Source organism: Zea mays, chromosome 9, assembly GCF_902167145.1.
Source record: "Zea mays cultivar B73 chromosome 9, Zm-B73-REFERENCE-NAM-5.0, whole genome shotgun sequence".
In the NCBI taxonomy this organism is placed as follows: domain Eukaryota; kingdom Viridiplantae; phylum Streptophyta; class Magnoliopsida; order Poales; family Poaceae; genus Zea; species Zea mays.
This window is the reverse complement of record NC_050104.1, coordinates 95,123,849-95,195,710: the sequence shown is the minus strand read 5'-3', so window position 1 is coordinate 95,195,710 and position 71,862 is coordinate 95,123,849. Positions and strand designations below refer to the sequence as shown.

At 45.7% G+C, this 71,862-nt stretch overlaps 2 protein-coding genes and 1 non-coding gene across 6 annotated transcripts; 2 read left to right on the top strand and 1 right to left on the bottom strand.

The window, feature by feature from the left end:
* The first annotated feature begins 26,968 nt into the window (after positions 1 to 26,968).
* On the top strand, positions 26,969 to 27,052 carry TRNAL-CAA (transfer RNA leucine (anticodon CAA)). The gene has a single exon. It is a non-coding gene; the product is annotated as a tRNA-Leu (tRNA).
* Positions 27,053 to 46,062: 19,010 nt separating this feature from the next.
* On the top strand, positions 46,063 to 47,621 carry LOC103638686 (uncharacterized). Its single transcript, XM_008661527.4, has 3 exons — positions 46,063 to 46,465; positions 46,557 to 46,905; positions 47,032 to 47,621. Exons 1-3 carry the CDS (start codon positions 46,331 to 46,333, stop codon positions 47,268 to 47,270), a joined length of 723 nt encoding a protein of 240 aa, XP_008659749.1. The 5' UTR covers positions 46,063 to 46,330; the 3' UTR covers positions 47,271 to 47,621.
* A 1,958-nt stretch (positions 47,622 to 49,579) lies between these two features.
* Positions 49,580 to 66,457, bottom strand: LOC100279872 (uncharacterized). Of its 4 annotated transcripts, none has more exons than NR_158739.1 (5): positions 65,835 to 66,430; positions 54,366 to 55,165; positions 54,187 to 54,277; positions 53,694 to 54,113; positions 49,580 to 50,108 (listed from the first exon to the last, which is right to left on the bottom strand). NR_158739.1 is itself a non-coding variant. In NM_001366107.1 (4 exons), the coding sequence occupies exons 1-4, from the start codon at positions 65,876 to 65,878 to the stop codon at positions 53,921 to 53,923; spliced, it is 1,128 nt and encodes a 375-aa protein (NP_001353036.1). In that variant the 5' UTR covers positions 65,879 to 66,430; the 3' UTR covers positions 53,794 to 53,920. The 4 variants fall into 4 exon arrangements, 2 of the variants coding, with proteins under 2 accessions (NP_001353036.1, NP_001353035.1); XR_558263.3 differs by having other exon boundaries at positions 49,808 to 50,108; positions 54,366 to 55,151; positions 65,835 to 66,457; NM_001366107.1 differs by lacking the exon at positions 49,580 to 50,108 and having other exon boundaries at positions 53,794 to 54,113.
* Positions 66,458 to 71,862: the final 5,405 nt, after the last annotated feature.

Here is a 71,862-nt window from a genome sequence, read left to right as displayed (position 1 = left end):
GAGCTTAGCATTTGCCATGAAACTGTCTCTAACCTTAGAACTGAGAATGCTAAATTACTTGCTAAGGTTGAGAAATTAAATAGTTGTGATGATTCTCTTGTCAATCTTAAAAATGATAATGATAGCTCAATTGCTAAGATTGATAAGTTAAATAAATCAATTTCTAGCCTTAAAATTGAAAATGCTAGTTTAATTTCAAAGGCTAAAGATTTAAATGTTTGCAATGCTTCTAATTCCAATCTTAGATATGATAATGTTATGTTACATGCTAAGATGGATGAATTAAATACTTGCAAACCTTCTACATCTAGTGTTGATCATGTTGCTATTTGTACTAGATGTAGAGATATTAATGTTGATGCTATTCATGATCACCTTGCTTTAATTAAACAACAAAATGATCACATGGCTCAACTAACTGCTAAAATCAATGAGCATGAAATTGAAAATGAAAAATTTAAATTTGCTAGAAGCATGCTCTATAATGGGAGACGCCCTGGCATTAAGGATGGCATTGGTTTCCAACCGGGAAGCAATGTCAAAGTTAATGCCCCTAAAAGATTGTCTAATTTTGTTAAGGGTAAGGCTCCCATGGCTCAGGATAATAAGGGCTATATTTTATATCCTGCTGGTTATCCCGAGCACAAGATTAGGATAATTCATGCTAAGAAGACTCATTCTATTTCCCATCATGATTTTATATATAAGAATGAGGCTTCTAGCTCTAGGCATTCTACCCATGTTAAAATACCTAAAAAGATATCTCCTATTGCATCAAATGAGCCTAATGTTTCATTCAAAACTTTTGATGCTTCTTATGTTTTAACTAACAAATCAGGCAAAGTAGTTGCCAAATATGTTGGGGGCAAACACAAGGGCTTCAAGACTTGTGTTTGGGTACCCAAGGTGCTTGTTTCTAATGTGAAAGGACCCAAGACCATTTGGGTACCTAAGAACAAGGCCTAAACTTGTTTTGTATGTTTATGCATCCGGGGGCTCAAGTTGGATCATTGATAGTGGATGCACAAACCACATGACAGGGGAGAAAAGGATGTTCTCCTCCTACGAGAAAAACGAAGATCCCCAAAGAGCTATCACATTCGGGGATGGAAATCAAGGTTTGGTAAAAGGACTTGGTAAAATTGCAATATCACCTGACCATTCTATTACTAATGTTTTTCTTGTAGATTCTTTAGATCACAATTTGCTTTCTGTTTCTCAATTATGCAATATGGGCTACAACTGTCTATTTACCGATGTAGGTGTTACTGTCTTTAGAAGAAGTGATGATTCAGTAGCATTTAAGGGAGTGTTAGAGGGTCAGCTATACTTAGTTGATTTCAATAGAGCTAAACTCGACACTTGCTTAATTGCTAAGACTAATATGGGTTGGCTCTGGCATTGCCGACTATCCCATGCTGGGATGAAGAATCTTCACAAGCTTCTAAAGGGAGAGCACATTTTAGGACTAACAAATGTTCATTTTGAGAAAGACAGGGTTTGTAGCGCCTGCCAAGCAGGAAAGCAAGTTGGTGCCCATCATCCACATAAGAACATCATGACGACCGACAGACCGCTTGAGCTACTCCACATGGATCTATTTGGCCCGATCGCTTACATAAGCATCGGCGGGAGTAAGTATTGTCTTGTAATTGTTGATGATTATTCTCGCTTCACTTGTGTGTTCTTTTTGCAGGAAAAATCACAAACCCAAGAGACCTTAAAGGGATTCTTGAGATGGGCTCAAAATGAGTTCGGATTAAGGATCAAGAAAATAAGAAGCGACAACGGGACGGAGTTCAAGAACTCTCAAATTGAAGGCTTTCTTGAGGAGGAGGGCATCAAGCATGAGTTCTCTTCTCCCTACACCCCTCAGCAAAATGGTGTAGTGGAGAGGAAGAATAGAACTCTATTAGACAAGGCGAGGACCATGCTTGATGAGTACAAGACTCCGGACCGGTTTTGGGCTAAGGCGATTAACACTGCCTGCTACTCCATCAACCGGCTCTACCTTCACCTAATCCTCAAGAAGACATCATATGAACTCCTCACCGGTAAAAATCCCAATGTTTCATATTTTAGACTCTTTGGAAGCAAATGTTTTATTCTTGTTAAAAGAGGTAGAAAATCTAAATTTGCTCCTAAGGCTGTAGAAGGCTTTTTACTTGGTTATGACTCAAACACAAGGGCATGTAGAGTCTTCAACAAATCCACTAGATTAGTTGAGGTTTCTTGTGACATTGTGTTTGATGAGACTAATGGCTCTCAAGTAGAGCAAGTTGATCTTGATGAGCTAGATGATGAAGAGGCTCCATGCGTCGCGCTAAGGAACATGTCCATTAGGGATGTGTGTCCTAAGGAATCCGAAGAACCTCCACAAGGACAAGATCAACCGTCATCTTCCAATCAAGCATCTCCACCAACTCAAGATGAGGATCAGACTCAAGATAATGAAGAAGAAGATCAAGAAAATGAGTCACCTCAAGAGGAGGACAGTGATCAAGGGGGAGATGACAATGATCAAGACAAGGAAGATGATCAAGAAGAACAGGGTCAAAGACCGCCACACCCAAGAGTCCATCAAGTGATTCAAAGAGATCACCCCAAAAACTCCATCCTCGGTGATATTCATAAGGGGGTAACAACTCAATCTCGAGTCGCTCATTTCTGTGAACATTACTCTTTTGTGTCTTCTATTGAGCCATACAGGGTGGAAGATGCATTAAGAGATTCGGATTGGGTGTTGCCAATGCAAGAGGAGCTCAACAACTTCACGAGGAATGAGGTATGACATTTAGTTCCACGTCCTAACCAAAATGTTGTAGGAACCAAGTGGGTCTTCCGCAACAAGCAAGATGAGCATGGTGTGGTGACAAGGAACAAAGCCCGACTTGTGGCCAAGGGATATTCACAAGTCGAAGGTTTGGATTTTGGTGAAACCTATGCACCCGTAGCTAGGCTTGAATCAATTCGCATATTACTTGCCTATGCTACTTACCATGGCTTTAAGCTTTACCAAATGGACGTGAAAAGTGCCTTCCTCAATGGACCAATCAAGGAAGAGGTCTATGTTGAGCAACCTCCCGGCTTTGAAGATAGTGAGTACCCTAACCATGTTTACAAACTCTCTAAGGCGCTTTATGGGCTCAAGCAAGCCCCAAGAGCATGGTATGAATGCCTAAGAGATATCCTTATCTCTAATGGCTTCAAAGTCAGAAAAGTCGATCCTACATTCTTTACTAAAACCATTGCAAATGATTTGTTTGTATGCCAAATTTATGTTGATGATATCATATTTGGGTCTACTAACAAATCTACTTATGAAGAGTTTAGTAGGATCATGATTCAAAAATTCGAGATGTCTATTGTTGGGGGTCTGCTTCGTTGCCGAAGGTCTCATAAGAAGAAACACCTTCGGAAGATTGACACGAAGCCGAAGCTATCAATCAAAAGGCTTCAAAGCATATTTCCAAATGCACTGACTTAAAGATGAAGTGACCAACCGGCCCACGGCAACTTGTATTATGAATGTAAACCTTTGTAAGGGGTATGAATGTAATTTCTCATAGGCTGTGTCCTGTGCCTATAAATAGATGAACAGTACCCCCGTACTGTTCAAGCTATCTTGTAATCGCTCACGCGCAACGCTTGGATTTTTGCCTTCTGCCAGGTCGAAGGTATAAATATAATTAAATATTACATTTAAATATTCGAGTTTGTATATGATAGAATATGAATGACATTATATGTTTGTTCGTATAATCTTTCATGTTTCATATGTTTCATCTTTCATTATCTTATAACCGTGATGATGAAGGTACGTCCTTCATAACCTTCATCCGAAGATCGTTATATCCTAAGGGAAATAATGCTTCGAAGGATGAAGGACTTTAACATTTAATACATTGTGTTGCCTTGTTCTTGACTCATAGCATTTGAGAACAAGTCCCCAACATCTATGATGGGGGAGTTGAAGTATTTCCTTGGATTTCAAGTCAAGCAACTCCAAGAAGGCACCTTCATTAGCCAAACGAAGTGCATTCAAGACATACTCACCAAGTTTGGAATGAAGGATGCCAAGCCCATCAAGACACCCATGGGAACAAATGGGCATCTCGACCTCGAAACGGGAGGTAAATCCATAGATCAAAAGGTATACCGGTCGATGATAGGATCTCTACTCTATTTATGTGCATCTCGACCGGATATTATGCTTTCCGTATGCATGTGTGCAAGGTTCCAAGCCGATCCTAAGGAAGTTCACCTTAGGGCCGTGAAAAGAATCATGAGATGTTTAGTTTACACACCTAAGTTTGGTCTTTGGTACCCCAAGGGAACCACTTTTGATTTAATAGGTTATTCAGATGTTGATTGGGCAGGGTGTAAAATTGATAGGAAAAGCACATCAGGGACTTGTCAGTTTCTGGGGAGATCCCTGGTGTCTTGGGCTTCAAAGAAAACTCAGTAGCTCTTTCTACCGCCGAAGCCGAGTATATTGCCGCAGGTCATTGTTGTGCTCAATTACTTTGGATGAGGTAAACCCTCAGGGACTATGGCTACAAATTGTGCAAAGTCCCTCTCCTATGTGACAATGAGAGTGCTATCCGCATCGCGGAGAATCCCGTTGAACACAGCCGCACTAAGCACATAGACATTTGGCATCACTTTTTGAGGGATCACCGACAAAGGGGGGATATCGAGATAGCCTATATTAGCACCAAAGAACAATTAGTCGATATCTTTACCAAACCATTAGATGAGAAAACATTTACCAAACTTAGGCATGAGCTAAACATTCTTGATTCACAGAACTTTGATTGACACTTTGCACACATAGCTCATTTATATATACCTTTGATCATATCTCATTCATTTGCTATGACTCATATGTTTTCAAGTATATTTTCATGATAAGTCATAGATTGAAAGGGAAATGGAGTCTTCGGCGAAGACAAGGCTTCCACTCCACTCTATCGGTATCATTTACCCTTCGCCATTACTCCACATCACTCTCACTTTGGTAATCTTTTACTCATATTTACTTGTACCATTGGGGGATAAAGTAAAAAGGGCTCATATTTCACTAACAAAGTATCCGTTTTTGGCGATTCATGCCAAAGGGGGAGAAAGTATTAGCCCAAAGCAAAAGGACCGCACCACCACCAATTTCGAAGTTTTTAAAGAAGTTTTCAATTGGTATCTTATTTTTGATAGATTTCAAATTGGTATGTCCACTTTCAAAAATTGATATCTAAAACCCTCTTGAACACTAAGAGGACAATTTCATTGAGGGGGAGTTTTGTTTAAGTCAAAGGAAAAGTATTTGAAACAGGGGAAGAAAATTTCAAATCTTGAAAATGCTTCTCAAAATCATATTCATATACCTTTGACTATTTGCAAAACGACTTTGAAAAGATTTTCCAAAACAATTTTGCAAAAACAAAACAAGTGGTGCAAGCGTGGTCCAAAATGTTAAATAAAAGAAAGCAATCTAGGCATATCTAATGAAATTATAAATTGGTTTAAATTCCAAGCAATTTGCACTTGCCTTATGCAAACTAGTTCAATTCCGCACTTATACATTTGCTTTGGTTTGTGTTGGCATCAATCACCAAAAAGGGGGAGATTGAAAGGGAAATAGGGTCAAACCTTTTCCTAAATGATTTTGGTGGTTGAAATGCCCAACACAAATAATTGGACTAACTAGTTTGCTCTAAATAGGGTTCAAAAAAGGAGCAAAAGAAATCGAAGAAAACCCTGGTCTGGCGCACCGGACTGTCCGGTGCACCATGGGACAGTGTCCGGTGCACCAGGGACCGTACAGGCTGAACTCTTCACCTTCGGGTTTCTACAGAGCCACTCCGCTATAATTCATCGGACTGTCCGATGTGGCACCGGACTGTCCGGTGTGCCAGCGGAGCAACGGCTGGCGAGCGCAACAGTCGACTCCAACGGTCGCCTGCAACGTGAACAGTGCGCGGACAGTTCGCGCAGAGTGAGAGCAACGCCATAAGGCACACCGGACAGTGAACAGGACCTGCCCGGTGCGGCACCGGACTGTCCGGTGCCCCAAGATGTCAGAGCTCCAATGGTCGAAACCGTCAGAACCCTAACGGTTGGGTGACAAGGCTGGCGCACTGAACAGTGTCCGGTGACGCACCGAACTGTCCGGTGCGCCCATCGACAGACAGCCTCCCCAACCTCTGGTTTGGTGGTTGGGGCTATAAATACCCCCCCCCAACCACCACCACTCCAAGCATCCAAGTTTTTCAGACATCTCATTCAATACAAGAGCTAGTGCAATCAATACAAGACACAATTCAATAAAATCAAAGCCTCTCCAAGTCCCAAATCCACTCCAAACAAATAGTGACTAGAGAGAGAGTTTTGCTCGTGTTCTTTGAGCTCTTGTTCTTGGATCGCTTTCTTCATTCCCATTCTTATTCTCAAGTGACTTGTAATCAAAGCAAGAGACACCAAGTGTGTGGTGGTCCTTGTGGGGTCTAAGTGACCCGTTTGATTAAGGAGAAAGCTCACTCGGTCTAAGTGACCGTTTGAGAGAGGGAAAGGGTTGAAAGAGACTCGGTCTTTGTGACCACCTCAACGGGGACTAGGTTCTTTGGAACCGAACCTCGGTAAAACAAATCACCATGTTCATCCGCTTTATTTCTTGGTTGATTTGTTTTCCCTCTCTTTTGGACTCCGATTTATTTCTAACGCTAACCCTGGCTTGTAGTTGTGCTTTAAGTTTGTAAATTTCAGTTTCCGCCTATCCATCCCCCTCTAGGTGACTTTCAAATACATCACATTCGGGATAAGTCGAGAGGTAAGGTTGTCTCTCATGGCTCCATTCGAGTGAACGAGAGCATTTTCCTCAAGGATGTTGCTTTGGTTTCGAATTTGCATTTCAATCTGCTTTCTGTTTTGCAACTCCTTGAGGATGACTATGAAGTGCGCTTTAAAAAGGGCCTTTCTTGAGTTTTGTATGCTCAAGGGGATCTTGTTTGTCCAATTTCCTATTTTGGTCGAGTTTTTCAAGCTAGTTTTACACACACTTCTGGCCCTTCTTGATGTCTTTAGGCAGGATCCTCTTTTTATTTGGAAGTGGCACAAGAAACTAGGACACTTGAGCTTTCATCATTTGTGTAGACTGAGCTCACTTGGCATGATCCAAGGATTGCCCAAGTTGAAATTTGAGAAGGATCTTGTTTGTCACCCTTGTCGTCATGACAAGATGGTTGTTGCTTCCCATTCCTCGGTCACCAAGGTGATGACTTCACAACCCGGTGAATAGCTTCATATGGATAATGTTGGTCCAACTTGGGTTTGCTCATTTGGGGGGATGTGGTATGTGTTTGTGGTCGTTGACAATTTTTGTCGCTATTTTTTGGTGTTCTTTATAAAGGCAAAGGATGAGGCTTTTACTCATGCTCGAGATTTGATTCTTTGGTTGCAAAATGAGTTCCCTAAGAATGCCATCGGAGCTATTTGCAGTGACAATGGCACAAAATTCAAGAATACTGATTTTGAGGCCTTTTATGCTTCTTTGGGACTCAAGCATCAGTTCTCCTCTCCGTATGTGCCTCAGCAGAATGGCATTGTTGAACACAAGAATCAGACCCTTGTTGAAATGGTCAGGACAATGCTTGATGAGAATAGGACTCCTAGGCACTTTTGTGTCGAAGCGATCGACATTGCTTGCCATGTGTCAAACCACATATTTCTTACAGCTTTCTTGAACAAGACTTCATATGAGTTGTGGTTTGGATGGTCCCCAAAGTTAGTCATTTTAGGGTGTTTGGGTGCAGATGCTTTGTGTTGAAATAGGGAAATTTGGACAAATTTGAGTCTCGGTCTTCTGATGGGGTTTTCCTGGGTTATGCATTACATTCTCATGTTTATCATGTTCTTATCCTAGAGACTAATCTCATTATGGAGACTTGTGAGGTTACATTCGATGAGACTGCACCTTATCCATCCCCTATCTTTGAGCCTGCAGATCTAGATTAGATGGGACAGACCATCTTTGTGGACGAGGAGCACAATGACACCGATTGGGGTGATCCCAAGCCGACTCCATCGGCTGCCCCAGTTGAGCCTGCTTCCACTACTTTGGCTGATGGACCAGACATCATTTCTTCTACGACTTGGGGTCTAGTTGACCCTGAGCCTACTGAGTCTGGAGGTGGTTAGGCTGCTGTCGAGGGGGAGGCCACTTCCTCGAGGGAGGCTCCACAACATATTCAGCGTTGTCACCCTCCTCAGCAGATGATCGAGGACTTCACAAGCGAGTCACTCGCTCTAGGTCACAACAGATTTCTCATTTTGCTCACACAAATTTTGTTGCCTGTTTTGAGCCCCGAGAAGTTGGACATGCTTTGTTTGATCCTAACTGGATAATGTTATGCATGAGAAGCTTGAAAACTTTGAGATAAATCAGGTTTGGGTTTTGGTGCCACCTTGTCACACCCAGTTTTAGAAGGTAAACCAAATGCGAACCATGTATGTTTCAGGATCAGAAATTCACGTACACGGCAATTACATAAATGACTCATCATAGCACAATGCTTCGAATAACAATAAATAGTAAGTAATAATATTAAAGACTAGAGTCATTTACATAATATAAATCAAAGTACACAAAATTGAAACGTAGCCAACGTAAATTAACCCACCACAAGCAGCTGACTGGGGGAGGTCGCTAGCCTAATCCTCGAACTCATCGAAGTCTTGAAACTCTTGGAGATCCGCCTCGACACATTCTTCTTTACCTGAGCATAGATTGCACCAAAGGCAACCTGGTGTTTTGTGAAAGCAAGGGTGAGTACACATCAACGTACTCAGCAAATGTCCCGTTTGGCTGAGGTGGACTAGCTTTATGTGGAGTTAAGCTCAAAACAGTTGCTTTTAGTTAGTCAGGTATTTATTATTAATGGAAGCCAAAATTAAGCAATAACCAACATGTGAACCATTTCCTCATCGAGGAAACATCATTATCATCATCGAACCAAAACCATCAATAGAATCATTGTATCTCAGATCATCTATATCTCTAATCAAAGAGGATCCCAAGGCCGCTCTTAACCGTGAGCACGGCTGATATTTCAGTTTCATTCCCCTAAAGAGGTTGCACACCTTACCCACGAGTCGTGATTCCCTTTCTACCCGGAGAGCGCTACTCCCCATTGACCACTACCTAGTGGTCTAGCAGGGTATCACTACATAGCCTTTACAAAGACTTTCCTAGTGCATAGTTGCTCGTTAGGTTTCGCTAGAAGTAAAAACACAGTACTCCTCCCTAAGGTGGGTGACTAACAAAAACAAATCGAATGAACCTCGGCACCCACCCTTGGTAGAGTGAGCATTATGCCCTGGCCCCCATTGACGGCCCTCCGGCAAAGCCAACTACACCACAGGTTCATTTAATTAATCAACTAAGGGTGTCCCATTCCACCCTCATGGTTGTACTGTTATCACGGATGGTCACTCAACGAACAGGTCCTTACGGAGAGGTACTAAGGAAAACAGCCTGAGTCCCCTAATGTGCCATAAGAACATCATCATAATCATAATAATAGCATCGTATCATAAATATTCTCATCATGTTCATTGATTAAAGTAAAGCAATAGCATGAAGCTAACCATAGTAACCCAAAAGGTAATCAAGGACAGGATAAATAGAAAACTACCTTAGGTTGATCAAGGTATGCGGGACAGTGAATTATAAAGTAAATAGGACATAATGGGTTAGAGGACACTTGCCTTCACCAAACAGATGGTCAGGGTCTCCAACCTTGTATAACTCAAAAAACTTGAACACTTGGTCACCAGCGCGAACGACGCGCGAATCAGCACGCGACCACAAGCACATCACGCGCGAACAACGCACGTGACAGACAAGAAAATACTAAATAGAGGACGCGTTTATACTAAACAAATATTAAATAAATAAAAAGTAGTTAAGTTAATATTAGCCATGTTAATGTTTATTATAAAACCACAAGTTGAACAGTACACAATTAATCTAATTGGAATATTAATCTAATAAATATTAGTCGAGAAAATCTTAAGTTAATTATCTAAAATATGTGACCTAACGAATTAACGTTATTAACACGAGTGTTTATAAGCGAAAACAATTTATTATTACGTGTAGACGTCGTGCGACACATGCGAATGGTGCGCGACAACGCGTGCGAACGACACTCGCGAACGACACGCGACGACGCGCGTGAAACAACACTGCTACACGCAAAACAACGCGCACGACATCGCGCGAGTCAACACGGCTACGCGCGAACAGTATGATGACGAGCGAATGATGTCGTGTGCGAACAACAACAAACAAATAATTAATTAAAAGTATTTAAGCTAGTATTAATCAAGTTAATTAACATTTATATTTATAAAAGCACGAGTTACAACTATAAATTATTCTTAACTAAATTTTATCTTAATAGTCAATGGACAAACTAACAGTTAATTAAATAAATAAAACATGTGTCATGACAAAGTAATATTTTTAATGTGTGCATGACATTATTATGGAACTAACGCAAATGGAACGGAATAAATCGGGTGTCCGAGTAACGCATATTTACTAGACCACGAAATTTGAGAGACGTGGCGTGTTCTTATTTTCCTAAACAAGCCACACACAGGGCCACATGGGTTGCGGACGCAGGAAAACACAATTGGTGGGATCAAATGAGGTTGCTTCTTCTTCCTTTCTAACCAATATACATATGCAGGGGCTTTGTATGGGCATGGTGCTCACATTAGGGGGTTCCTGCAAGGGACCGAGGCCAGCCAGAGGCTGGGGACGAGCCGACCACCATGGCCATAGCCGAGCATGTGGAGAGCCGGGCAGGGGAGGGTCCAAGCCGCGCCAGCATGTTGCCGTTCCCAGCAAGGGGTTTCGCCGAGAATAGAGAAAGAGAAAAAATGGGTAGACGAGAGCAACCACTCACCGAGCGATGGCTACGAGAGCTGCTCCAGCGTGATGCGATGACAGCAGGGTCTGGCGTGGTGTCAGTATCGGGCAGTCGGGGTGGGCTTTGCTTGTGCAGTGGCCCCAAGGCAGATGTATTCCTGCTCGATGACGACGCGCTGACTGCAAGCGTGGGGAAGATAGAGGAAGGTAGTGCATGTAGGGAGAGAGAAAGATGATGGGCCATCACTATTAGAATCGGGCTCTTTGTCGAGTGCTCCTCGAAAACACTCGGCAAAGTCTTGTCGAGTGTGACACTCGGCAAACAGAGATCGGCGAACTGTACATCGGCAACAACTTCTTTGCTGAGTATTTCTTATCAGGCACTCGGCAAAGACTTTGTTGAGTGTCACTCGGTACTCAACAAAGAAAAGTCGTTGTCATGGCGAATGGTAACGGAGACGGCGCCTTTTTCGAGTGATCTAGGTGACACTCGGCAAAGAGATTACCTTTGCCGAGTGTATTAGGTGGCACTCGACAAAAAGTTTTTCTCTTTGCCGAGTGTCCGCCAGCCTAGCACTCGACAACGAGGCCACCGGCGGGCCCCTTTGTCAGTTTCTTTGCCGAGTGCTCTAGGAGGCACTCGGCAAAGAGTTTTCTTTGCCGAGTGCCAGGGTCGTAGCACTCGGCAAAGAAGCTTTATCGGTGCCCAAGTGTTCCTTCTTTGCCGAGTGCTATGACCCTATCACTCGGTAAAGAACCTCTTTGTCGAGTGTTACACTCGGCAAAGTGACCAGTATACACCTTTTAAATTTGTTTTTCCTATTCCCTCCAAACAAACAATAGATATATCACATATACATCATAGATATCACATAATCATCACAGATATCACATATCTCACAAAGACCATAAATCAAACTAGTTATCACAGCATTACCAATATGTTCGAACACAAACATAAGTCAACACTCAAGAATATAAGTCTCAAGTACCTCACAAAGCATTACCAACATCAAAAAAGTTCAGATGGGGTTATCTCACAAAGTATTAACAACACTAACAAAGATAATATCTCATCGAGGTGGGCGGTTGGACTGGTACGGCGATGGGCTGGGCGATCCATGAGGGTTGTTGGATGCCGCCCAAGATTGTCCCTGCACGGAGAAGAGATTGCATGTGTTATACCAGATGAATATATATCATGAAGAACTAGAATTTTGATACTCACAGGAGTATGGAACTGAGCAGGGTCAACTTTAGGGAACAACAGAGGTGGTGGAGCGAAACCCTGTGCGGCGCCAAGGCTCTGCATGTACTGGAACATCTCTGCCATCCTCGCCTCCATCTCCTGACATTCCCTCCTCTCTGTTTCTAGCTGGGTTTATAATATTCCAAGCCAATGTTATAGTAACTCAAAGAGAAGGTATATAACTCAAGGAATGACGAGTTACAGAAGCACTAACCTCGAGTTGTTGTATGCGATGATGTGAGCTATCCTGCCGAGGTCGTACGGCTGGGCTCGAGCTCGTGCTCCTTGCTCGCACCTGAGACAGAGTGGGAGTGGACGACGAGTCGATTGCCCCATCAGTAATCCAGTACCGCCCATGTCTCTTGCCTCCTCTGACCCTCATGAGGACATCGGGGTCGATCTCCTCGGTCCATGGATCATAATCTAGCCCATGGACCTCTTGTGCCATGGCGGTGTAGTCATGAAGGCGACTGTAGAAGGCGGGGTTGTTGTACGCCTCGGGCCCATCATCCGGGTTGTAGGTGAAGTCAGACGTCGCCTTGCCCTTTTGGGCCATAGCATAGGCCGAGAAGGTGGAGCAAGGCTGGCCACCATGTGACGCCGACTGCAAGAAAACCAACGAGATAGTTAGAAATAATATTTAATCCGGTGTTCTATGATTTCATGTGTAGGCCACATAGGTTTCTACACACAGTGTGTCACAACTTTTTCAAAACATTCTCAAAATTTTTTCACAACCTCTACATATGATATCATGACATGTGGACAAGTTTCATGATTTTCTAACTTTGTTTGTATTTTATACAATTTTTAAACAACTGGATGGCAAGTTCACGGTCATGTTTAGTGAGCATGGTGCTCAAAGATTCTGGTCTGTTTCTGAAATCGGTCGTAACTTATGCTAAATAACATGCATATCATTTTTGCATGCACGGTTTTCTATGTTTCGAGTGACTTGCAGTTCAAATGTGAATTTTCCGGAGAAATTCAATTAAACGAACTAAATCTAATAGTTATAGAGAACACTTTTATAATTGTGCAAAAATGGAACATGTAGGTCTACATAGTGTAGAAACATACCACAAAAAGTTTGGTTGGGAAAAGAAAAAAATAAATATACTTTGCCGAGTGTAAGGCGTGGGACACTCGACAAAGTAGCTTCTTTGCCGAGTGCAAAGCCTGGCGCTCGGCATAGATAATGATCGTCAGCTATAGACGGCTACTGACGGTCCTTTGCCGAGCGCCGACTTTCGCCGAGTGTTTGGCACTCGGCAAAGTAGTCTTTGCCGAGTGTCTTCCTGTGCCGAGAATCCTGCTCTCGGTAAACGCAGTCATTACCGAGAGTGTAACTTTGTCGAGTGCCCGATAGAAAGCACTCGGCAAAGCGTCGAGCACTCAGTAAAGAGCAGGATTCCGGTAGTGCGTGCTTGGAACTACCATCTCCATGAGGATGCGGCGTCGAGTGCTTAACTAGGAGCATGAGCGGCTAATGCCGAAACTGCACGACGTGGGTGAGATTTCTGTACACGGAGGCAATTGTGGGGAGAAGAGAACAAAGCTGACCGGTGGGGCCCAATGCTAGGGACGAGCGCGGCTGGGCAGGTACTAGGTATGCACCAGTTCCTTGTGTAAATATGTTGGGCGGCCTCGTACGTGAGAACAATTTTAGCATTTCGGTTGGGAGAAAGAAAGATATTGAGCCGTGTTGGGGGTCTTCGTCCTCTGAAGGTCCTCAAAAACATAATTTAACAATGTCTTCCAAGCATGGCTTATGGACAGGTACCTTCGGACTCAAGTTAAAAGCATACACGATGAGAAGAGTATGATCGTGACGAAGGTTGCCGTTGCTCCGAAGCTATGCGCAAGGGAGCTTCGGCTCAATCACGGAAAAAGGAACCGACTTAAAGGGGAAAAGGCAATCTAGTCCTCATAGATTTGTCTATAAATCAATAGTAAATGTAAAGGGCATGGCTGTAATTTCTCACAGGCTGTGTCCTATGCCTATAAATAGATGAACAGTACCATGTACTGTTCACGCTGACTTGTACTTGCTTTTGCGTCACGCTTGTACTTTTTGTCTTCTATCAAGTCAAAGGTACACTTGTAATTCAATATTGTCTTTGTCTTTTTAGGATAATATAATGATAATGAATTAATGATGTTGTATGATTGCTTATCTTGCCTCTTATATTTCATATACTTCTTCTTGTATTAACATATATCACGTTTATGAAGGTATGTCCTCCATGACCTTCGTCTGAAGATCATTATATCCTAAGGGAAATAATGCTTCGAAGGATGAAGGACATTAACATTTAACATTTTGTGTTGCCTTGTCCTTGACTCATAGCATTTGAGAACAAGTCCCCAACATTGGCGCCCACCTCTAGTGAACCCTTTTCGACCACCTTCGGCAAGCACTGACCTTCGTCATGCCGCCGAAGAAAGCTTCAGCGACAGGGGCTACGGCACTGCAGCCACTGGACCCAAACCAGGAAACTCTTTCTCTCCGAGAAGCTCGGAGCCAGAAAAGGAAGGCCACCAGTCCAACACTCCAGGAGGAGGAGTTGGACCAAGAAATCAGGGACATGGAGATCATCCATTAGCAAGTACAACGGAAGAAGGAGAAGATGGCGCGATTGGCTGATCTTCAAAGGAAGATCGACGAAGCCACTAAGGAAGTGCGTCATCTTGTTCAAGATGAACAGGATCGAAGACCCCAATACAGGGAGCTTCGTCAAAAAGGCTTGTTCAATGAAGATGGACGGTATGATGATTTTAATCATGATGCCTTTACTTTTGATGATGCTCTCCCTTGGCAGCAGAACTGCAGGCTACCCCATGGCCCCCATCATACAAGCCACCTCAGCTCCCCATGTATGATGGGCACTCAGATCCAAAGTAGTTTCTGATGAGCTACGAAGCAACTATATCTTCATACGGGGGCAATACTGCAGCCATGATGAAGTCCTTCGTCATGGCAGTCCGGAATGTAGCCCAAACATGGTATTCTTCTCTTCGGCTAGGGACTATCACGTCATGGCAGAAGCTTAAGGACATGTTGGTTACCAGCTTCCAAGGCTTTCAAACGAAGCCGGTCACAGCGTAGGCTCTGTTCCAATGCACGCAAGACCATGAAGAATACCTTCAGGAATATGTACGAAGGTTCTTGCAACTGAGGGCACAAGCGCCTATAGTGCCCAATGAGATCGCCATTGAGGCCATGATTAAGGGCCTTCGGCCAGGACCTACGGCTCAGTACTTCGCCAGGAAGCCCCCGCAAACTCTAGAGAAGCTGCTTCAGAAGATGGATGAGTACATCCGAGCTGACAACGACTTCCGCCAAAGAAGGGAGGAGGCTTATAGATTCTCCAAAATGACCAGGGGCTTCGAAGGAAGAATCCATCCGAGGCACGTTAGGTCAATCCATAACTCCACTCAGAGTGATGACAAAGGAAGTCAGTCTCAGAAGTCACAATATACCTCACAATCTTAGGGGCAACAGCAAAGCTCTTTCAGGCCACCAGCTCCAAGGGGCAGAGGCGCCAGGGGCTTCGGAGGAAGATTTGGGGATCAGCCTAGAAAAATCTACTGCTTATTCTGTGGTGAGGACAAGGGCCATACTACAAGAATGTGCCACGTCACCATTCAGAAGCAAAAGGAGATAGCAGAAGTCGAAGCTCGGCAGAACCAGCCAAAGCAGGTCCTGCACACTGCTTCATGCCACTCTCCCTACATACCAGAGTATGTGGGCAATCATCCCACGGCTTCTGTAGCTTCGGCTAGTCATTCACAGGCTTCCTGGCCACAACTCCCACCCTCGCCACCACTACAGCCGACCTATTCTCGAGGTCAGATAGAAGGGCGACAGTACCCTCAGCAGCAACGTGAAGTCAGGGAGGAATCCGAAGCTCGCACAGTCAATAGTACTGTGCCAAAATCAAAGCACATTTATTGAGCGATATCCTACTCCTGAAGTACTTTTGCGTTCTATGTCTTTTTTGTTTTTCAATAAGGAACAAACAATGTAGGACTAGTTTTAATTTCTTGTAATAGTTTCACTTTTATCAAAATGAAATATATCTTCTTCGAAGGTTTACGAAGCTCAAAAATTGATGAAGCTCAAAAGTCGTTCCTAAGGGAATGCAGAGCTAAAAATCGCAGTATAAGTTTTGCCGAAGCTACAAAAAGTCGTTCCTAAGGAGCGCAGCGTAAGTTTCGCCGAAGCTACAAAAAAAGTCATTCCTAAGGGAGTGCAGTGTAAGTTTTCTGCTCAAAAGTCGTTCCAAAGGGAATGCAGAGCCAAATACCGCTGAAATATAAGGCGAAGCGCGAAAAGTCAACGTGAAAAATACCGCTGAAATAGAAGGCAAAGAAGTTCAAAAGACATTCCTAAGGGGATGCAGAACTTACACCGAAAAATAAGCGGTGAAGCCGAAAAATAAACGGCAAAGAGATTTTGATCGTTCCTAAGGGGACGCAGAGATTGTGTGTTTCAGCGTGGGTGTGTGTCTTCGGCACTAGCATCATTCTTTGCATCATATCATCGTATCATCTCGCATAACATTACATCATACATCATATCGCACCAACGACACAAATTGAAAACGAAGTTGATCTTCGGAGAATGTTTTACAAAAATGAAAAGGTGCTAAGGCACAAAGTAAGCTGAGAAATATAGCTTCGTCAGCTCTATTGCAAAAGAAGGGATCCTATGATTACGAAACTAGGAGATTTTTACGAAGCATGGATATTTTTATGAAGCACGGATTTTCTTCTTTGTGAAGCATGAAAAGAAGAGAAGGTGTTTTTTCGCCGAAGGCTCAAAAACGGTATGTATATAAAGTTTCATGCATCGCAAAGAACTGAATTACAAATAATTTACACATTAGATTCAAAAATATGCACATAGAATATTACAGTCTTGATATAGCGAAGCTACATTAATCGTCTAAAAATGTTTTTACAATATCAGTCCTCTTTCAGGACCTTTTTCGCAATTTCATTCAATAACTTGTTCACAACTTCGTCAACAATAGATTCGGCTAAATTGATGATTTCTATTGCTTTCTTCGTTTCTGGGTCAGCCAGGGGGTCGAATGGCTCCGGTGGAGGAGATAATTCAGCTGCGATAGAAAAAATCAATCAGTTCGAAGTCACGAGAGCAAATGCCGAAGTTAGATGCTGCGAAACAATACCTAAACGTTTTTCACGCTCAGCAGCTTCTTCAGCTCGTTTTGCTTCAGCCCGGGCCTCATGGATGTCTTTTTCACTTTTCTTCATAATTTCATGAGCCATTTCTCGGCCACCATTCTCCCACACATCATTATAAAATTTTCCGCCTATTAAGGTTGCTTCAGCTGAAGGGTCCTTCGTGACGTCCGCGGAGAAGGCAGCTTCGGCATGGGCTATGGTTTTGATATGATTGCACACCGCATTCTCCAAGATTGCTGAAATCCCGCGTGCACCAGAAAATGCACATACATCTCCTCGGTCACTTAAGATTTCTTCAAAAGCTTCGACTTCTCCGCTTATCCACTCGATAACACCCTCAGGGTCGCCTCGTATGAAGTTATCTTCGTTTGAATAGGCGCCCACATTGGCGAAGCTAGCCTTTATCTTCTCCACGCAGCCCAAAGATTTTTCAAAACATCTTTCCTTGGATGCGCGAAGTTCTTCAACTGTTTTTTCCAAATAGTTTTTCCAATATTCGCTGGCATCTCGATTAGCTTCGGCGAGAGCGCATTTTTCTTTGGCCTCTGCCAATTGTTTCCGAAGGTCTTCGATCTCATTCTTTTGAATCTCAGCTTGAGCCTTAGAACTAGCTTCATCTTCTTTTACTTTGTTTACCAATGAAATTAATATTTTGTCTTTTTCAAGGCCTTCGTTCCTTAATTCAATCACTTCTGAACGAAGGTTGTTCAGAGCCATTGTATACCCTTCATCTTCAATGTTTTTCTATGCTCTAAGGGCATTGCTAAGGATTAAGCCCTGCAAGAGGAGGACTAGATTAAGTATAAACAAAAGAAATAATTCATTTTCAAATACAAAATTGACTTTTATACCTTTATGCTATTATATGCTAAACTGTCAGCCAGTTCATCCTTTGATAATATTGAAAGACCATCTTCCAGCTTCAAAAATCCGACGCTTCTACCTATCTCCCGGCAGACGGATATCTCTTTATTATCCGGGAGACAGTACAAAAAACCTTCTTCCCCACTGCCATTGAACACTAATGCCCCCTTCGGGTATTTCAATTTTTGGGCATAATGTTGAGCTTCTTGTTCTTCTTCCTGAGAAAGTCCCTTTCCTGAACCATGGCGGATGATGTAATCAATGCTTTCTTTTAAAGCTTCGGAAGCAGGAGCGGCAACCTTTTCAAACAAAAATTTGCTCTGTGGCCTTTTCTTCTGTTGCCTTTTCTTCAAGTTCCGCAGGCTTCGTCTCAGCAGGCACTGTGGGCCCTGCCTCAGTTTCAGCCTGGGTTATTGTAGTCTCAACTTCTATTTGCTTAGTATCAGCTTTGGGTTACGTTTTGTCAGTTTCGGCAACCTTCCCTGTGGGAGCGGGACTTATGGAGTCGGTTGTTTCTAAAATATCTAACACATTTACCATCCTCCTCCTCTTAGGAGTTGTGGCAGAACTCTTTTCTGCCTTCAACGTTGTTGCTTCTGTTGAAGGACTTAAAATCCCTGGCATCTTTGTTATTTCTTCAGTTTTTTACCTTTCAGCCTTATCTTTGTCAACCTTCGTCTCAACTAGCTCAAACGAAGGTGCCTTCGGCATTATAATCGGCTCTTCATCCTTCTACGTGGGAGGAGCAGGTTCTCTTGGTTCAGCAGCTGAAGAAGCCTCCCCGCCAAATTCAGGCACCACGGCCGGTTCAATATAACGCGGCCGGTGGGTAAGAACCTTTAACTTTTTGCCCTACGGCACAGGCTCGTCTAGAGTGGCCAAAGTAGCAGCTTTTCTCTTCTTTCCATGACCTCACAACGGATAGCGGTAGTCGGGGTAAACAAAGCCAATGGCATCAAAAACTCTGTTCAATCTCTTTTTTTCCCGGCCTCCGAAGGCTGTGGATAATGCATTGTCTTCTGCCTCGGAATATGATCCAAGCAGTTCATCACTTGTAACTTCGATGCATTTTTGCCAGTCATCGTTTGGTTCATCGAATTTATCCCCATTTCTGAATGTGTACTTCAGCCGGACCAGTTCACCTTCACTAGATTCGGTGATGGTCTCCTTCGGCATTTCCCAGCTCTCTACAAGCGGCCATACTCTGAATTCTATGTGCTCTTGAATTAAATCTCTCGTACCAATAAAGAAGCAGACAGTACCAAATGCCTTCTGACATGCTTCGACGGCTTCGTCAATTTCAACCTTTGGCCTTCGGAGGCCAAAGCGGGACCAAATGGGGCGCATAATAACTTCTTAATATCTTCTCTTGCCTTCAAGTCATTCTTCACGTAAAACCATTCCTCCATCCAGGCCTCGGGCCACCTTTTCTGGAATGTTGGCACCGGGTAGCTTGCGTTGTGGCGGGCAATAAATCCATAACAGCCAAAATTGTTATGATATTGTTCTTTGCCCATGGCCTTCGTCTCGTATACAAGTTCGTGCATACTGCAAAAGAATTTTGCGCTTGGCTCCAGTCCCTGGCTTCTCACAGCCCAAACAAAAATCCCCATTCTAATAATAGCTTCGGGGGTTATCTGATGAAGGTAAATCTGATAAATTTTCAGCACTTCGACCACAAACCAGCTCAATGGAAACTGAAGCCCAGCTTTGAAGAAACTTCGGTAAATCACAACTTTGTCTTCCTCAGGGGCAGGGACGTTGTTGTCTCCACCAACTCTCACAATAGACATATCCCGAAAGTACCTTCCTCTCATATTGTCAAGATGACTCTGTTTAATCGTTGATTTCCCAAAAAATTGTATGACTCGGCCTCCACAGCCGATCCTCAGAATCTTCTCCCCCGCTTTCAGCATCATAATCATCACTGTCACCGGTATCTTCAGACAGGCCTTCCAGTATTTCCTTAGTAATCTTCTCTGTATTTGATTTTGTCATTGACTCGATAAACCCAGCTATGTAAGGATTTGCAACCTTCTTCTCCTCAAAGAGCTTCTCCTCTTCGGTTAGCTTCGTCTCAGCAGCAACCTTCTTGTCTTGAGACATTTTTCCTTTGGAAATGACGAAAATGTGTCTTTTAAATCGAAGCTCAGGAAGCTTGAGAAACTAGCAAGCGTTAGTGAGCAAGAGCTATAAAATTGAGAAAATAAAGCAAATGGCACAAGCAGCGTACCAAATATGGTTGGTGCGAGTTCTTATTTATATGCTCGGCATGCTCCAAATTGGGGGGCCCGTCCGTCATTAACTGTTGCTATTCTAACAAAGGGAAGGTGTTTTTCGGACCTTCGGCTTAAGGCCTTCGTCCATGTCGCAGTCTAAATTCGTTATCTTAAACAAATTAATACTGCGAGGGGCTACTGTTGGGGGTCCTCAAAAACATAATTTAACAATGTCTTCCAAGCATGGCTTATGGACAGGTACCTTCGGACTCAGGTTAAAAGCATACACGATGAGAAGAGTATGATCGTGACGAAGGTTGCCGTTGCTCCGAAGCTATGCACAAGGGAGCTTCGGCTCAATCACGGAAAAAGGAACCGACTTAAAGGGGAAAAAGCAATCTAGTCCTCATAGATTTGTCTATAAATCAATAGTAAATGTAAAGGGCATGGCTGTAATTTCTCATAGGCTACGTCCTATGCCTATAAATAGATGAACAGTACCCCCGTACTGTTCATGCTGACTTGTACTTGCTTTTGCGTCACGCTTGTACTTTTTGTCTTCTATCAAGTCAAAGGTACACTTGTAATTCAATATTGTATTTGTCTTTTTAGGATAATATAATGATAATGAATTAATGATGTTGTATGATTGCTTATCTTGCCTCTTATATTTCATATACTTCTTCTTGTATTAACATATATCACGTTTATGAAGGTATGTCCTCCATAACCTTCGTCTGAAGATCATTATATCCTAAGAGAAATAATGCTTCGAAGGACGAAGGACATTAACATTTAACATTTTGTGTTGCCTTGTCCTTGACTCATAGCATTTGAGAACAAGTCCCCAACAAGCCGGCTGGTCCATTTGCACGCAAAAGAAAAACAAGAAGCTACAATACAAGCTATTAAGCAATCCTAGCTAGATGTCAACTTTTGTGAATTAGATTGGAGAAGATCCAGAGGTCTGATAAAAAAATTGAGAAGTCTGATGTATGTCCAATGAAGAGAGGAACATGATAGGATTCAACCAGATTATATTAGGAAAAGCTTAATTTGAATCTTACGAATTTCAGAATTATAATGGTTCCATATTCTAGATTTTTGTCTTTCGGACAAATGGAAAAAAAATACTCAGAAAATATGAAAAAGTTACTGGAAACTTCTATGGGGTATATTAACAGGTTTCCAAAAACTTTTTGCACTTAGAAACACCATGCAACGGCTTGAATACAACAATCAAACCACGTCTAGGGTCTTATTTTACTAGGCTTACACATATGTAAAACAAAATAATTCTCCATTATTTAGAAAAAACAGAAAATTAAGGAAAAGAGAGAGTAACACCTGAATTTGGTGGATATTAGAAAACAAATTTTATACCTTCAAATTCAGGGTGTCGCAAGGGTTGCGATAGCACGAGTGTCACAAGGGTTAATTTTCATCATGTGCCTCTCATTTGCGATAGCACGAGTGTCACAAGGGTTGCCAAGAATCATGTGGTGCATTCAAAGACCAATCACATTGATGTTTATTTTCACTTTCTTCGTGATCATTATAAGAAAGGCGACATCGATTTGTGCCATGTTGATACCCATTGACAGCTTGGTGACATTTTCACCAAACCCCTTGATCAGTCTACATTTGCACATTTGTAAGGGGAATTAGGTGTCTGCTTCGCTTTTTATCAAGGACTCCTTTTTGTTTTTCTTTTTTCTTTTGATGCTTTTCTTGTAGATTTAGTCTTTCTCTCTTGATTATTGTATTATATCTACATATCATGTAGCATTTTGAGCTTCACTTGTATATCTGCTAGCATGTGACTATGCTTCTAGTAGTATGTTCTTTGTGTACATGATGATGCTTTGGCATGCTTAGGAACTGTTTGCTTATTGATACAATATTGTTGAGCTAAGCTTCTTTTCATAATTGTGAAACTTAACTATTACTTGTTGAATCCAAAACATGGTCACCATTGAGATTGACACATAGCATGTGTAGGATGTGTTTGAAATCCTTTGTGTTGTCACTAGTATGTTAGGTGGCTATGTCTCATGCTTTGAGTCATTCACTGTCTTGATTCATGAAATTTGTGATTAAATCAAAATCAACATAAGTGAAAAATTCAGAAAGATCAAGATGGGTTTGTATTTGTCACCACATCTCCATATCGAGACTGCTTCCATTTGCACTTTTGGATGAACTTGAGCAGGGTAGTGCATGATCGAAACCAGTGTCTTTAGCTTCTAATTGCTTTGCTGCATAGGCTACACCTAGTTGAAAAGTTAGACAATGATAATACTTACAACCTTCGCACTCACATGTTTTTTATTGAAATTTGTTATCCGTTGCAAAATCCGATAAATCTTGAGAATTTCAACTGGTATCAATTTCAAATATGTTTCTAGCATGATGAGTGACCACTGTTTGGGGTAGTTCACCTGGTTTACCTTGACTGTCACTTAGTTGATTTCATTCTTACAATATGCCTAGTGTTGTCTTTAGTGGTGAAATTCTCTTTTGAACTGTTTAAAACTGAATCAAAATGCTTACACTTTCATATATCTTGTGCATATGATCAACTTGAGCTTTTGTTAGCACATGCACTTATTGTTGCACACATAACACAACACCACTTAGAGCATTTTTACACTCTGAGTGGTATACTTCTAAAGCTCAAACATTTTCTCAATTCTCTACTCACTTTTGCATTTCTGCATTTTCTCAAGGGGAGTTCCCTTGTTCGTGCTTGATGATTCCACTTGTCAACAAGATGGAGAATATATTTGAGATTTTCAGACATTCCTTTCGATGGGGAGAGTTTTTAGGGATCTAGAGCATTGGGAGAGCTTTGGGGGAGAATTCTGACAGAGAGAAATTTTGAGCCATTTTGAATTTTTGCTAGTTGTGTTGAACCATTTGCCTTTTATGGAGGAACTAGCTTTGATTTTAGCACTCTTGCTGATTTTGTGCTCTGATTTGGCTTTGCCTACTGGCTAGTGGTGTTGAGCCATGCTTTTGCCTCTTCTTGAGGACTAGCCTTTTCTGCTTGGTCGTGTTGAGCCGTTGCCCATTTCTTTGGGGACCAAGCTTTGCTTGCTTTGAATGGCCTATTTTGGCTTTTATCTGGCTTTTGGTCGTTTGAGTGAGTTTCTCTTCTTCTTCCTTTCTGCTATATATGTTCATGTGGTGGTGTTGACAATGCACTCATCAAAGGGGAGATTGTGAACACAAGGTTGACTTGTCCCTTGTGGTTCGGGTTGTTGATGAGTGATTATCAACGGGTAGCGTCTCGGGTCGAGTCGTGGACTGACCGAAGCATGAGTTATGTGGTGTGCAACCATGTCAGTCGGCTTGTGGTGTGTAGGTGTGGAGCACAGGTACGGTGGTCGACGGCGAAGGTGATGTGGGTTCGTGCCGATGGACTGGGAGCGGTGAAGGACGAGCACTGGGACTTGACCGAGGGACTAAAGTTGTTGGGTGACTAGTCGTGGTGGCTGACGCCTGGGACACGCACTCGCACAAGGACGTGGTGGAGCGGGTCGTGTCGCTGGCGCGGTCGAGGACTAGCAGGACACGTGTCCAAGAATTGGGGGCACACATGCGGTGCGCTACTTGCGATGGTTTGGTTGTTGATCCTCAAAAAATCACCTAGTACTATGGACGTCGGTTTTTCGATAGAGTTTGGCCTCAAAACTCGGCGGTGGCACATGGCGTCATCGCGAAGGGTGTGTCAAAGTGAAGCAACTTCGTGTGGAGCGTGTGGCCATTAGATCAAAATCCTAGGAGTTGGTCCATTTTGGCCCAGCTAAGTGGATGAACACTATATATCTAGGGGTACGACGATGATCCATATTACTGACTCAATCCGTTGGCTTATTCTGGCTGGGGGGAACCATAAGTTTTTGCCTATTGACATGTTGATTAGATAAATATGGTCGAAGATGCAATCCAAAACGACCTCTGTGCATTAGAGTTATATCAAATACTTATCTTATCTGATCACAAGAGTAGGTGACTTATATCGGGCTAGTTTTTATATTTCGGGAACAAGGGAAGTTGTGAAATCTAATATTCCCCGAAAGAGTCTGATGATACCATGTGCTTTTGGTTCACCAAGCTCTACCAAAAGGCAGGGGCATGTGTTGAGCACTATATTTGGCACTGGACACGGTCGGACGTTCCAACCCTGTGGCCCAGACGGTCCACGCCCTCATGACCAGACAAGCATGGGTGAGAGTACTTATCCCATGTGTGGTTATCCTAACCTATCTGTGGGGATATGTTGCATCTCGCCTAGGAACAGGTCCAGACCTCCTCCCCTATACATATAAAGGGGTACGATCGATTGAGAACCACAAACACATTCCAATCAAATCAATCTATTACTTTGTTTATCATTCCTGCCCTATGAATAGATGTAGCATAGTTCTAGTTGTAGCTTTCCGCATATCCACTTCCATCCCTATTCGACTCTACGTCGGCTAGATCCATGTTTGGTGGCCTGCTGACACCAAGACGGCCCTGAGATCTTACCCCTACTGGGGGCAAGATCCACTTCACTCAAGACGTCTTCCTCGAATTGATTTCTTAATTCCTAGGTGACTCTACGTCGCCTGGGAACACCCCGGGTGACCTACCGACCCGATCACCGTGAGATCTCTCCCAAGTGGGCAAGACTTAGGTTCCTGCGAGGAAGAAGATGACCCTGCGCCGTCATGGACCGTTCGACCCATAGCGTGAACCATCTGAAGCGATATAGGGAAGGAGCCACGGTGGTGTGCTATTTGCATTGTGTATTTTAGTGAAAAGACCAAATATACGTGTATGCTGGTATGCCTCAATTAATTGGACATCCTTTTGTTGTTTTTAAACCAGATTTCATTAAAAATCTGAATCACAAATATCAGGATTCATCAACAAATTGTGAGACATGCATACATTAGGTCATTAGGTTCGAATAATTTGACCAAATATACGTGTGTGTATATATATATATATATATATATATATATATATATATATATATATATATATATATATAGTCGGTTGCCCGTGCATTGCGACGGCTTACAATAATACCCACGTAAACTATTCACCAAAAAATTCAAGATTTTTTTATTGATTGTCTCCGCTCTCCGTATAATATTTTTTGATTTAGCTAATTGATGTTATTGTTTACTCCATGCAATATATCATGGCACGGCCAATGAAGTGAGTGATTAGAAGAGAGTTCACAACGACTGAATTGAACGAACAGAGATTATAAAATGATATAATTCCACCATATAGAGACCAAATAAGAGAAAATTTATGAGCTCAAGTTTCTAAAATAAGTCACATGAACTCAAACTTATAAAAAAGATGGATCAAAATATGGAGTGATTGTTAAATTCAGACATCAATAAAAACTGGATGCGCTCCATATAAATTATGCTACTTCGTAGCAATTAATAACGTTTAAAACCAACAAATAACCTTTCATTTTACTATTAGTGTGACAAATCATTTTTGCTCTATCCAATTCAGCAACCTCAAACACCATGGAGTCCATTGCGCCAATGTGGTCTCAGAAACAACCAAATGCTTGCAAGAGCCAAGAACGTCGTGTCGTGCTTGGGATATAGCCTCGACCCGTAGTGCTGGCCCGGCCCGACACGATTATATTTTTTATTTTAAAAAAACGTATATACATATATACAATTTATATTCAATATTAAAAACATTTGAGCATGATGTTCTACTGGTTAGACAGGTTCACCCAGTGTTTCCTGCCTTTGTTCCATCAGGGCATGGGTTTGAACCTCACCTCATGCACCACTTTTTAACATTTTACGCTGATTTAATCAAATGGGTCGACAGGCTAGTCCGTCACAGTCAGCAGGCCGGCACGACGTGCATGGGCCAGAGTTGTGTCCCGCGAGCGTCTGGCCCATGCTGGGCCGCCGTTTAGCCATATATAGACGCGCAACAAATTAATTTGAAATAAATGTGAATGGTTGTTTGTAAAAAGATGACGCGTGATGACCGTTGAAACTGGTGCTTTAAGTATAGTATAGATTTCACATAATGTTCGTAGATGCATGTATACAACAATACATATGGTCTATATATTCATACATCAAGCTGCAAATACAACTCATATGGCAATATTTGAAGCATAGGTGTGCAAAACGAAGCTTCCATAGGTAGCTGTATTATTAAGAAATTATGTTTTGATTTGTAGTTTATAGACGTTGTATGGTAGCGTTTTTCACGCCGATTTTGATAATAATTGTTGTTGGTTATAAACGTTACTCAACCAACCAGGCCAACGTATCTTTATTTCGAGGTGTAAATAAAATCCACACTTTGTGTTGCATCTTAATGGACCATCATTTAAACCTCGTTCAGTAAAGAAAACTCTTATCTCCCAGATTATTATAAGGCTACAATGATGTGCTCAGTACGTCGTTTATATATAATTATATGAAAGAATTGAACACTATAGTCAGGATGGCCGAGTGGTCTAAGGCGCCAGACTCAAGTTCTGGTCCTCTAACGAGGGCGTGGGTTCAAATCCCACTTCTGACAGAATTTTGTGTTTTTGATTATTTATATTTTTAAAAAATTTGCACTGTTTCTGAGAGATTTGTTTTTTATTACTGACTCCCTCTGATAGTCTGATGTCCTCGTCATCCGCCATGACCGGCCACGAGCTCTGCGCCTGCCGTGAGCAAGCACCGTGTAATAAGTGCTTCGCGCCGTCCCGCCGACCTTCGTGTGACGCCCGTACGTCCCTAGCCCAATCGGCCTCTAGAAAAGATAAGAAATTTTTTTTTGGTCTTGAGATGTGGAAAAAACCAGCGTGCTGTTTGGTTCAAAAAATGTAACGCAAATGGTAATGGTAATGGTTTCGATTCGATTACTGGCGGTAACAAATTTGAATAGGCTGGTATCAAATTTTAGTGTGGTATCTGATTACGGTTGGACTAAAACAAACATGATTTAACGTTATCCGTTACCCATTACGTTACAAATATGTGAACCACAGGACAGTTGTATGGCTGCCTGGCTCTTGGTTGTTTGCTTGCTCTGGTCTCCTAGCAGAACGGATAAAAGCTATACATCGCTATTCGCTGATGAAAGCAATCGACCAGAGATGTGAAGGAAAATCGAAAGAGCTACAGACACTACAGGAAAACGCCCAGTTTCCGACGGCCTAAACCGTTGGAAATAAGTCCTGAACCGTCGAAAGTAGTTACTTCCGACGGCTTAAGGCGGGTCCCGTCGGAAGTAACGCCGTAGGGGATACCCAGTCGGAAGTATCCGCGTTTCCGACGGGGCCGTCGGAAGTAAACTTATTTCCGACGGCCAGGGTGGCGCCGTCGGAAATAAAGCGAGGTGGGCCCCGCAGACGGCCGGCCGCCGGCGCCGGACGCCGTCACAGCTTAGTTCCGACGGGGCCGTCGGAAATAAGCGGCCGTCGGAAGTAATTAAAAAACAGAGAAACAGAATTTTCCTGCTTTTTGTTTTACAAACAATCACACAAATTCAATCTGCACACAATATCCAGTTTTCAATAATTCATCCAGAATCACATACAATACCACAAATATCCATAATTCATCGTTTCACATGAAACACACAATAACACAAGTTCACAAGTTAAAGCACAAGTTCACAAGTTAAAGCACAAATTCACAATGTTCACAAGTTCACAAGTTCACATGTTCAGAAGTTCACAATAACACAAGTTCCCAATACCACAAGTTCACAAGTCCATAGTACGAGAAAAACACAAGCAAACAGGCTACTCAAATGGAGGAGGTTGATCAAATGGATGTGGTTGATTTGATCCGCTAGCTCCTCCACTGTTTAGAAGACCGTCCACAAAAGAAGCGACTGCATCTTCAGAGTCCTCATTTTCCGGAGTTAGCAAGTTTCCTGGAGGGACCTACAACATTCAAAAAAATGTGTTAGTAGTTAAATTCTTGTTATGCAACGTCAAAAGAAAAAGTCAAGTAATATAACCTGAGGTGCAGGTGTGGGCCAACTAAATTGTGGAGTCGGTACAAACTGCGGGATAGGTGGAGGAGGTGGCATAGTCATCGCTGAAAAATCTGGACGTTGCCCTAGTGCTATTTGCTGAAAGAAATTGAAAGCTATGTTACGAGGATATATTAGAAAATATGTGCTCCAATTATAGTAGAGGCTCACGAGGATCTAATTACCTGCATCATCTCCTGCTGTCGTGCAAATTGAGCAGCCCAGTACTCTTGTTGTTGCTTGTTATACTCCTCCTGCCGCCTCAAAGCTTCCTGCATCCGGATCAGCTCGGCGTTTCCTTGGGTACTAGAGCGAGGACCACGGCTAGACGACCTCGATGGACGAGACCTTTCAGGCCTCACCTGAGTCGAGTCGATAACACTACCAAACATGGGGTAACTAGAAAAAAATAGAAAGAAGTTAAACACGCAACACATCATGTTAGAAAAGATCAAATCGACGAATTAATAATAGCAAACTCACCGTCCATGAGGTTTTCCGCCTCCACTAGCATACACAACCTGAGGATCGATAGGCTGATTCATCCAATCATAGTCTTGCCCATGCTCCGACATCATGGAAGCACCATATGAGGCCTGACAAATAATAAACAATGCAGTTATATTTTTCTCGACTCTTAGAATAGAAGTGCATTGTAACTAGTTGCGAAAGTCTCACCACACGCTCAGCAGCTGACTGAGAACACAACTGTTCTGGATTTGTAGGATCCGACCCCCTGTGACCTCTAAGGTAAACCTGAACATCACTCGGCGTAACACCAGAACTAGCTTCCTACAGGCAAAAGAAAATAACATAAAACACATAGAAGATTCATGATATGCACGACCATAAATTACACTTACCATGCGCTTTGCCAAACGAACGTGGCCATCACCACCATATCTGTGGTGAACATCATGCCCACGATTTGAGCTGTTTCTCATTGAAACACCTTTAAATCCATCTGTTGCCCAATATTTGCATACAGCCCGCCAACCAGCCTCATTTGATGCCATCCATGGCACCGAGTCTGAAAACTTTATTTCGATCCAATGTATTGTTAGTACTAACACTTGGACATGAATTAGGATAAAAACAATTTACCTCAAGATATTCTTCTTCGGTTAAGTATTTGTTTGATGCCTCACTTTTGGAACGTGGCCGACGTCCTTCCTGCCTTAATATGTAATCAGAAGTGACCTGGATCCGAGCATAATACATCTGATCCCTAACCAAGGTAGTCGCGCTCTTGTTAAAAACGATCCGTGCACGATCGTTCATACTTCCATCTTCAGGCAACTTGTAACGTTTCTGAAAAAACAAGAAACAAGATTTTTAGCACATTGTATAGTTGAATCAATTCAAGTTGGGCTAGAGAACATACCCAGAACTCATGCCACACAGCACCTTGGGCATTCCTATGTTCCGCATTGAACGCGAGCCCGTACTGATCCCAAGACATACAAGGCACCTCAACGCCTTTCTCCATCACTACACCAGGCCAGAGATATTTGCATATACTTCCCAAAACTTTATTCACCTGTGTGCGACGTCCTTGACCTTGAAAAGATGCATCAATCCAAGACCTGCAACCACATTGTACAAAAGAAGCATTAACAAATTTCATATAATGCATGAACAAATATTTAACATTAGAATCAACTCACTCGTCGCCACACGGTACGATCAAAACCTTATCCTCCTCACGAGCAGGAACTTTAGGAGGAGGCACCCAATGTGTTTTCCTCGACTTCCGTGCCCGAGAAGACCCTCCACCACTAGAAGCTCCAGCATCACTGCTAGGCCATGAGTCCCATCCGCCTGCTGACCATCCACCCTCAAACTGACCACCACCGGAAGACCACCCATCTCCACCTCCACCTCCAGCATCATCTTCCTACTCATAGTCTGCATCGACCGCATCGTAATCGGCCGCATCCTCACCCCTCGCCTCCTCCTCTCGAGTCTCGTTAACATCCTGCACATGAAACACTTTAATCATTAGATTCATATAAACATTACTATATTGAAATAAAATAATAATTTAGAGTAATCACACCTGTCCATGCATATCAGGTGGAAGATGTTCCATCAAAGCCTGTCGTCTGTTGCTCGAGAGCGACTCGGTACCCTGGAACAGACACTCATGTGCTTTGCTTCTTCCTGAAGAAGAAGAAGAGCCCTTCGTCATGCCCTTCACAAAATTCTTCAACTTTCGAGCCGCCATCCTGCATATTGAAAATTATATTAGTATAACAATAAAGAGATAACAACATAGTATAACAATAAATTAAATTTTAATTCATCAAAATAAATATTTACTTCTTAATCATATTCGAAATCAGGATTAATTTGTTGTCTTCTCAAGCGCGTCGACTTTCTCTCGGGCGTCTTTTTCTTCTTCGACTTTCGTTTCCTTTTTGGAGGAACTATTATGACTCTTCAATCCATTCATTTTTCCTGTCCTCAAATTCACAGACCTTCTGAATCCCGCGGCATACCCATCTGGAAATTTTAAGTTTTTCAACCACACCATCACCTCTTTCTTTTGCTTAGATTTTAGACAAAATGAAGCACGTGGCTTAGCACCACTCTGAAGCAAGACTAGGCTTGGTCAGTTACAAATTTTCTGTAAATCTTTTCTGGCCTTTATATTATCTTTGGTTTTATCGGGAAAATCCATACATGTACTAATAATGCTTTCAGCAACATTCCGCTCTTGGTGCATGACATCAATGTTGTGCATCAGAATCAAGGCCTCCGTATAAGGGAGTTCCCACAAAGAACATTTATGTGTCCAATTATGTTCTATTCCAAATCCCAGGTAACCAGTACCGTCTGGTTTCAAATTATCGAGCGCAGCATGAATCTCTGCGCCACTCAAACGCTTCGGTGGGCCTTTGGTAACAATGGTGTCTTTTCGAAATTGATTTGCCTCAAATCTGAACGGGTGATCGAGAGGCAAGAAACATCTGTGGCAATCAAAGTAACAGATCTTCCCACCAAACTCAAGACGAAAACAATCTGTATCCTTACCACATATTGGACATGTCAACTTTCCATGACAACTCCATCCAGCAAAAATACCGTAGGCCATGAAATCATGAATCGACCACAAGTACGCAACTCGAAGATTGAATCTCTCTTTCTTGTAGCAATCGTAAGCTTCGACTCCTTCCCACAATTTTTTCAACTCATCGATTAAAGGTTCCAACATTACATTGAGATGTTTTCCAGGGTGTTCTGGTCCAGGAATGATTAGACACAGAAACATGTAATCGTATTTCATGCAAAGGTGAGGTGGAAGATTGTATGGAACTGCAAATACAGGCCAACAAGAATACGGCGATGCGGTCATATTGAAAGGTGAGAACCCGTCCGTCGCCAACCCGATTCGAATATTTCTAGCTTCACTAGCAAAATCCGAATCAAAATCATCAAGCGCCTTCCACGCATCACTATCAGATGGGTGCATCATAACTTGAGGGTTCTCGCGGTCACGTTCTTTGTGCCATCTCATCTGCTTAGCGGTGTTTTTTGAGAGAAACAACCGTTTTACACGAGGCGTGAGAGGCATGTAACGAAGTTGCTTCTTTGCTACTTCTGTTGTCAATTTATCTCCATCTTCATTTATGACCTCAACGAACCTTGATTTGCTGCATCTCAAACATTTGTCTAATTTTTCATTTTCCTTCCAGAAAAGCATACAGTTATCTGGACAAACATCAATTTTTTGATACTCCATACCTAAGCCAGAGAGTAACTTTCTTGACTGATACACGTCTTTGGGCATTTTGTGATCTAGTGGTAATACGTCGCTGATCAAATTCAAAAGTTCATTTAAGCAGTTGATGGAGAATGCGAACTTAGACTTGATAGCTGAAAGTCGCCTAGAGGGGGGTGAATAGGGCGAAACTGAAATTTATAAATATAAACACAACTACAAGCCGGGTTAGCGTTAGAAATATAATTGAGTCCGCGAGAGAGGGCGCAAAAACAAATCGCAAGCGAATAAAGAAGTGAGACACGCGGATTTGTTTTACCGAGGTTCGGTTTTCTCAAACCTACTCCCCGTTGAGGAGGCCACAAAGGTCGGGTCTCTTTCAACCCTTCCCTCTCTCAAACGGTCCCTCCGACCGAGTGAGCTTCTCTTTTCAAATCACTTGGGAATCAAACTTCCCGCAAGGGCCACCACACAATTGGTGCCTCTTGCCTCAATTACAAGTGAGTGTTTGATCACAAGAAAGAATCAAGAAAGAAGAAAGCAATCCAAGCGCAAGAGCTCGAAAGAACACAAGCAAATCACTCTCTCTAATCACTAGGGCGTTGTGTGGAATTTGGAGAGGATTTGATCTCTTTGGTGTGTCTAGAATTGAATGCTAGAGCTCTTGTAGTAGATGGGAAGTGGAGAACTTGGATGCAATGAATGGTGGGGTGGTTGGGGTATTTATAGCCCCAACCACCAACTTGACCGTTGGTGGAGGCCGTCTGTTCGATGGCGCACCGGACAGTCCGGTGCACACCGGACATGTCCGGTGCCCCCGCCACGTCATCAGTGCCGTTGGAAATTGACCGTTGGAGTTCTGACTTCTGGGCCCGCCTTGATGTCCGGTGGCGCACCGGACATGCACTGTTCACTGTCCGGTGCGCCGGCATGGGCGACTCTGACTCCTGCGCGCGCTGCGCGCGCATTAAATGCCGTCGCAGGTAGCCGTTGGCGCGAAGTAGCCGTTGCTCCGGAGTTGCACCGGACAGTCCGGTGCACACCGGACATGTCCGGTGAATTATAGCGGACTAGCCGTTGGCGATTCCCGAAGCTGGCGAGTTCCTGAGGCCGCTCTCCCTTGGCGCACCGGACACTGTCCGGTGTACACCGGACAGTCCGGTGAATTATAGCACGAGTGCCTCTGGAAAATCCCGAAAGTGGCGAGTTTGCGGTGGAGTCCTCTGGTACACCGGACATGTCCGGTGGCACACCGGACAGTCCGGTGTGCCAGATCAGAGGTGCCTTCGGTTGGCCCTTTGCTCTTTTGTTGAATCCAACTCTTGGTCTTTTTATTGGCTAAGTGTGAACCTTTAGCACCTGTATAACTTACACACTAGAACAAACTAGTTAGTCCAATTATTTGTGTTGGGCAATTCAACCACCAAAATTTATATAGGACCTAGGTGTAAGCCTAATTCCCTTTCAATCTCCCCCTTTTTGGTGATTGATGCCAACACAAACCAAAGCAAATATAGAAGTGCATAATTACACTAGTTTGCATAATATAAGTGCAAAGGTTGCTTGGAATTGAGCCAATATAACTACTTACAAGATATGCATGGATTGTTTCTTACTTATAACATTTTGGACCACGCTTGCACCACATGTTTTGTTTTTGCAAACAATTTTGTAAATCCTTTTCAAAGTTTCTTTGCAAATAGTCAAAGGTAAATGAATAAGATTTTGCAAAGCATTTTCAAGATTTGAAATTTTCTCCCCCTGTTTCAAATGTTTTTCCTTTGACTAAACAAAACTCCCCCTAAAGGAGATCCTCCTCTTAGTGTTCAAGAGGGTTTTGGTATATCATTTTTGAAATACTACTTTCTCCCCTTTTTGAACACAATAGGATACAGATTGATAAATACTCTTGAAAAACACTAAGTTTTTGAAATAGGTGGTGGTGCGGTCCTTTTGCTTTGGGCTCATACTCTCTCCCCCTTTGGCATGAATCGCCAAAAACAGAATCATTAGAGCCCTCGGAGTAATTTCTTCCCCTTTGGTCATAAACAATTGAGTTAAGATTATACCAAAGATGAAGTCCTTTTGCTCTCTCCCTCAAAGATGGAGAGAGGCTTGGAGCGACGGCGAAGGATGAGTTACGGAGTGGAAGCCTTTGTCTTTGCCGAAGACTCCAATTTTCCCTTTCAATATACCTATGACTTGGTTTAAAATAGACTTGAAAACACATTAGTCATAGCATATAAAAGAGATATGATCAAAAGTATACAAATGAGCTATGTGTGCAATCTAGCAAAAGAAGTTGCGTGAATCAAGAATATTGAGCTCATGCCTAAGTTTGGTAAAGGTTTGTTCATCAAGAGGCTTGGTAAAGATATCGGCTAATTGATCTTTAGTGTTAATGTAAGAAATCTCGATATCCCCCTTTTGTTGGTGATCCCTAAGAAAATGATACCAGATGGCTATGTGTTTAGTGCGGCTATGCTCGACAGGATTGTCGGCCATTTTGATTGCACTCTCATTATCACATAGCAAAGGGACTTTGGTTAATTTGTAACCGTAGTCCCGCAGAGTTTGCCTCATCCAAAGTAGTTGCGCGCAACAATGACATGCGGCAATGTACTCGGCTTCGGTGGTGGAAAGAGCGACCGAATTTTGCTTCTTTGAAGCCCAAGACACCAAGGATCTCCCCAAGAACTGGCAAGTCCCCGATGTGCTCTTCCTATTAATTTTACACCCCGCCCAATCGGCATCCGAATAACCAATCAAATCAAATGTGGATCCCCGAGGGTACCAAAGCCCAAACTTAGGAGTAAAAGCCAAATATCTCAAGATTCGTTTTACGGCCGTAAGGTGGGATTCCTTAGGGTCGGATTGGAATCTTGCACACATGCAAACGGAAAGCATAATATCCGGTCGAGATGCACATAAGTAGAGTAATGAACCTATCATCGACCGGTATACCTTTTGATCCAAGGACTTACCTCCCGTGTCGAGGTCGAGATGCCCATTGGTTCCCATGGGTGTCTTGATGGGCTTGGCATCCTTCATTCCAAACTTGGTTAGAATGTCTTGAGTGTACTTCGTTTGGCTAATGAAGGTGCCCTCTTGGAGTTGCTTGACTTGGAATCCTAGAAAATACTTCAACTCCCCCATCATAGACATCTCGAATTTCTGTGTCATGATCCTACTAAATTCTTCACAAGTAGATTCGTTAGTAGACCCAAATATAATATCATCAACATAAATTTGGCATACAAACAAATCATTGTTAAGAGTTTTAGTGAATAGAGTAGGATCGGCCTTTCCGACTTTGAAGCCATTAGCAATAAGGAAATCTCTAAGGCATTCATACCATGCTCTTGGGGCTTGCTTGAGCCCATAAAGTGCCTTAGAGAGCTTATAGACATGGTTAGGGTACTCACTATCTTCAAAGCCGGGAGGTTGCTCAACATAGACCTCTTCCTTGATCGGTCCGTTGAGGAAGGCACTCTTCACGTCCATTTGATAAAGCTTAAAGCCATGGTAAGTAGCATAGGCCAATAGTATGCGAATTGACTCAAGCCTAGCTACGGGTGCATAGGTTTCACCGAAATCCAAACCTTCGACTTGGGAGTATCCCTTGGCCACAAGTCGAGCTTTGTTCCTTGTCACCACACCATGCTCATCTTGCTTGTTGCGGAAGACCCATTTGGTTCCTACAACATTTTGATTAGGACGTGGAACCAAATGCCATACCTCATTTCTAGTGAAGTTGTTGAGCTCCTCTTGCATCGCCACCACCCAATCCGAATCTTGAAGTGCTTCCTCTACCCTGTGTGGCTCAATAGAGGAAACAAACGAGTAATGTTCACAAAAATGTGCAACACGAGATCTAGTAGTTACCCCCTTATGAATGTCGCCGAGGATGGTGTCGACGGGGTGATCTCGTTGTATTGCTTGGTGGACTCTTGGGTGTGGCGGCCTTGGTTGTTCATCCTCCTTGTCTTGATCATTTGCATCTCCCCCTTGATCGTTGCCGTCATTTTGAGGTGGCTCATCTTCTTGATCTTCTTGTTCAACATCTTGAGCCTCATCCTCAATTTGAGTTGGTGGAAATGCTTGCATGGAGGAGGATGGTTGATCTTGTGCATTTGGGGGCTCTTCGGATTCCTTAGGACACACATCCCCAATGGACATGTTCCTTAGCGCGATACATGGAGCCTCTTCAATACCTATCTCATCAAGATCAACATGCTCTACTTGAGAGCCGTTAGTCTCATCAAACACAACGTCACATGAGACTTCAACTAGTCCAGTGGACTTGTTAAAGACTCTATATGCCCTTGTGTTTGAGTCATAACCAAGAAAAAAGCCTTCTACAGTCTTAGGAGCAAATTTAGATTTTCTACCTCTTTTAACAAGAATAAAACATTTGCTACCAAAGACTCTAAAATAAGAAATGTTGGGCTTTTTACCGGTTAGGAGTTCATATGATGTCTTCTTGAGGATTCGGTGAAGATATAACCGGTTGATGGCGTAGCAAGCGGTGTTGACCGCCTCGGCCCAAAACCGATCCGAAGTTTTGTACTCATCAAGCAGGGTCCTTGCCATGTCCAATAGAGTTCGATTCTTCCTCTCCACTACACCATTTTGTTGAGGGGTGTAGGGAGAAGAGAACTCATGCTTGATGCCCTCCTCCTCAAGAAAGCCTTCAATTTGAGAGTTCTTGAACTCCGTCCCGTTGTCGCTTCTAATTTTCTTGATCCTTAAGCCGAACTCATTTTGAGCCCTTCTCAAGAATCCTTTTAAAGTCTCTTGGGTTTGAGATTTTTCCTGCAAAAAGAATACCCAAGTGAAGCGAGAATAATCATCCACTATTACAAGACAATACTTACTCCCGCCGATGCTTATGTAAGCAATCGGGCCGAATAGATCCATGTGGAGTAGCTCAAGCGGCCTGTCGGTCGTCATGATGTTCTTGTGTGGATGATGGGCACCAACTTGCTTTCCTGCTTGACATACGCTACAAATCCTGTCTTTCTCAAAATGAACATTTGTTAATCCTAAAATGTGCTCTCCCTTTAGAAGCTTATGAAGATTCTTCATCCCAACATGGGCTAGTCGACGGTGCCAGAGCCAACCCATGTTAGTCTTAGCAATTAAGCAAGTGTCGAGTTCAGCTCTATCAAAATCTACCAAGTATAGCTGACCCTCTAACACTCCCTTAAATGCTATTGAATCATCACTTCTTCTAAAGACAGTGACACCTACATCAGTGAATAGACAGTTGTAGCCCATTTGACATAATTGGGAAACAGAAAGCAAGTTGTAATCTAATGAATCAACAAGAAAAACATTGGAAATGGAATGGTCGGGTGAAATAGCAATTTTACCCAAACCTTTGACCAAACCTTGATTTCCATCCCCGAATGTGATAGCTCGTTGGGGATCTTTGTTTTTCTCATATGAGGAGAACATGTTCTTCTCCCCTGTCATGTGGTTTGTGCATCCGCTGTCGAGTATCCAACTTGAGCCCCCGGATGCATAAACCTACAAAACAAATTTAGTTCTTGACTTTAGGTACCCAAACGGTTTTGGGTCCTTTGGCATTAGATACAAGAACTTTGGGTACCCAAACACAAGTCTTGGAGCCCTTGTGTTTGCCCCCAACAAACTTGGCAACTACCTTGCCGGATTTGTTAGTAAGCACATAAGAAGCATCAAAATTTTTAAATGAAATAGTATGATCATTTGATGCAATAGGAATTTTCTTCTTAGGCAACTTAGCACGGGTTGGTTGCCTAGAACTAGATGTCTCACTCTTATACATAAAAGCATGGTTAGAACCAGAGTGAGACTTCCTAGAATGAATTTTCCTAATTTTGTCCTCGGGATAACCGGCAGGGTATAAAATGTAACCCTCGTTATCCTGAGGCATGGGAGCCTTGCCCTTAACAACATTTGACAATCTTTTAGGAGGGGCACTAATTTTGACATTGTCTCCCCTTTGGAAACCAATGCCATCCTTAATGCCAGGGCGTCTCCCATTATAAAGCATGCTACGAGCAAATTTAAATTTCTCATTTTCTAAGTTGTGCTCGGCAATTTTAGCATATAGTTTAGCTATATGATCATTTTGTTGCTTAATTAAAATCATGTGATCATGAATAGCATCAACATCAATATCTCTACATCTAGTACAAATAGTGACATGCTCAATGGTAGATGTAGAGGGTTTGCAAGAATTAAGTTCAACAATCTTAGCATGCAGAATATCGTTCTTATCTCTAAGATCGGAAATTGTAACTTTGCAAACATCAAAATCTTTAGCCTTAGCAATCAAATTTTCATTTTCTATTCTAAGGCTAGCAAGAGAATCATTCAATTCCTTAATCTTAGCAAGCAAACCATCATTATCATCGGGAATTGAAGTAACACAAACATGAGAATCAACCTTAGCAATTAATTTAGCATTTTCATCTCTAAGGTTGGCAATAGTGTTATGGCATGTGCTTAGCTCACTAGATAATTTTTCACATTTTTCAACTTCTAGAGCATAAGCATTTTTAACCTTAACATGCTTTTTATTTTCCTTGATTAGGAAGTCCTCTTGGGAGTCCAAGAGCTCATCCTTCTCATGGATGGCACTAATTAGCTCATTTAGTTTTTCCTTTTGTTCCATGTTAAGGTTGGCGAAAAGAACGCGCAAGTTATCCTCCTCATTACTAGCATCATCCTCATCACTAGAGGTTTCATATTTAGTGGAGGATCTTGATTTTACCTTCTTCCTTTTGCCGTCCTTTGCCATGAGACACTTGTGGCCGACGTTGGGGAAGAGAAGCCTTTGGTGACGGCGATGTTGGCGGCGTCCTCGTCGTCGGAGGAGTCGCTTGAGCTTTCATCGGAGTCCCATTCCCGACAAACATGGGCATCGCCGCCCTTCTTCTTGTAGTGCCTCTTCTTTTCTCTCCTCTTGCCCTTCTTGTCGTTATCCCTGTCACTGTCACTTGATAATGGACATTTTGCAATAAAGTGACCGGGCTTACCACACTTGTAGCAAACTTTCTTGGAGCGGGACTTGTAGTCTTTCCCCCTCCGTTGCTTGAGGATTTGGCGAAAGCTTTTAATGATTAAAGCCATCTCCTCATTGTCGAGCTTGGAGGCGTCAATTGGTTGTCTACTCGGTGTAGACTCCTCCTTCTTCTCCTCCGTCGCCTTAAATGCCACCGGTTGCGCCTCGGATGTGGAGGGTTCGTCAAGCTCGTTGATCTTCTTTGAGCCTTTAATCATGCATTAAAAGCTCACAAAATTCCCGATAACTTCCTCGGGGGTCATTTGAGTGTATCTAGGATTACCACGAATTAATTGAACTTGAGTGGGGTTAAGAAAAATGAGTGATCTCAGAATAACCTTAACCACCTCGTGATCGTCCCACTTCATGCTCCCGAGGTTGCGCACTTGGTTCACCAAGGTTTTGAGCCGGTTGTACATGTCTTGTGGCTCTTCCCCTTGGCGAAGTCGAAAGCGACCGAGCTCCCCCTCGATCGTTTCCCGCTTGGTGATCTTTGTTAGTTCATCACCCTCGTGCGCGGTCTTGAGGAGGTCCCAAATTTCCTTTGCATTCTTCAACCCTTGCACCTTGTTGTATTCCTCTCTATTTAGAGAGGCCAAGAGTATGGTTGTGGCTTGGGAGTTGAAGTGCTCGATTTGGGCCACCTCGTCCTCATCATAATCCTCATCCCCTACGGATGGTACCTGTGCTCCAAACTCAACAACATTCCATATACTTTTGTGGAGTGAGGTTAGATGAAATTTCATTAAATCACTCCACCTAGCATAATCTTCACCGTCAAAGGTTGGCGGTTTGCCTAATGGAACGGAAAGTAATGGAGTATTTCTAGATGTACGAGGATAGTGTAAGGGGATCTTACTAAACTTCTTACGCTCTTGGCGTTTAGAAGTTACGGAGGGCGCATCGGAGCCGGAGGTCGATGTTGATGAAGTGTCGGTCTCGTAGTAGACCACTTTCCTCATCCTTTTGTGCTTGTCCCCTCTCCGATGTGGCTTGTGAGAGGAAGATCTCTCCTTCTTCTCTTTGTGGTGCGAAGAAGATTTCTTCTCCTTCCTTTTGTTGGAGGAGCTCTTCTTCTTCTCCTTCCTTTTGGTGCGGGACTCTTCCGATGAAGTGCTCCCGTGGCTTGTAGTGGGCTTTTCGCCGGTCTCCATTTCCTTCTTGGCGTGATCTCCCGACATCACTTCGAGCGGTTAGGCTCTAATGAAGCACTGGGCTCTGATACCAATTGAAAGTCGCCTAGAGGGGGGGTGAATAGGGCGAAACTGAAATTTACAAATATAAACACAACTACAAGCCGGGTTAGCGTTAGAAATATAATTGAGTCCGCGAGAGAGGGCGCAAAAACAAATCACAAGCGAATAAAGAAGTGAGACACGCGGATTTGTTTTACCGAGGTTCGGTTTTCTCAAACCTACTCCCCGTTGAGGAGGCCACAAAGGTCGGGTCTCTTTCAACCCTTCCCTCTCTCAAACGGTCCCTCCGACCGAGTGAGCTTCTCTTTTCAAATCACTTGGGAATCAAACTTCCCGCAAGGGCCACCACACAATTGGTGCCTCTTGCCTCAATTACAAGTGAGTGTTTGATCACAAGAAAGAATCAAGAAAGAAGAAAGCAATCCAAGCGCAAGAGCTCGAAAGAACACAAGCAAATCACTCTCTCTAATCACTAGGGCGTTGTGTGGAATTTGGAGAGGATTTGATCTCTTTGGTGTGTCTAGAATTGAATGCTAGAGCTCTTGTAGTAGTTGGGAAGTGGAGAACTTGGATGCAATGAATGGTGGGGTGGTTGGGGTATTTATAGCCCCAACCACCAACTTGACCGTTGGTGGAGGCCGTCTGTTCGATGGCGCACCGGACAGTCCGGTGCACACCGGACATGTCCGGTGCCCCCGCCACGTCATCAGTGCCGTTGGAAATTGACCGTTGGAGTTCTGACTTCTGGGCCCGCCTTGATGTCCGGTGGCGCACCGGACATGCACTGTTCACTGTCCGGTGCGCCGGCATGGGCGACTCTGACTCCTGCGCGCGCTGCGCGCGCATTAAATGCCGTCGCAGGTAGCCGTTGGCACGAAGTAGTCGTTGCTCCGGAGTTGCACCGGACAGTCCGGTGCACACCGGACATGTCCGGTGAATTATAGCGGACTAGCCGTTGGCGATTCCCGAAGCTGGCGAGTTCCTGAGGCCGCTCTCCCTTGGCGCACCGGACACTGTCCGGTGTACACCGGACAGTCCGGTGAATTATAGCGCGAGTGCCTCTGGAAAATCCCGAAGGTGGCGAGTTTGCGGTGGAGTCCTCTGGTACACCGGACATGTCCGGTGGTGCACCGGACACTGTCCGGTGGCACACCGGACAGTCCGGTGTGCCAGATCAGAGGTGCCTTCGGTTGGCCCTTTGCTCTTTTGTTGAATCCAACTCTTGGTCTTTTTATTGGCTAAGTGTGAACCTTTAGCACCTGTATAACTTACACACTAGAACAAACTAGTTAGTCCAATTATTTGTGTTGGGCAATTCAACCACCAAAATTTATATAGGAACTAGGTGTAAGCCTAATTCCCTTTCAATAGCCATAAGTCGCGTCACAAAAGCAAGAATGGTTACTCTCGTGTGTTCGTGCAACGGCTCTTTTGCTGCCTTGAGAAGTTCAAAGAATTTTTTAACTTCCGGCGGTTGAGGATCCTCAGGATTATCTGGAAACACTAAATCGGGATCCTCTCTTAAATCCTGAACCATCTCCTCCATTCGGTCTAAATCCGGGTCAAAATCGTCTTGACCTTCTGGAGCATATCCACGGGGAAGCTCCTCACCATGATGCACCCAAACTTCATAATTTGGCACGTAGCCATTTTTGCAAAGATGACCAGACATCTCTTTCTTGGTTTGACGTTGATAATTTTTGCAAACACTGCATGGGCACCACACTCGACCATTTCTTGACGAAGAAAAAACACGATTGATAAAATCTTCGGTTTTCTGTATCCACTCAAGCGAAGGATCATTTTTTCGCCAGCCTTCATACATCCAGCGACGACTATCACCCATCGTTCGACTAATTAAAGATCAAGACAAGTTCATTAATTTCTAGATATATTATCAGTCGGTGGTCCTACAATTATAGGAAAGGATAGGTCCTAAACCCACCTAAGAGTGAACGACATATCACAGATTTATGATAAGTCAATGAGTTTGAACGAAATTTCGGCAGCATAACCCCGTTGTTCTCCATTGCACGCCCGTAATGGTGCAACGGAGAACAAGAGGGTTATGCTGTCGAAATCTCGCTCAAACTCATTGACTAATCATAAATCATATTTGATATGTCGTTCACTCTAAGGCTGTCCAAAAAGGGACAATTTCGGTACAACACACTACTTTATTAAGCAATGTGTTGGACCGAAACGGGTGACGCATAAGTTTAAACTTATTTTAGTTAAGTATCACATTATACTACAACATCACATCAAATTATACTACAGCATCACATTATACTACAACATGACATTAATAAAGTTAGAAATTACCTGAATTGCCCACAGGATTGACGGCTGGCGACCGGTGTGAAGCTGCGTGCGCGCGCTCACGTGCGGCCGCGTTCGGCCCCGTGCGAACGGCCACGTGCGCGCGCTCACGTGACAAGACTCGACGACGGCCTCGGGCTCGGGGACGGCTGCGGCCTCGGGTAACGCGGCGGCAGGCCGCTGCGGCCTCGGGGCAACGGCCGCGGAGGCTGTGGACGGCGGCGGTGGTCTCGGGGCGCGGACGACAGCGGCCTCGGCCTGCGACGAGGTGGCCTGGGCTCAGCGGCGCCGGCCAGGGGCAGGGAGCGAGGCGGCCTGGGCAAGGGGCGGCCTCTGGCGTGGGCGGCGCTGGCCCAAGGCGGGGAGGTCCCGGCGGCCACAGGCGGCGCTGGCCAGGGGCGGGGAGGCGGCGGCGTCCACCGCGGCGCTGGCCAGGGGCGGCGGCGGCGGCGGCTCTGGCGAGCCCTCCGACCGGCCGCGGCTCTGGCGAGCCCCCCGGGCGGCGGCGGCCAGCTGTGCGGGCGGACGTGGGTGTGTGCGTTGGGTGCGTGTGTGCGAGGGGTAACGGACGTTAGGGAACTCTCCTTATTTCCGACGGCCAAGGTGGCGGGCCGTCGGAAATAGTCCTATTTCCGACGGTACTCTAGGAACCGTCGGAAACAGTGGCGGCCGTCGGAAACTGGGCGTTTTTCCTGTAGTGAGAGAGGTGTTTAGGAAACCGGTGAGAAGCTTCGCCTTGGTTGGTGTGTTATAGATTAGGCTCCCTTGCGTTTCGACGGTTTCGTCCACCACAAAGATTTGTCGTTACTGAAGCAAAGGTAAGAAGACTCGCTTTACCGCGTGACGATGTGTGGATCGTTTTGCAGGTATTTGTTGGGTTTGGATTTCCTTTAGACCGGAGATGGATAAATTCGTGGAGCAAAGCCCTTCTCCGAGGGCCTCTCTCTCTCTCTATAAGATCTTTTGACCCTATCCATGATAATAAAATAGTCCGAATGATATTCGCCACATCCATTATACTTGTCCCGCATCATTACTTTATCAAGTTCATTAATCATCTGATTGGTACCGTCACATTCTAGATCACCCACTTACATTGACTCTATCTAAGATTTTATTTGGTTGCTTGCACGTGGAATATGCAGTCTGGCTGAGCCAATGCAAAAAACAATATATTGTGAGACCATTTGTTGCATCTTGATACGCACGTGTAGAACGAGCCTATCCCGTCGCTCAGGCTCGTGGGAGCCTAACTTTGTGCAAGCTGGTAACCAATCAAGCGATAAGGGATTGTTTGGGAGTGGAGTATTTCCTATGTTTTTAGATAATACTATGGTATCTGGAATACTATGGTATTGTTTTTTTTTTGCAATATGATGTTTGATAACATCTTCAAAAACTATATATACAAAACTATGATTTTAGCTATACCGCAGTTTCTCACGATATTGAAAACTTAGGTCTGGAAGAAAGTTTCTGCTTGCGCACATCTAAATTGTGGTTTTCCAATGCTGTGATAGAAAGTACGATCGATCCTGTCCAAGACAGCATGCGATCAGAATCTATACCGTACGTGTTTTACATGAGGCCGCGAGGGAGTGGAGGGCGACAACAAGTGAAACAACAAAAGAAATCTACCTTTGATAAGTTTAGTGTTGTATCCTTGGACATATAGCTCCTAATTAGTTGTACTCCGTCTGTTTTAAATTACAATCATGCTCCTTTGTGGTTCTAGCTATGCATATAGGGCGCGTTTGGTTGTCTACTGGTGTGGTGCAGCTGCATCTAAGCGTGTAAAATACCATGTTTGTTTGGTTCGCTGTACACGTTGAGACTGGCTGACACGAAACTTAAAGCACCTCAGGCTCGCGGGAAACGCCCCGCGCCGCCGTACGCGCGCGTGCATGTCTGAGCGCGCGGCTGGTTAGCTAGTATTTAGTCATGCACGTGAATCGAGACACATTGTTTTTGTTTTTCTAGTATATCTTTTAATTACAAGATTTAACTACCAAACCGATTTCGTATTTGTGTTCCTGACATTTTTGCGAACAGAACTAGTCCGCTCATACCATATGTATATTTCAAATAAAAAAATGCATGGTTAAGGTTAACATATAATTAATGTTTCTTAGCATTTAATTAGTGTCTATTAAACATTTTAACAAATAGTTAGTGTCTATTAGTAGATTTTTTTCATTAATTTAATATTTTTATAACTCATGCAGCAAGTATTCACTCACTCGTGAATTAAGCTGGACACGTACAGATAACCAAACACATAGAGCACTGTATGCACTTAGGGCCCGTTCGGTTATCCAGGATTGGACCCAGAATTATTCCGTCTGATAAAATCTTATATTAAATAGGTAAACAATCCAGACAGGAATAGTTCCATGCCACCGTTCCTGAGCAACCGAACAGCCCCTTGCCCAGTCCAACCAGAGTCTCACCACATACGAGCCATGATTGACCATACAAGCAACCAAGCGCCCCCATAGATATTATAGATACGTGTCATGTCTGAATAGATGTATAGTAGGAAATGGTTACCGTATAATTTTTGAGACTTTGGAGCAAAAAAAACTGAAGTAAAAATATCGGGGACGGCGATGAGTTTTTTTTGTAGCAAACTAGTAAAACTCTGCGTGGCAGCCAAATTTTGGTGGTCACGAACCAAAAGGGGCTAAGGAAAACAGTGGCCACACGGAGCCTCCCTTCCGCGGCGGTGGCGATGGCCACCCACACGGCAGCGACGACAAGTGTCCCAACAGCGACGGCTCCTGAGGTACGCTCGATCGAGGACGGGCGGCGTGATAAGGGTGGTAATGGATTGTGATCCATATGGTTCTTCACAAAATGTCAAGGCCCTAAATAAATTATAGTTCAAAAATGACTAGAAATAAAGCCCGATCCTAATCCGACTTGATCCTTAAATCTTATAGTGCAAAATTTACAGCCCATTGTCAGCCCGCCGGCGTCGCACTCGCGCGTCTCACGTCAGCGCAAGCTAGTAGTTAGTGCATAGTACATTAGAGGACGGCGGGTGGGGGTGGGGGTGGGGGCTGCGGAGCGCGGAGAAAGCGAGAGCACGGGGCGGCGGGTGTCGTTTTCCTCGCTGGCGTCGCTCGCCTGCTGGTGCCCGTGCCCCGGCGCTTTTGCTTTGCTCAGCACAGCAGGCGGCGTGCCCGTCGTCTGCTCCTCCGCGCCCGCCCCATTCGCTGGACACGCCGGTCGGCCATGTTCGCCTCCTCGCCCGGCAACAATCATGGCGCCGCTGATGCATGCCTTCCTTTCCTTCCTTCCTGTGCGGATCTCGGTCTCCGAGTGGATAAGCACACAACAAGCTAGGGCGCACATGTGCCTGCGACGTTACCTGTAGCATCAGCAGCGTCAGGTTGTTGATTCGCTAAGCTGCCCTGCCCCACATATGGATTTCCCCACCCAGACCGGACCGGACCGGACCAGGGGTAATTTAACACTTTATTTGGGCAGACAGACAGGAGAGACGCTACTTGTTGCTGTCCATTATGGTATGGATGGTCTGCGTGCGTGCCGGCCGGCTGCACCAGTTGCGTGTATGCAATTGCAATGCAAGCAATACACCCAGCATGGACGCTTGGACGGACGGACGGAAACCGACGGATGGTACCGACTACCGAGCGGTTGGTTAGCCCGTCCTCCCTCTTCCTCTTCCTCCTCCTTTTGCACTTGGACCTTAGCCGTTACCCGTTACCCGTTATAAATAAATAATAGAGCGGCGTGCTGCGTGCGCCACTGCAAGACTCTTCTGCTACGGTGCTCGCTTCTCTGTCTCGGTCGGCGGACTCTGTCGCTCCTCCTCCTAGCGCGAGCGAGCGAGCTAGCTCACCTACTCTGTGGCTGGACCTCGCGCGCGGGATGGCGCCGTCGTCCTCGCCCTCGCCTTCGGCGGCCGGCTCCCACGCGGGCCTCGCCATCGCGGCCACCGCCATGGCGCTCTCCGGCACGCTCGTCCTCTACTCCCTGTGCCGCGCGAAGCAGCAGCGCCTGGTGCTCCCCTCCTCTTCCTCCGACGACGCCCCGTCCCCTCGCCCTCGGCTCCGCCCGTGCCTCTCCTCGTCCGGTAATTAAGCGCGCAGCGAGCCGTTCCCCTTCTTTCCTCGTCCCTTGCTCTGTCTGCCGCGTGCGTGCGTTGCTTGATTCTGGAATCTATGTTCTTAACGGCGGCGGCGGCTCGTTCCCGTTGCAGAGAAGCGCAAGAAGAAGAAGCGGGAGATGGCGCGCCGCGGCAGCCAGAAGCGGGTGCGCTTCGCGGACGACGTCGTGGGCAGGGACAATGCCGCCTCCGCCGCCGCCGCCGCGCCAAGGGAGGAGGCCGAGCCGTCGTGCGCCGCAGCGCTCAGGACGCCCATGCCGGCCAACCGGGAGGCGCTGTACCGCGGCATGCTCCGCGGCCGCTCCATGCTCAGGGTCGCCTGCTCCTACTAGCTAGCTACAGTAGCACCACCGTGCCGGCCCCGACGTAACCCGCTCCACTCCATTAATCTGTGTGTGTGTGTGTCTCTCTCTCTATCTCTTGTGTACGTTGCGTGCTGCCAACTAGTGGCGCCGCCGGCCAGTTAATCCGGGCCTAGCTAGCTCTCTCCCTCGCCCATTGCCGGGAAAGTTTTGTAATTAATTAGTGGCCGTCCCGCGAGGGAGCTTGTGGTCCGCGCGTGCGTCTTGGTACGTGCTGTGTTGTCTGCTGGTTAGCTTCCTTTTCTTCCTTTCTTTCTTGTACATTAACACGTCCTGAGTGATGAGCAGCGAACGATTCCTCGCTGTCAACGCTTCCATCCATCCGTCTTGCTTTCACTGCTTGCGCAACATGCTTGGCGGATAGCTAGATCTTTTCGGTTTTCTCCGCGACTGACGAGGTGCCGGCGCGGTTTCTACTGCGCGCTTGCGCAACATGTCCGGCACTGCAGCTTTGCATTTTGTTTATGCGGAAGGAGAGAGATAACCGCGGGTGGAGTAGGGGTCCCCGTCCGGACTCATGGCTGGCTGTGGGAGCTCGAGCGCGGCGGCGGGCGGACGGGGGGCGATCGGGATAGGAAGCGTACTCCACCGGTCCAGTGAGACGGCCCCGGTCCCCTCACTCACTCCCACGCCGCTCGTGCGCGCATGAGTATTGTATAGTAGCGCTCAGCTCAGCATGCACATGCACAGGAGCGCGCGCGTCTCGCTCTCGCATGGTCCCTCCCCGGCCATGTGTTTGCTCAACCTACCAAACCAATCACGACGCACGCATGGCTGCAAGTTTCGCGTCGGAATTGGATGGGTGAGGAAGGATGACATGGGATCGGACGATATCGTCATAGATGGAATTGGATTCAGAACAAGGTTCGTTATCCGCTCTTTATACTACTACTATTATCATTAATTACTCTGCCAATCATTAGGAGTATTGTACCCTACATGGTTGGTTCAAGGGTAACCGTGCTACACTTTACTTAAGTTTAATCATTTAAATTGAAGAACTAACATTAAATAGAAAAGTTAGTTAAAATATGTCAAGTTAGGTAGCGAACTAAACATGCCCTTATATAGCAACCGTCGCGTCTGCATCTTCGCTGCGTGCGATCCACCGTCGACGCATGCCAAAGCAGCCAAGGATATATACGGCGGCGTAGAGGATCCGAGTTCGGCGATGATCATGAGGCGCGTCACGTCCAAGGCCCAGCACATGGTTTACCACTAGGAGTATAATAATAAATGAAGGCTGGAATTTGATTAGTCGGAGGAGGCAACCAGGCTTTCTTAACCTTTGGCGCTGGGGAGAGACTTCTAATAATTTGCGCACTGCTGTTCCATTTGTTGTTATCTACTAGACTACTACCCTCCGCGGCTCTTCTTGTTCCGCTTTGCTTTCTAGAAATGCTGCACGCGGACAGACCGACGAGCAGGAGGGGTTGGCAAAACCTCGAAAGCTGAACAATCAAACAGGCTGCAGTGTCTCAAAGGAAACAAACGAAAACGAAAACCAAATTCTGCTGGACAAAGACCTCCGTTCCGTTCCCATCGGTTCGCTAATCGTATCCGACTCTGCTGCTGCTGCCTCCGTGCCTCGTGCTTTTTGCGGATTCAAGTTGTTGCTGCCGCCATCAGGCCGCTCTCGTACCTTCTCATGTGCTTTCCAGATTGCTTCGTCCTGCCACTTTCGTCGCCCATTCATTTTTGTCTCTTTTGCTTTCTCCCCAACCTTACGATATATAGAGATATATCACTAGACTCTGGTTCCTAGAGACCTCCTGCGCCTTCTCGATCACCTTCTTTTTACCACCGCAGTTATAGGACGAAAATAGTTTACTCCTTCCATTCTAAAATTATTGTATACCAGTTAAGATCTCTCTCAAGTTAAACATCTCTAGTTTGGTAGATCGAAGAACAGATTCATGACGAAGCTGCTGCATCAAAAAATGTTTTGACAAAAAAAATCAGATCCAAATCTATTTCCAGTAAACATGCGCTTACGAGCGCCCGGCAAAACAACCTAGCTGCTATTCCCATCCTGGAAACGATGTCCACATCATAACATCAGCCAAAACTGACAGCATTACCACGTAGTGAACCCTCGGAACATGCAGCTGGAATGGTCGATCCAGCAACGGTGATCCACTCATTCACTCGCAAGGTTGTGACTAGAGCTAGTAATGGACTCTAAACTTTACACTACAAAATATAAGGATCAGGTTGCATTAAGATCAGGTCTATTTTTATTTATTTTTGAACTAAAATTAATTAAAGACTCAAATAAATTGTAAAAAAATCATTTAAATCATGATCCGTTACCACTCCTATTTCACGAACCTACCCGTACAACGTGGGGGGCATGCTCATGTTCCTCATGAAGCACTAAGCAGCTTTTGCACCTTGCGGTTGTCTACAAACCCCTTATGCACCTTGTGAGTTGTTTGCCATCTGCTTTGGCACTTTTTATGCACACACACCTTGCTTTGGCAATGCAAATATATGCAACAGGGTCATTGGAAACCATAAGTAAGACTAACGGGAACGGGCGGATTATTACATTCACTAGGCATTGATTTATGCCAAGTCGCCGTGGAAAATACGTACAGGTATCACCAGCACCCTTTTTGCCGGGTTTTTTTTTTGGCTGTCAGCAAATGTCACAGCTCCAGTCAAGTTGAGGAGCACAAGGGATTGCAATTAAGTTAGGAGAGTTTCCCAGTGTGTTACAGACTAACAAAACTCGCCCCAGACGGGGGATAAAACAAGCCTTCGGAAATTCATGAACAGTTAACTCGGTGTCGATGGTGTCGTAAGCTGAAACGTGAGAAGTGCAGCAAATGAGTCGTGGGTTAAATTAATAGACAACACATCCAAAGAAAGATACAAGAAAATGAGTAGCAGGGCAAAATAACTGAAACCGTTTTAGCTTAAAGGATTCAGATGATTGAAAACAAAAATGACTCGGTGAAACACTATCAAAATTTAAGCATTACCATATCCAAGTCAATCAAGCCATATATAACAAGAAAAATTCATTCTATTAAAACTTACATATATGAAATGTGGGAAACAATATTACCAAGCACCAGAATAGATAGCACCAAACAAACACATGCCAAATTTAAGCTTGTAGGCCAAATATATGAGAAATACTGGTAATTTCTTTGAGATTATAAGAAATAGAGAAAAGCAAGTGTCGTGCTTTATAGTTTAGAAAGGTGTTTGGTCCTGTGATAAATCTCACACATTAGCACTATTGGTGTCACACAAAAAAAAACGTTGTCTTCAAGGTTACTGCTTGTGAATAGTGAGATTCTACGGTGAGAAAGCAATGCCATAGTTTCCCAAACATCAACAATTTTAGCAGGGTTTCAAATACCAGTCAGGACGGCTAGCCACATAATTTTTTCAGGAAAAGGCTGCAGCAGTGCACCTCTTGAAATAAATTTGATGCACATTTTTCTAAGGCAAGCAAGCACTATCTATACCTCAGTCTGAGTTGACCATCAGTACCTATATATTCTATAAATTACACATATATAGTCGCATCAAACACCAAATGAACTAGACTATTGAAAAATAGACTTTAAGAACCTTCTTCAAAGAACACACTTTTGTTGCAAAATGTAAAAACTACATCTTTTATAGATGAAACAATACTGACAAGTGTGGCCCGTCAATGGTGAGACACTCCATCCTAATACCATTGCTTTCACATGGACTAGTATGCCATAACATTGACATGGTATGCCGTATCATATGTTCGGATGATAGTCTGGTTGACAAGATCAAGCGGAAACTAGTCATGATTGAGATCATTATCCATGCCATGATGTGCCATCATATGCAACATTCATCCAAACAGCCTAAAGCTAAGTTTTCATGTCAAGCAGGCTAGTCTATCACTGATAACTGATAATGTAAGTGTGCTCCAAAAAAACTTGAGCAAGACCAATGTGATTGTCGAAAAATAGTTCTTAAAAGCCTGTTCTGTAGGGCTAGTGATCTAGGCCTTCTTCAACCCCTCTCTGATGGGCGTTCTATTCAGCGGCTCTCTCTTTATGCGGATGATGTAGTCCTCTTTCTCAAGCCATCTGATGGTGATCTACAATTGTCGAGAGCTATTCTCAGTAAATTTGGGGAAGCCTCGGGCTTGCACACTAACCTGCAGAAAAGTTGTGTCATTCCTATTCAATGTGATCGCGAGCAGGCAGAGGTTGCAGAGTTGGCTCTATCTTGTATTAAAGCTGATTTTCCATGTACGTATTTGAGACTGCCTATCTCCAACAGAAAGCTTCCCAGATCAGCGCTTCTGCCATGGATAGAGAAGATTGGAAATAAGCTGCCAGGCTGGAAAGCAGCCCTTATGAACATGGCAGGGAGAACTACTTGGGTCCGGTTTGTTATGTCTTCCATTCCTATCTATGCGCTCATTAACATGAAGGTACCAAAATGGTTCATCAAGGCTATCGACAAGTTGAGGAAAGCTTTTCTATGGAAGGGTAGACAAGTCAATGGAGGTTCTTGTTTGGTAGCTTGGGACAAGGTACAAAGACCATTAGAATTTGGTTGTCTTGGAATTATGAATTTGGAACGTACGACCTGGGCCTTGCAAATCCGATGCTGTAGAAAGACAAGATTGATGCTATGAGGCCTTGGAAAGGATTAGAAATTCATATCCATCCCAATGCCACTGCACTCTTCTCTATGGCTGTCTGTTCCGAGGTTGGCAATGGCAATAACACACTGTTTTGGTCAGATAAATGGATGAGGGGCTGCAGAGTAACAGATTTAGCTCCTTCTCTTATTACTGCAGTTCCGGAAAAGATCAAGAGTAAGAGATTGGTGGCCGAGGCTCTAGAGGATAACCGATGGGTTAATGACATTCAAGGAAATTTATCAGTCGTCGGGCTGTATGAGTTTTTTAATCTTTGTGATGCTGTCCAGGAAATAATTATATCCGATCATGAGGGCCAACATTTTTGGAAGCTCACTAGCTCAGGAACCTATTCTGCCCAATCAGCTTACTTGGTCTTTTTTCAAGGGTCTGGGTGAATTGGGACTTCAACTCAGCTCTATTACCATTGTTAAGATTCTAAGGCCCTTTAGGATCTGAGTCCCCAATTACCCATCCAACATTCTCAATGATGAATCAATAAGCCTAGATCTAGTTCCGAGAGGTTGGAGTGAGGGAGGAACGTGGGTTATACATTCTGATCGGATGACCAGCGTCGTGTTGTCCATTGTGGTTGAGTCCTGCGTCGGCCCACCATCGTCTTGCCTCTGTCCATCTTGACCCCCCCTGTTCATGGTTAGTTGGTGGCTCGTCGAAGCCCAGCGCCTGAGGACCAGTGGGCTCCATGGAAGCCATGGGTTAGGGCGAATCCAGTCACTAGAGAAGCGCAAAGGGGATCAGGTCCTTGGATTTGTGTCGGCTAGGGTTTATCGAAGACAAAAGTGTTGGCTTCATGCCGGCGCCCTTGCCACTGTTTAAATAGCGTGTATCATGATCCAAAGGTCTCAACCATGAATCGGTTTGCGCCCCCTATCAGGGCGCGAGCCTAACATAAGGGGGGAAAGAGAGACTCTAACTCGGTCTCTAACCGAGTCAGAGAACATTCCTAACAAGTGAAACAATTCTCACCGCTGCACCAGGCCTGCCCTTCGTACCACTCTTAGAAGTAATCCCTCATTTTCCTTTTACGAGGCAAGCAGGCAACCTAACATTCAAGCTTTTTAATATTTGACCAACAATTAATCTAAGAACTTGTAGATTAGACCATATGAATTTAGCATCATTGAATTCATATTTGAAAGCGCTTTGATATGATGTCGATTTCACAGCTATGGACATTTTAGTATATATGAGATGTTAATGGTCAAGTACTCAAGTGTGATATTGGGGATCACACCCAGTCAAACCACACCTTACATTTAAGGAATAAAATGTTATCGACAACTGCAATATGTATAGGCATCATCAAACTGTACACCAAAACAAGGCAACATTTAGCAGTCATCTACCAGTGGTATTCTCTAATCATCTCATATAAAAAAACAGGAGATACGCACAGAATATCTAAGTAGCAAGACAGAGGCATCAACATAAGATGTTAATGCATGCTAACCATTAGCTTCATGTATTTCGGTAGAAACGATTAACTATAGTTTCTAGATATGGTGTGCTGCCTAAACATAATCTAAGGTCTTTCCTTTGAATCCCATTTACCAAATAGGTGAAGGCAGTTAGCCAGATACAATATAAGTTGCTCATAGCCAAAAAAAAACAGCACTAACTCCAAAGGATAACCATGCACCCAAAAAAGGAAATTAGGATGGAGGACAAAAGGGTGTATCAAGTGTAATGGTGGTAGTACAAATCAATAACCAGATTGTTACCAGTATGCCAGGCATGGATGTCTCGATGATCTCATAATTATCACTTCATTTCTGCTGAATCAAAATTAGGAGGAAAATGCCACCGTTGCTTCTAGTTCTATATTGAAGGCACCATCTTTATCTTCAAAAAGGAACTATTCAACCAGTAAAATTCATGTGTCGTCATTATCTCTACAGTCAGCCATGCCAATAATGATGGCTGTTTTTCCCACCAACAACTCCACAATTTAATCAAGAGACAAATTTTTCTTCATCGCCTCGTAAACTAGATAGGTAATACTTGCAGCAGGCACCACTTTAAGGAGATTTGGTAGAATTCCCTTGTAGAATCCAGAAACACCCTCATGATGTAGGGTTCTCCAAAAGACATCAGACATTCCTCTATAGGCAGATTCTGAATTGGCTTGTTGAGCTTGCAGTCTACATATATTTAGAAAAGGCTGAGAGAGAGAGAGAGAGAGATTTTCAAGACATACAATTACAAACTCATTACCTTGTTCTGATAACCTGTAAAGGGTAAACACATGTTGCCCCTAGGGCTCCAGAGACCGTCCCACAACCAAGCTGTACTAGAGGACCAGGATCTACATGACATTGAAAGATAACACTGAAGAATCAAGAAACACAGTTTAAATAGAGGTAGGAAACACAAAAAAGAGAGAGAGGGCCTACCACTGTCCTTCAGTATATATGTCTTCGACACATCTTTCAAAGTCTCATATACAGCAAGATCAATTCCAGCATAAGGTACGATACCAAGCAAAGATGGAACAAGACCTCTATAAAAAGCTCGGGGACCTTCATGCACCAAAATATCCCTTGAGAGCTGACCAATTCTAGGAACATAACCAACCTCACCTGAATAAGTCTGTAGACGAGTCTTTACTAACTCTATAGGATAAATTGCTGTTTGAGCCACTGCACCTGCTAAACCACCAGCAATGAGACGTTCAGAAGCACCAACTTCACTCTTATTTTCTCCTTTTCTCTTCATAATATATTCTTTTAACATTTCATAGGCATAAAATCTTATTGCACTTTCTGGAGCAACTTTTACAACATTCAATCCATTCCCTCTAAAAAATCCCAGCATGCCACCTTTAGTCCAGATATCTTTAATTGCATGCATGACTGAAGTACGTGTTGTTTGTACTTGCATGATCACTTTGAGGCGATCCAGAGGAGCAGTTGCAGTACGAGATGCTGCACCAGCAATCCCTCCAGCAATAAGATATTTGCTTGCATTGACATGTTTACTTATGCCTTCTGGTATAGCAGCCTGTTCACCTATATCAACAAGGCAGACTCTTTCCCAGTGATGATAAATGTTCTCAATGGTCGCCTCATTGGGGTACAGTAGAAGAAAATCTCTCCATTCTTCAAAAGTAATAATCCCATTGTTGTCCTTATCCACATGCTCAACAAATCTTGCCAGCTCTTCATCATTAATCTCTATACCTGCAGACAGCAAACTGACATTGCTTGTAAGATAGATTATATATACAAATTTAACTGAAGCTTGAAATAACCTGGTCACAAAGACATAGAAGAGTATATCAAAAGCGCTAGCAGCGAAGCAAAGATCATGAGGCGATTTTCAGAAATCTAGACACAGGAGGTAATCAGATCTTCATCATATGTGATTCTGTAAAATATTGATGGTAGACAGAATGAAGTTAGTACCCTAATTAGGGAGCCTGCAGTCTTAATGAAACATAGAAAGTATGATGAGTTGATCTGTAACTATAAAACACAAACTTTCCCAAATCAAAGAACAGAGATTATAGCCACCATTTTAACGGGATATACCCAGGTTTATCACAATTAATTCTACACCAGTGTGACACATCACCACAACATGCTTGGTTTGGGGAATCAACCCATTCTACTCCCTCCGTCCCAAAATAGTTGACGTTCTCGTTTTTCAAGGAGTCAAAGTCAACCATTTTAACTTGCTACAAAAAATATTAATATTTATAGTAAATAACTAGTATCATGAGATGTATCTTTGAATCTATTTTCATAATAAACTTATTTGGAGATACAAATGTTATTGATATTTTCTACAGATCTAGTCAAACTTGAGAAACTTTGGCCGTCATGAATACCATAGTGACAACTATTTTAGGATGGAGGGAGTAGATGAAGTCATGCATCATGAGTCCATTACTCAAATTTAGTGGAATGACTTCACTCCTCGTACTAGTACTAATTATTAGCTTGTGAAGAATCAGATGGTGATGGATCAACTCTTTCCATTCCACAAACCAAACAAAAACTAAATAGTAAGATGATGACGGACTAATGAACTAAACACTGACTCAGGAGGCTGATAGACATGTGTGGATTCATTCTTCCTCTGGACAGTTCTCTTCTAAATCATGTTATAAGGCTTTTTTCTTGGGTTCGATTACTTTTGAACCGTGGAAGAGGCTGTGGAAGTCTTGGGCTCCACCCAAATGCAAATTTTTTATTTGGTTGGCAATAAGGAATAAATGTTGGACAGCTGATAGACTGCAGAAAAGAGGGTTAGATCATCCTGAGGTCTGTCCGTTGTGTGATCAAGAGCCGGAAAATATCCAACACCTCCTTTGCACTTGCGTTTTTTCGCGGCAGTTTTGGTATTACATTCTTTCTTCGTTGGGGATGGCTAATCTTTCTCCTGACTCTAATGAGTCCACTTTTGCTGACTGGTGGGCGAAAGTAAGTAAGCAAGTGCACAAATCCAAAAGAAGAGGCTTTAACAGTATCATCATCTTGGGGGCTTGGTGTTTATGGCTTCATCGTAATAAGGTGGTTTTTGATGGTGTCAGTCCTTCAATTATTGGCATAAAGGCAATTTTTTTGGATGAAGTTGAATTCTGGAGGCTTGCCGGTGCTAGGCATCTTGAGGCTTTGGTTCTTGGTGCTGGAATTTTTAGGTCAAGGGTTCTTTTGAGTGATTAGTGAAGAGCAGGTGTGTGTGGTCTGCTGGCACTTTTTGCTGTTCGGTCTCCTATTGCGTGCTCCTGTTTCCAGGCGCATTTATGGAGGCTGCAGTTTTGTGCGCAGTAGAAGTTGGTGGTTTTGTGTTTTGTGTTTTGCCTATTTTGGCATTGTACTTTGGTCCATTTTGGACTGTTTTCTTCTCTTAATTTAATGATGCGCAGCTCTCCTGCGCGTTTATTTTATTTTAATTTTAGTATCACACTAGCAACTAAAAGACAAATATAAAATTTAGAAAGATCATAAGACATGGTGAGTATTCAATACAAAAGGAGGGGCTGTGCCCTGGCCATGGCAGGTTAGGATGCCAAGCATAGTGAACCCTGGCTTGGCCAGGTTTTATGACATTAAGTGAGGAATGGTATCTATTTGATTTGGTTGATATCTTCTAGGTTGGATTTTGTTAGGCTAAAGATTATATTGGACCTGTTAAGGACCAGCATATATATGGAGGCAAGGCTCATTCAGATTCAGGAAAGAACTCTCTTGCTGCACAGTGCACAGCACCTGTGCATCAAGCTCCACCAGCACACTCCTCCCTCCCTCAGCTGTGCCACAGCTACTTCAGTTAGGATTACCCCGGCTGCGGAGGTTGTATGAGTGGCTAATGGTTGGAGGGTTGGAGGAAGAGGTGTGAGAGATTGTTGTGGTGACGCCTGGCCTAGGGTTCAGGCGCAGCAATGGAGTTGAGAACAGCAGGGAGGCAAGACTCAATCTCTTTCTTTGATTAATCTTTCCTGATTACAGACTAAAGGCATAGAGGGCTTATATATTGCCCTGGCCTAACAAGACTTCCTTCTTTTAAGGGGATCTAAACAAACTACCTTTATTTAAGGAAAATCTAAACAACTCTAGCTATCTTATCTGAGTACTTATCTGCTCAGTCTAGCTTATCTTCCCCTGGCTGCTTAGGCCGGCGCCCATATACTTTTCCAGTCATAACATCTCTCCCTCCCTCGACAAACAGCTCGTCCTCGAGCTGAAATTGTGGGTAGGAAGTTTTGAACTGCTGTAGGGGCTCCCATGTGGCCTGCTCTAGCTGCTCTGCACTCCACTAAACCAGGATGAACCATTTACCACGCTGAAGTCGAGCTTTGAGAACTTTTTGTGGTGTGGGCAGAAGCCTGCCGTTTTCCAGTACTAGCAGAGCTGGTGGTACAACAGGAGGTGATCCTTTGAAAGGTTTGAGTAGTCCTACGTGAAAAACATCATGGATGCGGGCTCCTTTAGGCAATTCCAGACGGTATATGCCACTGAGCCGATGCATTCCAGAACTTGGAAGGGCCCTGCATACCTTGGTCCCAGTTTCCCTTTTGGTCGGCTGACCAGTGATTGTGCCTGTCGGTGTAACAGGTGTAGCCAAACCCAGTCGCCCACCTTGAACTCCAGATCTCGGTGATGGCCATCATAAAACCGCCTAGCATGTTCCTGGGCCTGTAGGAGTCTGTCTCTGACTTCCGCGAGAAAGCAGTCCTGTTCGCGAAACATTTCTTCTATAGTTGGTGTAGCTGCTCCTCCTTGCTGGTATGGGATGAGTGGAGGGGGGTCTCTGCCATAGACCACTTTAAACGGGGTTGTCTTCAGGGCTGAGTGATAAGAGGTATTGTAGCAATATTCAGCCCAAGCAATCCAGTCAACCCAGGCCCTCGGACGATCCCCTGTGATGCAGCGCAGGTACATGGCGATAGTTTTATTGACCACTTCGAATTGCCCATCAGTCTGTGGATGAAAGGTTGTGCTCATCCTTAGTTTGACGCCGACTAGCTTGAAAAGGTCCCTCCAAATGTGTCCCGTGAACACTGGGTCTCGGTCACTGACTATAGAGCTTGGGAACCCATGCAGTCGGACAATCTCATCAAAGAATGCCCTTGCTACTGTGGCTGCTGTGTATGGATGACTCAATGGAATGAAGTGGGCATATTTGGAGAATCGATCGACGACGGTAAGAATGACTGATTTGCCATATACCTTTGGTAGGGCTTCGATGAAATCCATTGAGATGTCTGACCAAATCTGAGCTGGTACCTCCAAGGGTTGCAATAGTCCTACTGGATGGAGTGTTTCTGTTTTGTTTTGCTGGCAAACTGCACAAGAACGAACTCAATCTCTAACCAGTGCCATGTCCATGTGAACAAAGAAATTTGTCCTCAACCTTTGCAGGGTTTTCTGGATGCCGCCGTGGCCTGCGGAGTGGGTTGTGTGCAGGATAGCAGGAAGTATGCTGGAGGATTGTGGTACAAAAATCTGATTGCCATGCATTATGAGTCCCTCTCTGATCTGCCATGGCGCACCCTGCTGCCCTATACTGATCTAATTGTGCAGAAGTTGAAACTCTTGGTTGCTTGCACAGTCTTGCTGGAGGTCTTTGTAGAGTTGAAAGGTTGGTGTTGAGATCGTATAGACCAATCCACTAGTGGTTTCCCTGCGCGAAAGAGCGTCTGCTACTGTATTTAGCCGGACAGCCCTATATTCCACCTTGAAGTCGAAACCAAATAGCTTAATAATCCACTGATGCTGAGGTACAGTTGAGAGCCGTTGATCGAGCATATACTTGAGGCTGAAATGGTCTGTACGTACCACAATTTCCTGCCCCACAAGTATGGACGCCAATGGCGTACTGCGTACCAGTCCAATGAGTTCTCTCTCATATGCAGCGAGCTTGACATGTCGGGCTGCAAAGGGGCGGCTGAAGAAGGCAATTGGTCCCTCATCTTGATGCAGTACAGCGCCAAAACCTGAGCCGGACGCATCACAGTCAACAATGAATGAGTTGGCAAAATTTGGGAGTTGCAAGACAGGGGCTGTAGAGAGAGCTCTTTTCAGTGCCTCAAATGCTTTGTCTGCCTCTGGACTCCACTGGAAACCCTCTTTTTTTAGGAGTTTTGTTAGTGACACTCCATCCAAGCCCTATGCTTTGTCTGCCTTCGATGAAAGTGACAGTCTCAATGGATTTCATCCAAGGGTACATCCAAGACAGGGTTGCAATAGTCCTGCTGGATGGAGTCCAACCCCAGAAATCCTCGCAGTCCTCGTGGTGCCTGTGGCTGTGGCCAGAAAGTGACAGCCTCCACCTTGGCACTATCCATGGCGACTCCCTCTGTAGAAATCACATGTCCCAGATAGGTGACGGTTGTGGTTCCAAAGGAACACTTAGACTGCTTGGCGAACAGCTTGTTGGCTTTCAGGGACTCCAAAACCGCCTTGACATGTATTAGGTGGTCAGACCATGATGCACCTGTAAATGAGAATGTCATAAAAAAAATACGAGCACAAATCGCCGAAGGAACTGTCCCAACACTTCATTCATGAGGGCCTGGAATGTTGTCGGGGCATTGGAGAGACCAAATGGCATGACCAAGAATTCAAAATGACCATGATGTGTCCGGAAGGCTGTTTTATGCACATCATCGGGGTGAACACGGACCTGGTGATAACCTGAACGCAGATCCAATTTGGTGAAGAATCTTGCACCCTGAAGTTCATCCAACAATTCATCCACTACAGGTATAGGATATTTATCCTTTACTGTCTTCTCATTCAATGCTCTGTAGTCAATGCAAAAGCGCCAAGAATTGTCACTTTTCTTTACTAACAATACTGGGGCTGAGAAAGCCGATGTGCTGTGGCGGATGATGCCTTGTTGGAGCATGGCCTTACACTGGGCTTCAAGTTCATCTTTCTGGAGCTGTGGATATCTGTAAGGTCGTACTGCTACTGGTGTTGTTCCTGGGAGGAGATGAATCCGGTGATCACAGCACCTAGATGGGGGAAGGCCACTAGGTGTCTCAAACACTTTGTGAAGCTGCTGTAGCAGACATTCCATCATAGGTTTGGGCTCTGCCTTGAGTGACCGGACTGCAGGTCTCATGGAAATGTCCCAGCGCTGCGAACCTAGTCCCTTCCAGAGAATACGTTGTCCTCTCCTCCAGAATGCCATACATAGATCTTCAAGATCCCAAAGAATGGGCCCCAAAGTGCGCAAAAATGTGATACCCAATATAATGTCAAAGGAATCTAGAGGAATGGCATATGCGTCCATCAAGAACTCTTCACCGGGAATGGACATACCAATAATGTCGGCAGTGAATCTTGTCGCCATTTGCTACTGTGGCCTGGAAACCTTGGTTGGAACTGTAGGCTAGCCGTAGCCCATCTGCAGTTTTGAGGCTGACAAAATTGTGGGTAGAGCCCGTGTCAAGAAGAGCTGTGAGGGCGTATCCCCGAATATCGACTTGCAGTTGCATGGTGCCCTCTGAGCTGATGCCTGTTAAGGCGTGGAGTGAAATGATGGGTGCTGGATCCTCTGGATTGGATTCATCCTCGATTCCTGTATCCTCTTCAAAATCTGTGACCTCCAGATAGAATAGACGCGGGCACCGATGACCACGAACGTATTGTTCGTCACAGTTGTAACACAGTCCCCGTTTGCGGCGCTCAGCCATCTCGCCGGGGGTGAGCTTCTTAAATGGACGTTGTGCCCCCATGCTGGTTGGTGCTGCTACTGTTACAGTGGACTGTTGTGCTGGAATAGGAAATGACGGCCGCTGGGGAGGCCTCGACGGCTTGCTGGTAGTTGATGTCTGGTGGACGTCGAGTGCCTGAGCCCTTCGTTCACATGCTCTTGCCAAACTTAATGCATGATTGAGATCCCGAGGAGCCATAAGTTCGACATCGATCTTGATACGCTCTGGAAGACCTGTCGTGAAGAGTTGTACCTTCTGTTCCAGAGTGAGTGGCGTGGTGTGGGCCAGTAAATCCCAGAACCTCTCCTGATAATCCTCCACTGTTGTCCGGAATGGAAGCCTTGCCAATTCCCCGAGTGGGTTGCTGCGAAGCGGTGGTCCAAATCAGAGTTGGCATAGCTGCTTGAAACGCCCCCATGACAGGGGTGGTTCATCACGCAGGAGCTGGCTGTACCAAGTCCGTGCAGCACCGAGCATGTGATATGAAGCCAACCAGACTTTCTCCTCTTCCAACGTGCGCTGTCCCTCGAAGAATTGTTCACATCGAGTCAACCAGTGCATTGGATATGGTGTGCAAACTCCAAGCGGTGGAAGCGAGGAACAGAGCAGATGGTGGTGGAGAGAAAGCACTGGGTATGGTGTGCGGTAGTGGGGGAAAGGATGGAATGGGAGACGGTGAATGTGGTAACGGCAGCAGGTGCAGTGGAAGTGAGGTGGTGGTGTGTGCTGGTGCGGATATGGTGGTGGGTGGTGGTGGAAGGTGGCCATCGGCCGCTGTCATAGCCGGTGGCAGTCCACCATATCCAGGCATGCCGTAGGGGCAGTCTGGTGGCGGCGCCATGGCCGATGTTCCTGGGGTGGATTCCACCGCGGCAATGCGGGAGGACATGGAGGCCATCTGCGTGGCAAAGAGCCCCAATTGGCGCTGGACTTCAGCAAGGGCGGTGGTGATTGCTGCCAACTCCGACGGCTGGGCTGAAGCTGCAGTTTCAGCTTCATCAGATCCTGGCATATCCGATACCAGGTTGTTAGGATTACCCCGGCTGCGGAGGTTGTATGAGTGGCTAATGGTTGGAGGGTTGGAGGAAGAGGTGTGAGAGATTGTCGTGCTGACGCCTGGCCTAGGGTGCAGGCGCAGCAATGGAGTTGAGAACAGTAGGGAGGCAAGACTCAATCTCTTTCTTTGATTAATCTTTCCTGATTACAGACTAAAGGCATAGAGGGCTTATATATTGCCCTGGCCTAACAAGACTTCCTTCTTTTAAGGGGATCTAAACAAACTACCTTTATTTAAGGAAAATCTAAACAACTCTAGCTATCTTATCTGAGTACTTATCTGCTCAGTCTAGCTTATCTTCCCCTGGCTGCTTAGGCCGGCGCCCATATACTTTTCCAGTCATAACAACTTCACTGTGGGCTCAGTTCAGGATCCCATCGTCCAACCTCCCATATAGTATAATTGATCCCAATGTCTAGGACGTAACACCACATGTCATGAAACATATTGAAAATAGCATACAAGCAAAGATGGACCTAAAGTATTCTTGATATGTGTTAGAACATGTTAATAAGAGGAAGGTTCACAAACCATTGAAAACATTCAGAATGCACGCATCATTCAATCACAGTTAACACAAGGGTATTCCATCGGACCATGTGTGTCTGCCAGCCACCTGAGAGGGTATTTCTCTTGTAAGGTTAGCTAGCACTTGCCATTGATCACCGCTAGTCCACTACAGCAATCCCACAGGCCTACCCACTGTGTATTGAGAAACAATAAAAAGCAATTGCTTTGGTTTCAGTTCAGCCTCCAGATGACTAAAGCAAGGGTTCTTTGCAAATCAGATTAGCTCCTGTCTAGTTGGATCTGGGACGCCAAAGTAATAAAAAAACTGAAAATCTTTATGTGTCTGATTTTCAAGGATAGACTTAATTCTAGAAACCTGCAAAGAAGAAAATACAAGATTGAAGGTGACAATTACAATTTTGTGTTATGAAGCCTAAATCTAGAAGAAACCACATATTATCTGTTCTTTGAATGCCCCTTCAGCACTAGATGTAGGAAGTTTGTTGGGATTTCTTGGGATCATGTCATCAGCTTATTCGATACAATCCAGAAAGCCAAAGTGCAATGTCAACATCAATTCTTCATGGATGCCTTTATCATTGCAGCATGGGAGATATGGAAACAAATAAATGCTCAAATCTTCAGAGTAACACAACCTTCTTTCCAGTCTTGAAAAATATGCTTTGTACATACTGTAAAGCTACATCTTCACAGATTAAGCCCACTCTTAGTCTTAGCATCAGCCTCTCCCCTTGACTAAACAGCCTGTTGTAAATTTCTTTGTCTACCTTCTTTGGCGCTCTTGTTATATAGTTCTGTTTACCCTTTTATATTTTTTATCACATACTAGCAAACATGCCGATGCGTTGCAACAGAACATATAATTTGTTACGCGGTGCTCGTGCCAATGATAATGAGCTAGCTATTTTTGTTGGATTTAATTAGGTTTGACCTTCTTCTCTTAATTTAATGATGTGCAGCTCTCATGCGCGTTCAAGAAAAAAATAGGTTTGACCCAGTATTAAATCAAATAGATTCCATGTCCCATAATAAATGCTAGTGCAATGAAAAATTAATCCCATATGGGAAATTGATAGGAGATTGAATCAACTTAAATAGATGACTATTGTGTGCACATGTTGTGAGTTTAAGAAAGGTGGAAGGCGAGCCACACACCCGCCCGCACGCCATGACGCATACGGTCTGAGGTAGCCAGACCATCACATGAGTTGTGCGACAACAACGAACATTTTGCAGCTCTAAACTCAATGTAAGAACAGTGAGAGCGAGGGATGCTGGACCGAAGGAAAGAGGGAGAAAAAAGATGATGAGCGGACAGGGGGTGTGAGAAATGGACAGACGTGGGGGAGAGTGAGAGAAGAGAGAAATTTCCGTTCTTTAATATTAGAAATAGAAAATACCACAGTAGGGGCTTCATCCAACTGTATCCCCCTCAAAAGATTAGATCCACTGACCCAGTATGTCATGTGCACATCATGTCCACACTCTCATACCGTATGGTGTGATCAGGACCTGAAGTGATTAATTTTATAAATTTTAGGTACCTGAATCTGCAACTAGAAGTGGACTCATGTGATGGAACAAGGTTAGGGACCCCAAGCACATTTTACTCTTACTTACATGAACTGGGGTAACATGTACCACACATATGCCAAACTAGATTGGATTTTATCATCATGCAGTAGACCATATACATGGATGGCATTGCCAGCAACAATGCGCCAATGCGGGAATGTTAGGTAAGAGAAAGTTTAGGCCATAAAAGGACATAAATGATCAGGGCTATGTGATCTTCATTAGCAACACTGTGTCAACACCTTTATTACGCAGGTCCTTAGAGGGCAATGAAATAATATCTATTGACAATCCATTGATATTAATTTATTAATTTTCATATGCCAATGCAATTAGAAGTATTGAAGGAACTATATGCAAGAAATTGTAACTCAGTTGTATGCCTATGTTGAAACAGTAAGCATATGTACATAAGCGATGCTCAGGATTTACTGAACTACAGATATTCAGTTTCAAGCAGTGGAAGGATTCTCAATGGTTCAAAACTAGCTTGTGTTACTCAAGATTCATGCATGCACTATATATGCTATGAACATATCTAAAAGACAACTTGAGGACTGCATACATGATATGTAAGTGTAGTTGTAGAAATATGTTGCTGGTTATGATTTTGCACCAGATGTCAGATACAAGTAATTTATGAACCCACGAACCAAGTGAACGTGTTGATTTAAATCAAAATTACGAAGGAAATGAAATTAGTATCCTGCTAGCATATTGTGAGCAGAAACTAGCATCTAAAATCAACAGAAGTAGGTGGTAACCTCCACTCAAATAAAAAATATTAACCAATATAGAAATCTATACAGGAATAGAAGGATGGAACTACGACAAGCTCAGGCATGATGGTTTACACACTGCATCCAACCTGAATGTTTATATAGCACAGAAAGCTATCATGGTAGTAGTAACCATACATCTTATCCAGGAAAAGTTAATGGAAATTTAATTAATCTGATTCTCAATTTTGCAACAGTAGTAACAGTTATAGCATTATGGCAATAGATAATGTGACGGCCAATTGGCTTAACATGTTCTTACTTAAGAGGGATAATGATAGATAACCATTTTACACATTTTGCATATTTGAAGACATCTTAGAGGTCAAACTCTCTGCTACTCTCATGTATTACTGAATACTTGCAGAAGAATGCGCCAGGAACTGCAAGTCCAAGTATCAGTAAGTAATTTGTATCGGTAACTCCATTTGCAGAGAACATTTTCCGTCCGACACCTAGCAACACTCACTAACATCTACTGTAGTAACGTAGTTAACAAAATAAGTAAAGTAAAAGGTACTCCAGTAAACTGCAACGGCTGGGTTCTAATTGTCTGACACACACGCACCCAACAACAAACAGACGTTACTATGCCACAGCAACTACATTACGCACAAAGCGCCGGATTCCTGGTACCGCGCACGCGTCGTGCGTCAGCACAGCACCAAGGTGGCCAGAATCACGGGCGCGGCTGCACAGATACTGGGGATCAGGGAGGCGAGAAGCGTGGTTCGGCCTAGGAAACACATACCAGCCTTGATGAGCGCGTCCCAGAGCTCCTCGGGGAGGATGCATCCGTTGTGCTCGACGTCTATGGCCTGGAAGATGCGGTAGAGCTCGAGCTCTTTGTCATCCATGTAGCGCCTGAAGTCATCGTAGCCGACGCGGCCGTCGCGATCGCGGTCGCAGGCGCGGAGCAGCTCCCTCGCGTACTTGCACTCGGCGGGCACCTGCAGAGCGGCGAGGCCAGCCTCGATCTGCGCGTAGTCGAGCTGCCCACTGCCCGCGGTGTCGAAGAAGGCAAACATGTCCCGGATCCGCGCCTCCCGCTCGGCCTCCGTCTCATGGAGCGCTAGCAGCACGTGCTCCATGGTCACGGGCCCCGCCTTCCGCACCGGCTCGCATCCCGCTCTCTTCCCCGCGGGCGCCGCGGCGTGGGGCTGGGACGCGGAGGCGCCGCCGCGGGGGGGCGCCGCGGGGGCCGCCGCGCCGGTCATGGCGCCGGCGACCGGGCGGAGGAGGAGGGCGCGGTGGTGGTGGGGTTGGTTTCTGCTCGGGGATGGGACGGGAAGGAATGCAGCGGACGGGGGAGGGAAAGGCGACGGGGGAAGAAGGGGAGGGAAGGGAATATGCGCGGATGTGTATGTCTGAGTCTGAGGCCTACGGCGACGTATTTTCAATCCATCATTGTATTCGTTGCCGGAATACGGGAATTTGTGACTGCATTGTTGGGACGTTGAGTACTTCTCGTTTGTGATGGGCTACTGCTGTATGAAATTTCCAATCTCTCGATCACTCGCTCAGGTTAGCTATGCAGCGTTTGGCTTATTTGGAAACAGCTACGGTATTTTATCTCTATAAATTACAACAACAACAATACAAATAGTTGGTTTAAAGTTGTACTAAAAGAAGAAATATAATTACGAGCGAGACGATTCAGCTTGAGCTCAAGCAAAAGAAGAAATATAATTACGAGCTTATGTACATGCTCAAGATGTTATGTAATCAACTTGAGAACACTACGATAAGTTGAAAGGTACATAGTTGAGCCCCTCATTTACTTTCAAATCCTTCATTCCTCCAATAGTTTACTCATACATGTAACTTACAAGTTCATTGGTATTACACCTAGGGGTGCTAATGGGACATAATTTGAATGCTTCTTCACAAAATGGTAGGACCTTAAATAAATTTTAGTTCAAAATGAATAGAAATAGAGCTCGATCCTAATCTGATCATTAAATCTTATAGTGTAAAATTTAGAGCTTATTGTCACTATTGGTCACTTGTTCTTAAATGCTGTAAGTCAAGAACAAGGCAACACAATTGTTAATCGTAAGGGACCTTCGTTCCTCGAAGCATTATCTCCTTATGAGTACAATGCTTCTTAGGCGAAGGTCGAGAAAGACACACCTTCATCATATTAATACAAAGGTAAGAATGCAAATAAGTAAATATGATAATCATATCTTAATGATTCATTTATTCTTTCATTCTATATAAAACACATATAAATATTAACAATGTTAATATTTGTCGGGTACCATAATTAGGGGTACCCTCAAGACGCCTAATTCTCAGCTGGTAACCCCCATCAGCATAAAGCTGCAGAGGCCTGATGGGTGCGATTAAGTGCAGGGATCAGTCCATACGAGCGACTCGATCACGCCTCGCCCGAGCCTAGCCTCGGGCAAGGGCAGCCGACCCCGAAGGGGTTTCCGTCTTGCCCGAGGCCCCCCTTCAACGGCGGACACATCTCCGGCTTGCCCGAGGCCTTGCCTTCGCTAAGAAGCAACCCTGACTGAATCGCCGCACCGACCGGCCAAGTTGCAGGAGCATTTAACGCAAAGGAAGCCAGGCCCTGCCAAAGGCACCATAGGAAGCTCCGCCCGACCCAGGGCTCGGACTCGGGCTAAGCCCCGGAAGACGGCGAACTCCGCTCCGCCCGACCCAGGGCTCGGACTCGGGCTAAGCCCCGGAAGACGGCGAACTCCGCTCCGCCCGACCCAGGGCTCGGACTCGGGCTAAGCCCCGGAAGACGGCGAACTCCGCTCCGCCCGACCCAGGGCTCGGACTCGGGCTAAGCCCCGGAAGACGACGAACTCCGCTTCGCCCGACCCAGGGCTCGGACTCGGGCTAAGGCCCCGGAAGACGACGAACTCCGCTTCGCCCGACCCCAGGGGCTCGGACTCGGCCTCTGCGGACGACCTCCGCCTCGCCCGACCCAGGGGCTCGGACTCGGCCTCTGCTGACGACCTCCGCCTCGCCCGACCCAGGGGCTCGGACTCGGCCTCTGCTGACGACCTCCGCCTCGCCCGACCCAGGGGCTCGGACTCGGCCTCGGCCATGGAAGACAGACTCGACCCCGGCTTCGGAGGAGCCTCCACGTCGCCCAACCAAGGGCACAGGCCAGCCACATCGACAGGAAGCGCCATCATCACCCTACCCCGAGCCGACTCGGGCCGCAGAGAACAAGACCGGTGTCCCATCTGGCTAGTTCCGCCAGATAGGCAATGATGGCGCCCCGCTAGCCCCGTGACGACGGCGGCTCTCAGCTCTCTTACGGAAGCAGGGCGACGTCAGCAAGGACACAACCGTTCCAACAGCTGTCCCTCCGCCAGGCTCCGTCGCTCCTCCGACAGCCACGACATCACGCCAGCAGGGTGCCAAGATCTCTCCGGCTGCCACGTTGGCATGTACTTAGGGCACTAGCTCTCCCCCCGCTAGACACGTAGCACTCTGCTACACCCCCATTGTACACCTGGATCCTCTCCTTACGCCTATAAAAGGAAGGATCAGGGCCTTCTTAGAGAAGGTTGGCCGCGCGGGGACGAGGACGGGGACAGGCGCTCTCTTGGGGCCGCTCGCTTCCCTCACCCGCGTGGACGCTTGTAACCCCCTACTGCAAGCGCACCCGACCTGGGCGCGGGACGAACACGAAGGCCGCGGGATTCCCACCTCTCTCTCGCCGGACTCCGGCCTCCTCGCTCCTTTCCCCCCTTCGCGCTCGCCCACGCGCTCGACCCATCTGGGCTGGGGCACGCGGCACACTCACTCGTCGGCTTAGGGACCCCCCGGTCTCGAAACGCCGACAGTTGGCGCGCCAGGTAGGGGCCTGCTGCGTGTTGACGAGCAGCTTCCCGTCAAGCTCCAGATGGGCAGTCTCCAACAACCTCTCCAACCCGGGACGGTGCTCCGTTTCGGGAGTCTTGAGTTCATGTCCCTCGACGGCAGCTACGACATGATACTCCTTCCACCGCCGCGCGACAACGACAATGGCGGCCGACAACCCGCCCGCCGGCGGCGGAATCGACGACATCTTCCCCGCGCGGTGGAAGAATGACATTCGAGCTCGCCCCGTCCTCTCCCTCGCCAACGGAGGAGGAGGCGGGGCAACCAAGGCCGAGCGGGAGGCCGCGCTTCGTCGGCTGTCGAGCGAATTGACGTCCCCAGCGCCCCAACGGAGGGCGCGTCGGGCGTCGACCTCGCGTTCGAGACGAAGGCGAGCGCCGTCCCCCCGCGACACGCCAATCCCGAGCAAGTGGACGACGCCAGCGAGCTCGCGGAGGGCCTGCAGGACGTCGCCCTCGTACCTAGGACGATGGCGCGATCAGCCCCCGACGTGACTACGTCGCTCCTCGTCGACCAAAAGGTACCGACCGATTCCCGTCCTACATTATTTCGACTCGGCCTCAACCCGCCTAGCGACCTCGCTTTGGCGGGCGCTCTCGTTGAGGCGAGTGCAACCCCTCTGGGGTTTCGTATGCGGTCGCTTTGAGAACCTCCAACGACGACCGGAGCGACCCCACCGTTGCTTCAGCACGCTCGCGGAGCTCATCCCAGGACTGGTCCTCTTGTTCATCGTCGAGAACGAAGACAGGGTCCGAGGCCTCGCGGGTCCGGAATCGGAGCAACTGGCGCCGGGCCTCGGGGCTCCGCCGCACATCGACAAGGCTGTCGCCCGGTTGGACGGATTGCGCGTCCACGCCCACCTCTTCCGAGGCACTGGGTGCCGGCGCATCAGCCACCCCGACGCTGGCAGCAACCGGTCGTTCTCCGACCGGAACGTCGGCGACTTCGGTGGCGGCAGGCGCCAGCATGGCCGGCACGACAGGCGGGCTCGGGACCACGTCGGCGCCAGCCGCCTCCCCAATCACGATGGCCGCCTCGGCAGAAGAGCCCGCCTCGGGAACCTGCCCCCCAGAGACAGGCGACGCCCGAGCCCCCTGAGGTGAAGCGCCCTGCGAAAGGGTCGGCTGGACGACAAGGCCCGGGGCGGCGCTGGCCGCATAGACCGACGCCTTAAGGGCCTTCCGGGGCGCCAGGTCGGTCTGGCCATGGCTCCGCTTGCTGAATAAAAAAAAGAAAGGGAAAATCACGGCCGAGACCTATGAATGGGAAGCCAAGACGAAGACATTCCGAGGTACTTACCCACTTCGGGGCATGATCCACCGCGCCTGGGGGGAGGTTTCTTGGATCCTGGCTCCCGAAGCAGCCGCCGAGGTCCGCTTCGCCGGCAACTTCGGCGCCACCTTTGCTTTGGACGCCCAGGGAGCAGATGGCCCGGGCACGGTCGCGATGACTTGAGGGTCACCCCCATGCGCTGCCGGTACGAGCGGCGGCCCCTGGGGAGCGGACGCCCTGACCTGGCCCTCCGCAGCCACCTCGGCTCCTCCAGCCGAGGGGTCAGGTGACCTATCGGGTCGCCCCCGTGCCTCGGTCCGGGACCCCGACGCCCCAACTCCGGGGACTGACGGAGTCGGCCCGCTCGGGGGCTGGCTCGACGGCTCCTGGCCACACCCCAAGCCAGGGCTGAGGCCGAGACGGGCAGCCATGTCGTCCTCCTCCTCATCATCGTCGTCATCATCGTCGTCGGGTGTCTCCGGCGACGGCTCCCTTGGGAGTCCTTCCCTCTCCTGCTGGCGACGGCGCTTCTCCAAGGCGTCCCGAGCCCGCCTCCGCTCGTGGGCCCGGGCCTTCTCCGCGTCCTTCTTCTTTTTCTTCTCCTCCACGGCGACCCGCCGCGCTGCCCGGTCCACCACGTCCTCCGGGACCCGTGGCAGGGAGGGCTTGTGCCACCCCACCTCCTAAAGAAAGGGGGAAAGAAACCCAATCGTAAGAACCAGGAGCAACCCGGTGTATGAAGAAGGAAGGAGCGAACACTCACCAGAGTTACGCACCCCTGGTCGGGGCGCATCTGGAGCTGGGAGAAGGCGTGGGAGTCCGGCTTCCCCATCGCGGCCGACACCCGCCATTGGAGGGCGTCGAAGGGAAGAGGATCAGGGGACATTCGTGACCCCTCCCAGTCAGCCTCCGGGGTCATCTCCCAAAGCGGCAGCCGCCGCTCCGCCAAGGGAAGCTCCCTCCGACGGTGGATGGCGGCAACCACTCCCGCAGCGGTGAGTCCCCCCTCCCGCAACACTTTCAGGGCCTAGAAAAGGGGTTCGAGGTTCTTTCTGTCTCTCGTGCAGGGTCCCATGACGCCAGGCGTCGGTGGCGGCGGTGACTACCCGCTGGGAGAATGGTGGGAGCAACTCACCGTCATTCCGGAGGTAGAACCACCGGCGCTGCCACCCCTTGTTCGAGGACGCGAGGACGGCAGGGATGTACTGCGACGCCCGCGACTGCCTCAACAAGAGGGTGCAGCCGCCGGCCCGCACCACTGCACGGACCTTCCTCTCCCCCGCCGGCAAGGCAAAAAGCTCGGCGAAGAAGAGATGAGTCCACAAATCCCAATGGGGGGCGATCCCCAAATACCCTTCGCACACCGCTACAAAGATAGCGGCCTGCGAGATGGAGTTGGGGGTGAGGTTATGCAACTCCACCCCATAGTGGAACAGGATGGCCCGCATAAAGCGGCCCGTCGGCACGCCGAATCCCCGCTCGTGAAAGGAGACGAAGCTCACGACGTACCCCGGCGGTGGGGATGGAGCGACTCCGCCCATGGGAGGAATCCATTCTGGCCGCTGCTCATCGGTGAGAGGGCGAAGCAAACCCTCGCCGACCAGCTCCTCCAAATCGCTCGCCGTCACCGTGGAAAAGGGCCACGGGTCGCGCGG

What these genes read in the sequence shown, in the direction of transcription:
- LOC103638686 (XM_008661527.4), top strand. Translation starts at nt 46,331, where the DNA reads ATGGTATGGATGGTCTGCGTGCGTGCCGGCCGGCTGCACCAGTTGCGT. An exon ending in ATGGTACCGACTACCGAGCG is followed by an intron (nt 46,466 to 46,556) that starts GTTGGTTAGCCC and finishes AATAAATAATAG; the next exon opens with AGCGGCGTGCTGCGTGCGCC. An exon ending in CCCGTGCCTCTCCTCGTCCG is followed by an intron (nt 46,906 to 47,031) that starts GTAATTAAGCGC and finishes TTCCCGTTGCAG; the next exon opens with AGAAGCGCAAGAAGAAGAAG.
- LOC100279872 (NM_001366106.1), bottom strand. Translation starts at nt 66,300, where the DNA reads ATGACCGGCGCGGCGGCCCCCGCGGCGCCCCCCCGCGGCGGCGCCTCC. An exon ending in GGACGCGCTCATCAAGGCTG is followed by an intron (nt 55,152 to 65,834) that starts GTATGTGTTTCC and finishes TGCTGTCTGCAG; the next exon opens with GTATAGAGATTAATGATGAA. An exon ending in TTACAGGTTATCAGAACAAG is followed by an intron (nt 54,114 to 54,186) that starts GTAATGAGTTTG and finishes AAATATATGTAG; the next exon opens with ACTGCAAGCTCAACAAGCCA.